Source organism: Pleurodeles waltl, chromosome 3_1 (genome assembly GCF_031143425.1).
Source record: "Pleurodeles waltl isolate 20211129_DDA chromosome 3_1, aPleWal1.hap1.20221129, whole genome shotgun sequence".
NCBI lineage: Eukaryota > Metazoa > Chordata > Amphibia > Caudata > Salamandridae > Pleurodeles > Pleurodeles waltl.
In genome coordinates, this window is record NC_090440.1 from 961,352,690 (window position 1) to 961,424,778 (window position 72,089).

The following is a 72,089-nucleotide window of genomic DNA, read 5'->3' on the forward strand; positions in this document are numbered from 1 at the left end:
CAAATCACGTGCTGACCTCATTAGAGGTCACCTCCGATCAAGCGCGATCCTGGGAGAGAAATGCAAAAGCATTTCACTTCTGATCGGGAGGTGGGGTGGGAGAGGCATGAAAGGAAAGGAAAAACCTTTCCTTTCCTTTCTTGTCTCTCTCAGCATTTCTCGCGATCGGGCAGCAGAAATGTCCACTAGATACCAGGGATTATTTTTGTTTTTACACATTTCAATAAGGGGAGTGGCCCCTTGGACCAGGGTCGCTCCCTAGGGGGGCCATATTATTTTTAGGCCATTTCTGCCCCCCCCGGGGGCAGATCGGCTAATATATTTAGGCTGATCTGCCCTCAAGGGGGCACAAAACTCCTAGACACCAGGGATATATATATTTTTTGTTTGTTTGTTTTTTATACGTGGGGAGCAACCCTTTAGGCAAGGGTCACTCCCCAGGGGGCCAAATTATTTTTATGCCATTTCTGCCCCCCTGGGGGCAGATCGGCTTAATATAATTAGGCCAATCTTCTCCCGGGGGGGGGCAGAAACCACTAGACACCGGTGATGTTTTTTTTATGTTGAGTGCGACCCTTTAGGCAATGGTCGCTCCCTGTGGGTCAAATAATTTTTAGGCCATTTCTGCACCTCCTGGGGGCCGATCGGCCTAATATAATTAGGCCGATCTGCCCCCGCGGAGGGGGGCAGAAACCACTAGACACCAGGGAATTTTGTTTTTTGATACTTACGCATTAGGGGAGCAGCCCCTTGGGCAAGGGCCGCTCCGCAGGGAAGCAAAATATTTGTAGGCCTTTTCTGCCTCCTCTGGGGCCATATCGGGCTATTATGATTAGGCTGATCTGCCCCCGGGGGGGCAGAAACCTCTAGACACCAGGGATACATATATTTTTACTTTAGATTTTTATGTATGGGGAGCGACCCCTTAGGCAGATTGGCCTATTTTTGTTAGGCCAATCTGCCTCCAAGGGGGGCAGAAACCACTAAACAGCAGGGATTTTTATTTTTTTGCGTCAATTTAATGCAAGGGGAGCGACCCCTTAGGCAAAGGTCGTTCCCCTGGGGGGAAAATTTATTTTATCCCATTTCTGCCCCCTTGGAGGCAGATCAGCCTATTTCTATTAGGCCAATCAGCCCCCGAGGGGTGCAAAAATCCATTTAGACACCAGGGATTGGTGAGTGTGTGTGTTTTGTTTGGGGGGCTGCCCCTTGGGCAACGGTCGCTCCCCATGGTAGCACATTACTGTTGGACATATCTGCCCCCCTTGGGAGCAGATCGGCCTATTTTTGGAAGGCCCATCTGCCCCACATGGGGGGCAGAAAGCCCACTAGAGACCAGGGAAGATTTCTTTTCAAAATAAGAGAGTGGGGGTATGGCAATATCACCACCCCAAATAAATATGGCCAAAGTTGTTCTGCCCACCAGTGGGCAGATGGGGCAATTACCTCCCATCCACACCCTGGGAGGGAGGGGGGTCAGAAAGTCTACTAGATGGCAGGGAATTAAAAAAAAAATGTGGGGTGGTGGCTACCAACCCGTATGGGCCTGGTTATGCCCTCACCCCAACTGAAGGTCTTTCAGCTCTCCCCCCGCACACTAAAACATCTTATCCCATTGCAAGCTAGAGGAAAATGGATTATTTTGGGTTTTGGTTTTACATTTGGGACATGAGAGCTTGGCTAACTCTCAAAATCGTCCCACTTGGAATGATGAGGGCTGCACTTTTTGGACTTTGGGACGCTGCCATGTAGAAAAATCCACAAGACCTAGACACATCTGAAAGCTAAACATCTGGATGATTCCAGAGGGGTGTGCTTCACATGTACCCTGCAACATTTTCTTACCCACAATGCCCTGCAAATATCCAACTTAGCTGGAAATCACACATTCTTCCCTCATTTTTGTGATGGAACCTTCGGAATCTGCAGGAATTCACAAAATTGCTACCACCCAGCATTGTCTCATCTATACAGATTAAATTTCTGCTGCATTTCTCAGCCTAAAAATGTTTTTTTATCAAACTGCCCTTTTGGACCCACTTTGGTTCCCCCCTCAATTTTGTCATGTTTTTGGCTCTTACCCGTCACAGCCACTTGGTCCACCTACAGAAGTGAGGTATCATTTTTACCGGGAGACTCAGGAGAACATTGGGTGGTTGGAAAGTTTTCCTAGTTCGGTGATCCCACACAGAAATGTGTGAAAACATTGATTTTTTAGCTAAATTTGAGGTTTGCTGAGGATTCTGGGTAAGAAAACATTGGGGGATCCATGCAAGTCACACCTCCCTGGACTCCCTCTGATGTCTAGTTTTCAGAAATGTCTGGGTTTGATAGGTTTCCCTAGATGGCTGCTGAGCCCAGGACCAAAAATGCAGCTGCTCCGCCCCACACAAAAACAGGTAGTTTTGTATTTGATCATTTTAATATGTCCAGATAGTGTTTTGGGGCAGTTCCTGTCGCGCTAGGCCAACCCACACAAGTGAGATACCATTTTTATCGGGAGACTTGGGGAACGCTGGGTGGAAGGAAATTTGTGGCTCCTCTCAGATTCCAGAACTTTCTGACACCGAAATGAGAGGAAAAAGTGTTTTTTGGCTAAATGTTGAGGTTTGCAAAGGATTCTGGATAACAGAGCCTGATGAGAGCCCCAAAAGTCACCCATCTTGGATTCCCGTAGGTGTCTAGTATTAAAAAAATGCACAGGTTTGTTAGGTTTCCCTAGGTGCCGGCTGAGCTAGAGGCCAAGATCCACAGTTAGGCACTTTACAAAAAACAGGTCTGTTTTCTTTGGGAAAATGTGATGTGTCCAGGTTGTGTTTTGTGACATTTCCAGTCACGGGCACTAGACCTACCCACACAAGCGAGGTACCATTTTTATCGGGAGACTTGGGGGAATGTTGGGTGGAAGGAAATTTGTGGCTCCTCGCAGATTCCAGAACTTTCTGTCACCAAAATGAGAGGAAAACGTGTTGTTTTGGCCAAATGTTGAGGTTTGCAAAGGATTCTGGGTAACAGAACCTGGTGAAAGCCCCACAAGTCACCCCATCTTGGATTCCCCTAGGTGTCTAGTTTATAAAAATGTGCAGGTTTGGTAGGTTTCCCTAGGTGCAGGCTGCGCTAGAGGCCAAAATCCACAGCTAGGCACTTTGCAAAACACAGGTCTGTTTTCTTTGGGAAAATGTGATGTGTCCACGTTGTGTTTTGGGGCATTTCCTGTTGCAGGCGCTAGGCCTACCCACACAAGTGAGGTACCATTTTTAACGGGAGACTTGGGGGAACGCTGGGTGGAAGGAAATTTGTGGCTCCTCTCAGATTCCAGAGCTTTCTGTCACCGAAATATGAGGGAAAAGTGTATTTTTGGCCAAATTTTGAGGTTTGCCAAGGATTCTGGGTAACAGAACCAGGTAAGAGCCCCACAAGTCACCTCCTCTTGGATTCCCCTATGTGTCTAGTTTTTTAAAATGTGTAGGGTTGGTAGGTTTCCCTAGGTGCCAGCAGAGCAAGAGGCCAAAATCTACAGCTAGGCACTTTGCAAAAAACACGTCAGATTTCACTGTAAAAATGTTATATGTCCATGTTGCGTTTCCTGTCACGAGCATTAGGCCTACCCACGCAAGTGATGTACCATTTTTATTGGAAGACTTGGGGGAACACAGAATAGCAAAACAAGTGTTATTGCCCCTTGTATTTTTCTACATTTTTTCCTTCCAAATGTAAGACAGTGTGAAAAAAAGACATCTATTTGAGAAATGCCCTGCAATTCACATGCTAGTATGGACACCCCGGAATTCAGAGATGTGCAAATAACCACTGCTTCTCAACACCTTATCTTGTGCCAATTTTGGAAATAAAAAGGTTTCCTTGATACCTATTTTTCAGTCTTTATATTTCACCAAATGAATTGATGTATACCCAGTATAGAATGAAAACCCATTGGAAGGTGCAGCTCATTTATTGGCTCTAGGTACCTCGGGTTCTTGATGAACCTATAAGTCCTATATATCCCTGCAACCAGAAGAGTCCCACAGACGTAATGGTATTTTTTTTAAAAATATATGACATCGCAGGAAAAAGTTACAGAGTAAAACATTGAGAAAAATTGCTTTTTTTTTCACCTCAATTTCAATATTGTTTTACTTCAGATGTTATTTTCTGTAGGACAACCTTGTAGGATCTACACAAATGACCCCCTTGCTGAATTCAGAATGTTGTGTACTTTTCAGAAATGTTTAGCTTTCTGGGATCCAGCATTGGTTGCACACCCATTTCTGTCACTAAGTGTAAGGAGGCTGAAAGCACAACAAATATTAAAAATGGAGTATGTCCCAGTAAGATTCCAAAATTGTGTAGAAAATGTGGTTTTCTGATACAAGTCTGCCTGTTCCTGAAAGCTGGGAAGATGGTGATTTTAGCACCACGAACCCTTTGTTGATGCCTTTTTCAGGGAAAAAAACATCAGCCTTCTTCTGCAGCCCTTTTTCTCCGTTTATTTTTAAAAAACAAACGTTTGCTGTATTTTGGCTAATTTCTTGGTCTACTTCAGGGGAACCCACAAACTCGGTGTACCTTTAGAATCCCTAGGATGTTGGAAAAAAAGGACGCACATTTGGCATGGCTAGCTAATGTAGACAAAGAGTTATGATGGCCTAAACGCAAACTGCCTCAAATAGCCAAACGAAGAGCTGGCACCTGAGGGGGAAAAGGCCTGGCAGCGAAGGGGTTAAGACTAAAATGTATGTAGCCAAGAAAGGAATTAATACTTTAGGGTGGAGAGACCAGTCAATCTGGAATGGTACTCAGACCTAGTACTGATGAACCAATTACTTTGGAGAAAATTGAAATTAAAGTGGATTCTTTATTAAAGGTTCTTAAGAAACATGAGACCATTTTACAAGAATAATTGGGGATGGTGTAAGGTTTTGAACACAAAATCATCCTCAAACCTGAAGCCGTTTCTGTTGTTCACAGAGTTTGAAATGTCCCTTTAAGCATTAGAAGGGAGTTGAGGGAACTTCTTAAAGGCCTTTGTTATGAAGGTGTAATTGAACCTATTGATGCATCTTAATAGATTTGACCTATTGTGGTTGCTCTTAAGAAAAATTGTGATCTTAGACTATGCATTGATTTAAGGACAGTTAACAAAAACATACAAGTTGACTGTTTTCTATTGCCTAGAATCCAAGACATGTTGGCACAATTGGGAGGTATGAAAGCCTTTACTAACGCTGATTTGAAAGCAACTTATCATCAAGTGGAACTTAGCAAGGAGTCTTGCTGTCTCACTGCATTTGTTACACCCTTTGGAGTGTTTCGTTTCTTAAGTATGCCATTTTGTTTTAGCTTCAGCAGCATCTGTTTTTCAGAAATGTATGCATCAGCTGTTTGGAGATATTATAGGGGTTTTGGCTTATCAAGATGACATTCTAATTGGTTCCAATTTGGCAGAAGAGCATCTATGGAAACTAGAGAAAGTTTTAAGCATTTTAAAAGACCATGGTATCACAGTAAAAAAGGAAAAGTGTTAATTAATTATAGATATAGTGGAATATCTGGATCATAAAATATTGGCTTCAGGTATTTCACCTAAAAAAGATCTCATGGGAATTGAGAAATGTGAATCACTTACTAACAAAGATGATTTAAGATCGTTCCTTGGTCTTTGTGAATATTATTCATGTTTTGCTCAGAATTTTGTGCTCATACTGAGCCACTACACAAATTGCTGAGAAAAGGTGAAAAGATTTATGGGAGAGTGAGCAAGAAGACGCTTTTTAAACACAATTAGGTCACTTATTGTTGGTGCACCAGCGTTACAACCTTATAGAGATGATATTATATCAATTGTAATTGTTGATGGCAGGGGCATAGGTTTAGGTGCTATTCTGAGCCAAATAGGTGATGGTAAGGAGAACACAATGGCATTTGCATATAGGCAATTGTCGGAGGCTGAAGCAAATTACATTACAATTGAAAGCATGGCATTACCTCATGTATGGGGTGCTCAACATTTTGCTACATATTTATGGGGCAGGAGGTTCATTTTAATTATGGATCATAAACCTGTAATTTATTTGTGGAATTTTAAAACATTTGGTAAAACTAGACATAGACTAACAAGATTGTTATCCAAATTATATGATTTCAATATTGAAATGAAACATGTGGCAGGAAAGAAAAGCTGTAGAGCAGATTCCTTGTCTAAATGTCCGGTGGCTGGATATGTGGAAGAAAATATGAGTCAGCAAGATGAGGTAGTAATTGGAGCAACTGATGGTGTGAGTGTGTTGGAAGGAGTTATTTTACAACAATGCTGGAGGGAGTTTGTGAGCAAAGATAAATGTCAGATGATTCTTGCAAAGTACATCTCAGGTGGATGGCCCAGGGAGGTGTTGTTAGCAATGAACTTACAACCTTATTCTAAAGTCAAGGACGAATTAAGTGTAAAAGGAGGTTTAATAATGAGGGGAGAAAGTTTAATTCCGCCTGTAGGCTTAAGAAGGAGATTGATATAGTTGTCTCACAGTGGTCATGTGGGCATTACAAGTACAAGGAAATGTGTCAGATTGTACTACTGGTGGCCGGGAATGGACACGGAAATAGAGGTGATGGTGAACAGTTGTAGGGAGTGTGGTCAAACTAACAAGAGAATGCATACTCACAATGTACCACTGTGTCCAGGGAAGTTTCCAGAGAGACCATGGGAGAAGGTAGGAATGGACTTTATAGGACCTATTGGTGGTCTCTGTGAGGGTAAACATTATGTATTAGTGGCTTTGGATTATGATTCTAAATGGATACATTATAATATTTTTAGGGGAACCCAATGCTGAAGGTGTAGTTACATTTAAAAAAAGTTGTTTCATAATGAGGGAATACCAGCATTTTTGGTTACGGATAATGAGGTACAATTTGTCTCACATTTGGTGGAAACGTTTCTGGAAAGAGTGAGGTTATAAACATCTTACCACTGTTTTGTACAGTCCACGAGGAAATGGTTTAGTGGAAAGAGTTAATAGAATGCTTTAGAGATAATTCAAGTAGCTAATACTTCGGGTAGGTCAGTTCAGGACACAGTAGAGGAAAGAGTTTGGTGTTTTAACACACCACACCACATGCTACCACAGGAGTGTGGCTGTGTATGCTGTCAAGAGGGAGACATTCAAGTAATGAGCTGTCTCCGACATGGGTAGCTCATTAAACTAGAGTGAACTATAGAATCCCTGATATTATACAAGTTGAAGCAAGAGTTAACGATTCTCAAGTTGCCAGCAAGAGGAGGTATGATTTACTTAAAAATGCGAGTGAGGTGCAATTCAGTGTAGGTGACGGGATTAAAGTGAGGAAGCATCAAAGGAAACAATAAAAAGGATCGAGATTTTTTCATGAAACGAAGGTGGTATGCATCTCTAGACATGCGGTCAAGGTAGAAAATGGTACATGGTGGAACATGAGAGATGTTGTTAAAATTACAGGTTACTATACATTTTCCTGGAAGTGTCAGTGCAGGACAAACAGGCGAGGAGAAGTTCGTGACAGTGGTGGATTTACGAATGACATGAGTATAATTTGTGGGGATTCTAATTGCGGTCTGAATGAGAGGCATGAAGTGAGAGTAAGAAATGTGGGTCGAGAAGATGGTGATGTGCCACAAATTGACGATGGAAACATGGTAACAGTCGAAGATTCAGAAGTTGAGGATAGAGATTGCAGTGAGAATGTACAAGCAGATCTTAGATTTGACTCAGAAGATTTCGCTAATGTGGTGACCAATACTGGTTCCACTGGTTTAAAGGGGAAACTTAGAAAGAACATTGATAAACCTAAGTAACTGGATGGTTATGAAATGTTTTAAGGAAAAAAAAAAGAAGAAAAAAATAACTTTTGGTGAATTTGTATCAATGTTATGTTTTATAGTTGTTGTTGTGAAGGGGGAGGTGTGTTATGTATATGCAGTAATGTTGATTTGGAATGTGGAATGTTTTTTCTTGTCAGTGCTGGTGACTGGCAGTGTTCAAGGCGAGGACAGTTGGATGACGGTTGTGGCTCAGGGTGGCTGTGAGGACACTGGTGCTGGTGTGGTTCCATAGAATAAAGCTTTCCTGGACTTATCTTCTTGGTGGAGCCTTTTTCATTATATTTCGACACAACCTCCCAGGCCCACCACCTACCCCTTTTGCTGAGGGGGCCCCCTAGAGCCTGCCCCACCCCTCACTGCAGGGGTTACGAGGGCTTGTGTTACACCACTGGTAGCGTAGTAGCAGCATAGTAGGTGTCTGTGCTTGAAGTCAGCAGTGATAGTGACACCTTGGCGACACGGTGCTGTTGTAGTCAGGAGTGCCTGTGACTTGGAGTCAGAAGTGAGTGTTCTAGGAGTCAGGAGTACCAGTGGCTGCGTGTGGAGTCAGAAGTGATTGTGTTTGAAGTCACCAGTAATAGTGACTTGGCTTGGAGACAGGGAGCTGATGGAGAAAGGAGAGCTTTTGCTTACTGTATGGAGTGTCTGTGCTTGAAGTCAGCAATGGCAGTGACTTTGCTTTAAGACCGGGGAGCTGTTTTGGGGTCGGGAGTGATTCTAGCTTGCCAGAAGCCAGCACTAATGGGTGTGCAGGATTACCAGTCGCCACAAATGGTGCTTAATAGTGAGTGGCGTGTTAAATTACGTTCTGTGCGTAAACAGAGGTTTAAGGGCGGGATGGAATTACGAGTTTGGTTGTATGCAACTCAGTGGTTTTATGTAATGTTAAATAACCCAAAATGTATTCAATCTGCAGAAATATAGCAGGAGAAAACATACCCTATGATGCAGAATTTGGTGCATTAAACAACAAACTTTGCATATGTTGCTCGTAATAGATGCTATTTATCGCACCCGAAAAATAGCCGTTCCCCGTGGTATCGTTATTTATGGGGGCAATAAATAATGCCTCAACTCGTAATAAGGTCCCAGGAGTGCCTGTCCATCAGAGTCCAGAGAGCGGGTGCACGCGTCTAATGCGGCCTGAGTTCGGACGTCTGCTTGCTCCAGTGACACGGGAAGGGAGGGGTTAGTTACAAGAGTGGCGGAAGAGGAGATTTCCCACTGGGAGCTGCTGCCGGGACAGAGATGCGGCGCAGAGTTTTTCGGGCTGCACACACTGCTGGGAGCAGTTGCTGAGAACTTCAGGGATGAGTGTCTGCCACGGTAAGTCCGAGCTCCGATAACTGGGAAGTCAGAGGAGAGCGAACGCAGCGGAGCGCTTGGGGTACAGCGGGATTTTGCAGTTATGTTATCTGGTGGGAGGGGGCGTCTGTGACGATGGGTTGAGGCTGTGAGCGATGGGGCTGGGAGTGTGATATCGAGGGCTCACCTGTGAATTTGCCTTTGGTCCCTATGCGCAACTCCATATATGTCCCACTTGAATACCTTCACAATAAACACCGGGTTATGCGTTTTTAAGTATTTAAACTCATTCTGAATCAAACTAAGATCATGTCTCTCAGAGTGTTATGCTTTGTCAAATGCTAATCTGCCAGTGGAAAATGGCGTTCGGTTTACATAGAACAAATTGGTAACGTGCGATTGTGCGAACCTATGTATGATTTTAAAGTAAAGTGAGAACTTTAATCTATCATTTGGGATGAGCCATCTCTAAAAGACTGTTAAAGCAGTACTTACTACCCGCCACAGTGTCCTGCATGATGCACCCACCAAGTCTTGGATTTTTAGCTAGCATCGCTTTGCATACTGGGACTTGTAGTTTCATCTTTTTCACTTTTTTAAGTGCGTGTGTCGGAGTCTCGGGACGCAAAAACACCAGGTATGAGAAGGGATCACACACAGCAAATGGGTCGCACGGTGGTGCTGAAGTTCGCATCTTAACTTCAGCATCATGGTCACTTGACTGGTATTTGATCTCCCCATTCGCTAAAGTTACTCTTTTACCACCTCCGCCCTCCAAAAAAAAAAAACGCTTCAGGAAGTTCGATGCCCCTCCCTACACCCCGAACTTTGCCATCCATCTCACCTCTGTGAGCTTCCCACCCCGGGTTCCTGGAGCCCGCATAACTGCCAAGTGGTCACGTGCTGTGTGGCACCTCCCGCCAGTTGAGTTGTAAAGTAATTCTTAGCACATCCCAGACCGCACCGTTGTCTACAAACACAGAACTGCCAAAGTGTCACGCATTGTTTTGTACTTTATTATAAAATTTGAAAATGTGAGGCACTCTGACGTCACCGGGGACTTGCTCGTCCTCATATTAAACTTCCTAAATCTAAAAGGAAGCGCTTTATCGCACCCACTTCTTCCGAACCTCAGCAGGCCTTCTGCTGCGGCTTTCTGTGTTCCTGGTAATTAAGCCCTTCTGCTGTGGCTCTGGTGGGAGGTCGGCGAGGCCCCAGTCCCTGTGGAGCTGTTTTTAGTAGTGTGTATTTTAGTGTATTTTTGGTATCTGCAAGCGCTGCTTTTGGAGCTAGAATTAGCGCCTATCTGTCCCAGTGAAGCCCCCTGTGTTTAGGCAGGGCGTGTGTGTGCTTGGGCCGTGGAGGTCAGGTGCGGAAGGAGGCATTGGGGAAAGAGTCTGCCCACGGAGTGGTGAGTAAGGCGGGACTTTGAGTGTGTGTACTTCCAGAGAATATGTGTATGTGATAGGGTGCCCTGCCCATCGATTAATCATTGACTGCCGGAAAGGAGCAGGGTGGCAGGGACTGGGCAACTAAGCTCCTTTGATCTTCAATAGATAGACATATATCATCTGTTTTTGTCATTTGAACCTCCCCCAGTCCCGTCCCCACCCCCTCCTCGTGCCCTCACTGTCCCCTTTGAACCCCTACCACCGCTTCTCCATTAGTGCTGCTTCAGGCCGCGTTAATACGCCCGTGGCCAGTGAGAACAGAAGCCCTTGTGACTGGTGGATCATGAAACTTCTGTGTAGGTCAGCTGGGCCGGTGACCTCTGCCCCCTCCCCTGACCAGGCGCCTGGATTACATAAATCTAGGATCAAATGTAGACCGTCACTACCTGGGGCAGGCGCTCAATTTATCTCAGAACCCCGCAGCAGTCACTTGTCGCTCTCAGCCAGTGTTATTCTGTGAAACAAGTATTCTGCCACAACAAGGCAGGCGCCTGTGTGAGATGTGTCCCGGCTGCTGTGAACAACACAGTGTTTGTGAACTTCAGCTTCCAGCTCAGTCCCGTAGGGATTCTCCACACAGAGAGGACAGGGATTAAATATGGCCATCAACACGTAACTCCTTTTTCACACCGGTACTGGGCAATGGCTGGAGGGGGACGGGTCCCATTAACAACTGAAACCGTCCACTAGTGGATGGTGATGGCCGAGGATAAAACAAGCGGGAGGTGCCACTTAGTCTCGAGCTACGACCCCTTGCAAGGGATGTGCTGTGTGGGCAAATATTTCAACTCGATAGCATCGGGTTAACAACCAAAAACCGAAATAAGCAACTGAAGGATGACTAGTTAACCTTTGCGAACGGTATTCCAATTTCTGCGAACGCATCTCGACACTTATTTAGTAGCCTTTGCTCCACTTGACCTAGATTTTTTTTTGTTAAAATCTGCAGATTATGGAGCAGGTGATGGATTATGTGGCAAATGCGGCAAGTCAATAATTATGCGAAAAAAGATGCAATCGCAGAGTCACATAACTCCAGTGGTCCTGCCTATGGTGAGGGCCAATGGAATTATTAGTTTACTGAATTATGTGTCAATGGAAGGCTATTTCCTCCTCCTTTTGTCATTTTTGTACGTTAACACACTCTTGTCAAATGTTTTACCTTATTACAACTAGTCTGACACACAAATACAGCAATAAGACACAGAAAGATGACCAGTCAACCTTTATGAAAAGCCTTCCACTGCGCAGAAACGTGTTAGAATGTTTTTTTTGTCATACCCGATCCATTTGCACTAGAAACAATTTTTGGTGTTAAAATCTGCAGATTAGGCAGCAGATGATGGATTATGTAGCACATGCGGAATATAATTATGTGGAAAACACAACTGCTGCAAAATCGCACAAGTCCAGGGGCCATGCCTATGGTGGCCTTTTTTGATGTCTGAGCTACAGTGCTCACCTGTGAGCGACTGTCACTATTGGTGACATATGAGGGATGGCAATCAATGGTGATGTATGAGGGCCAGCGTTCTGTGGTAAGCGATGGTGGCCTTTAGTGATGTATGATGGACGGTGCCCAGTAAGGAGAGATGGTGACAACTAGTAATGTATGAAGGGCAGTACCCAATGGTGAGGAATTGTTGTTCAAAGGGCAGAGTCCAAGGGTGTGGGATGGTGACCACAGATAATTCTTGAGCGATGGTACCAAATGGTCAGAAATTGTATTGGTGATGTGTAAGGGACTGTGGCCATCGTGGAGAGACGGTGTACATGACTAGGGGCAGTGACCACTGGGAGAGAGATGGTGTACATGACTAGACACATTTACCGTCAGAGCCCCCTTTGGGGGGACGAGGGGCAGGCAGGGGCTACTGGGCCTCGACAGTGGGGGCTGAGCTTGTCTGCCTCTGTTGTCCCAAAGCCCGTCCTACTATAGCTCCACAAACTTGTGAGTGTGAGCAGTCCCAGGCTTCTCAGGAGGTGGTGAGAGGGCACTCGAGCTTAGCACTCAACAGCCAACCATCTAATAAAAAGAAGTGTCTGCCCATCCCAGTGCTTTTCTTTTCAAGAAAGAAATTACTTTAATAAAAATGCCATTCATTATTACGTACTACAGTAATCATTATCAGCATATCAGTTTCTCTGGGCTCTGTAGTTGTGTCCCACCTTTCCCAGCCTCCTTCTCCTGCCTCTAACCCCCCCCCCCCCTTTAGGGCACACTAAGGGTAGGTTGAATAGAGCTTACATGCAGCTTCACCCAGTCTCAAGTGCATATGCGCGCTCAGTCTCGGGTCTTCGTGGTCTTAACCCGGATCATTTCAGTGCCGCTCAGTATTCCAGTGATGCATGTGCACACACACTCCGGAGTGCACACACACTCCGGAGAGCTCCGGCACGCAGGCAGCCATCAGTTGAGCTTCTGGGCTAAGGGACCCATTCAGTAGCGCCTGCTCTTCCTTTACTTTGCAGTCCCCTGGAAACCTGCAGCCCTGGGATGGTGCAGTCCCAGCAAGACTGGCGGTGGGTGGCAGTTGTAGCCCAGGCAGGGCCGACTGGAAAGCAGAGATAGCCCTAGACATTTCCTTCAGTGCTTCAGTCGATGCAGCGTTGCATGTGTTTATGGTATCTTGGCAGTTGCAGCCCCACATGGTCAGCAGTTTTGCAGATGGAGCCCTATACAGGCCGTTCAGCAACTCACGACCACAGCTCCAACAAGGCCTTGTGCAATCACGTTATCACATCATACCCACCTGGGACTGGCAGGAGAGTCTGGGGATACCCTCTGACACCAGCGTGGTCCCTGATCACTCTAAAAATCTGCTTCATTTGGGTATCCCACAGTCACCAGAGATGCTATGGACCTCTCTGCTTCCTGGACAGTCCTTTAGCCTGCAGGTTAGGCAGGCTCCTTTCATTTGGCAAGCAGGTTTCTGGGCACATATACAGCTCCTTCAGTAAGAGATCCAGACCTTAGGAAAGGTCCCCTCGCTTCTGGAAGACTCGCTGTCGGGCACACACAAGCCCAGGGTTGCACAGCAGCCCTCGTAGTACATTGTGGAGCACTTCCTTCCTTAGTCATTGACGACTTTGAACTGGAGCAAAGTGGGGTTGTTTGGATCCCAACTTTATACACAATTGGCAAACAGGAGATGTGGATCCATTGTCTCAAACTGTAGAACCAGCTTGGGTTGGTTCTTCTTTCAAGTGTCCTTTCCAGGTAGTTCTCCAGACACACCCTTTGAGTGATGCTTCTCACATCAGTGTAGTCTCCACCCTGCAGCACCAACAACAGAGGCACAAAGAGGTGTGAAGTTTCTGCACCGGACTGTCATCACTCTAACTAATGAAGTAATCGGAGGGGGGCAAAAGGGAAAGCTCACCTAAAGTTTTCCTTACGTTTCACGAAAGTCTTCATCCTGCCCCACAACCCTAGCACCCACCAAATGGCAGTGATCAGGAAGACTGTTCGGAGCTCCTTGCTGAGCAAAGAATCAGAGATTATTTGAACGGCCCTGACTCCATTTTGCTGACTTAAGGTTATAGGTCTCCTCCCTCTAACGAGCAATACACTGTAGGCCTCCATTGTAGTGATTCAGATAAAGAAACGTGTGTTCATGCTATTAATCTTTCAAACATGGCATTCTTGCACCACTGTTCTATGTGCTAAAGCCACAGACTGGGACAGTAGCCATATTTTGAAAACTAGAGCATGCTTTGTGCACCTCTCAGGTCACAGTACAAGTTCATGGCCTCTCATGGTCAGGAACAGACCTAGTCCTCTGAGCATATGCTCACATTATTGCAATGCGAGGTCCAAAATAAAAATTCAGGATACCAGATACACTCAGTTGGGCACTTAGAGCAGGCAAACACATTTTTTCACCATGCAGGGGGTATTCCATTCCCAACATTGACCACTGGGAGAGAGATGGTGTACATGGTTAATGGCAGTGACCATTGGAAAAGAGTTGGTGTACATACATATGGGCAGTGAACATTAGCAGGAGATGGTACCCCAAGTGAAGCACAGTGTTGTGATTGACAGTCATTTTGGTGGGTAACATTGCCCATTGTCAAGGGATAATTCCAATTGATGCTGCTCAACTGTAGCTGTCAAGTTTCACAGGTGCATGTGTGACTAGCTGCTTCAGGCAAGTTTTATCTGTGCAAAACAAATAAACAATTATTGGGATTGTACCAGAAGCACATATCATTTGGAAAAGACGTAATGAAAATGAGGAAGAAAGTAAGGGAAGAAAGAAAAGGAAGTGCAGAAAGGACAGGAAGGGAGAAGCAGAGTTATGAAAGGAAGTGAAAGATTAAAACAAAAAGGAAGAAATAATTAGGGATGAAAGATGTATGGAAAAAGCATAAAGGAAACTAATAACTCGAACACAGAAGGAAGCAAGCATTTGCAATGCAACGGGTCTCGCGTTTGCTCATGTTAGAGCTGATAGCGTTGTAAACTCCTAACCCGACTTTTCACCTATCGGCAAAAGTGCATTTATGTACGTAACCCGAAAAAGTGCAATTAACTATGTAAAGCGCTCGACTTCTGCCAAGCGAAATCACGCTAGTAAATTAGAGAAAAAGTAGTCCACGAGCCGGACAGAAAACAGCGAGCCTCGCATGTTTTCTGTACTTGGTCGATGCGCTCGATGAGGGCTAGCCACCGGAAAAGGCATGACGGATGCATGCCTTCGACTAATGAAAGCAAGCAGATTTTATTAGGCAAGTCCCACGAACCAATGAAAAACACTGACGTGACGTCGACAGGGCTCCCAGCCCTTTTCTAAACACTAAAGCATCTCGCTGCGATACGCATGCGCGAGCGCATCCAACGCAGGCTCGACCCTAAAAAAGGTTAACGTTGTTAAAGCAGCTTTTGTTTTTGAACATTTTTAAGAGTGTAATGTGTAACTTTTCAGTATTAAATTGGAGGTCAATAAAATATTATTTTGTCCACTCATGGCACCATCACAGGCAGATAAGCGTCTAGTGAAGAGACCATGGAAGACTTGTGCATTATTGCAGAGTTTACAGATCTCACCACCATTACATCGAAGGATGCCTCACTGGGAGCTCAGCAGTGCAAGACTAGAAACGGAGCTGCCATTTTAAGTAGTAACGTCATCGATGTAGCTAACAGTTCCCAGAACCCAACCACAGAGTGGCAGGTAAAACTGCAAACCGCTCCAACACGAGTCCCTCTTTACTTTCCTCTACCCCCTGTCCCCCTAGAGAGAGACTTCATTCAGTCCCTCCCATAGTTCCTTCTCATAAAGGACCCGTTCGGTGTCTGACCGAATCAGACCCCAGTCACTAGCTGGTTCGGGCATCACCGATGTCAACAACCTCGGAGGTATCTACCCATTTCCTTCACTATAATACTGTATTGAGAAGTATTTATTAAAAGAGGTTTTAAACAAGAACTGAGAAATATTCCTGTCCATCCTGATGACAATGTGATCAGTCAACAGAGGCAAGTTAGCAGTCAGTCATATGTACACTATAGGTGGGCTAGATATTATTACACACGGAGCAGCATTTTAGTCTATTAAAATAGATTTTTCCGTACAGCACCTAGCCTGAACTCGTGTATTTGAAAGCTCTTTCATATGTGATAATGAACAAAGAATAGGCTTGGTGAAATAGTGTTTGCCGAGGATCACACAATTTGGTCAAGCATGGAAGCCGCGATTGATCCCAGATTTTCAAGTTTCACACTGTGCAGTTCAGCGACCAGATTCAGATGTCTTTCAGACATCATCCTGGTCTGTAACAATAAGTAAAATGTGCAAATTGCTCTTGTAGCAATAAATCAGATCAGACGCAAGACAGCTGTCTATGGGGCATGATTTTGGGACGAGCTTTAGTGGAGAATATCTTTCACCTTAGCCATAGTACAGTAAAGAAAGTTTGCCAGTGTATTCTCCTCTGGTTTTAGCACCCACATACAGGTCATTGCTTTAATTTACTGACTAGAAAGTGTCACTGAAAGTGTTCCAAGTTTGGCAGTAGAATGTCACACATAACCACACTGATATAGAAATGTCACACATAAGCAATCTGAACATGTGGCAGCTATGCTTGATATGAAAATATGTTGGGGACAAAGTGCTGTTGTTCCAACCGAAAATGATCATTTGCTGTTATGGGACCCTGTAAATACAAACAGGATCATTGAGATTGGCGAGAGTGACTGTGCTTTAACTAACTGTGCGAGATAAGAGGTCAAATGCCTCCGCTCCCTAGGGGGTGCGTGGGAAGGGGGGCTGCCCCTGCTCGAGGGGCACAGATCACACGCTCTCAGGAAGACTGTCACAGGCAGTTTTCCTTCCCTAGCTGCTTTTAGAGGCCGCAGGAAGGCTCCGGCCCTTCCTTCCCCTGCCGCACACCATTCAATTTATGGCTACACAGAATTCTCCAGCACATCCTGCCCGAGAAGGCTTATCCGGGGTAGGGCGGCAAGGATGCCTTTGGAGAGGCTACACTTCGCAATGTTAAGTAGCACCTTGTGTATGGGGGAAGGGAGCGGGGTGGGGTTGCGTGGCAGACGGGGCAGAATGCAGCTCATCCTCTCCCAGAGGTATTGGAACCTTGGGGTGGTGGCCCCAGGGGACGGAACGTACATTGGCAGGAGCCCCTGATAGGTGGAGAGGGGGAACCTCTCCTAGAAGCCTTCATATGTAGTCCATTTGTGGTGTCTTCTGTGGTACTAAGTCTGCTCCCAGGTCCCCTTTATTACAAGTGACTAATTATGACAGCTCAGTTCTCAGTAGCCACTGGGTCTCCAGTGTCAGTAGTTTCCAGGCACCTTGCTGTTGTGCACTTTCTATGATCTCGAGTTGTAGATACGTTTTCTGAAATCTTAGGCTAGCTCAGTGGCTCCCAGATTTTGGTCCGGGAACCCCTGGGGGTCCGCAAAGCCTCCTCAGGGGCTCCGTGACTGCTCAGAAAATGTAATGGGTCCCCAGCTTTCAGTACATACTCAGTTGGGGGTCCCCGGATTCCAAATGATACAGTGGGGGTCCCTAGTTTCCAGTATTGATAAAGTAGAGGTCTACAGAAGTAAAAAGGTTGGGAACCACTGTTCTAGCTCAAGATGGCCGTGGGCTGGAAGTGCAGTTCGTGAAGCCTCCTGGGTTTGGTTCTCAGAAGTGCCTTTGGACAGAGGTCAGCTCCTAGAAGTCCTGGTGCAGATCCTAGAAGCCAATTTCTTTTTGTGAGAGCATTGCCAGAAGAATGTGGGGAAGCCGTGTGGTCCCCACAGCCACTTGGTGATGCAGCAAAGATCTCGGTAGGATAGATTCCATATGCACCTTGAGGTAGCAGCAGTTATGAGATCAAATGAGGTCTGTGGGTGTGCTCATTACTAACCGATGGTAACCAATGTGTCTGTGTAGTCTTTAATCAGTTTTGCATTCAGTCAGATTATGATCTGCTCAGCCTAATGTGACGTCAAAGCTGGCCCTGTTTCCTGATGCACGACTCTGTGTGCGCCTATGTGCTGCATCCCATAAATGACAAACTTTACCAAACGATTAAAATAAGTGGCATACCCGTGTATTGTTCTTTCATCATTCCATGTATTGTAGTCACTTCATTAGGACAGACTGGTGATCAGAGGCGCAGGCCCCAATGTTTTTCAGGGTGAACCCTTCATAGTGGAGCTCAGTGTTTTAAGAAGCCAGTCGAGGAGTCCTAGAAAGGGAATGTCAGATCCACCTCAAAGGAGAATCCAAATAGACCAGGGAGAGGAGTGTAAACTTATCTTCTTTATTTTGTTTTCAAATCCATTCTAGTTAAAATCTACAGGCTGCGCAGAAACCCGTGCAAATGTTTTTAGGCTCTCTTCTCCTTGGAGTGGAATTGGGTAGATAGGCCCAGGGTCTGAAAATATAGATAACCGCACCGACAGAGAGGGACTTCCTCCCACTGCCTGATATTGAACCGCGCATATTCAACCCTACACCTAGGTAAAAGGTTCACCCCAAAATGAGTGCCTCACAGTGGTGCACCTGTAATTACTTCACACCTTAATAAAGTGAATAAAAGGAATAATGGAAGAACAATATACGCATTATGGCACTTAATCTTAAGAAATCTTTAGATAAGGTATACAAATTAGGGAATACAGAACATTAGCATGCTTTTAGCTGCACACCAGGAGCCAGAAGCCAACTTTGCTTCCTGCCTTTGTGGAAGTACCAGAGTTATCGGATGCCCTTGGACAGTTTGTTAATTTCCTAGAAGACCTTGTGGTTGAAGTGTAGCTACCTGAAGTGTGGATGCACAGTTGCCAGAACGCCCTTGGGCAGTGCAGTTTTCCTATGCCACTAGAGTAGCAGCAATGTTCTCAGAAGTCCAAAAGAGCAGTACAATTTCTCATAAGCCGTACAGTCAGTTTGTAGAAGTCCTGGGGATGGTGGTGCAGGTGACAGTGACGCTGTTGGTAGTAGTGAAATTCCCAGATGCCCGCTGAGGTAGAATGGCAGTTCCCAGAAGTCCTAAGAGTAGTATGGTCCTAATCGCTCACCAGGGTGTCACAGTAAGGTTCCCGGAGGCGCTTCGGTCACAGTACATTTTGTAGAAGATCTAAGGTCGCAGTATGGTTTCTAGAAGCCATTGGAATAGAATCAATATTTCCAGAAGCAATGGATTCGTAGTAGGGTTTCTAGAAAACATTTTGTTGCAGTACATATCCCAAAAGGCCTCCGGGCCCAACACAGCTCCCAAGAAGCCATTGAAGTATCTGTACATTTCTCATAAGTCCTCTGGATAGTAGTGCCGTTTTCAGTTATAATTATATTGCATGCTAATTTCAAAAAGCCTTTAGTTAGCCTTGCAGTTCCCAGAAGCCTTTGGGTGGCAGTACATTTCCCAGAACCCTTTGCAGTAATTCTAATCATTCCCTTTGTTTGTTTTTTAGAGCAACATTGGACACTCTGCACATGTGGTTGATGGCCTGGATGCAATTCGAATCAGCTACCCAGCAGGACCCAGAGCATCCTTTCCACCTCTAGGTGCCTGGACCTGGTGTGCTCCAGTCGCACCACATCTTGCCCTCTTCAGTGGGACTGGCCGCTCTGGAATTGGTCCCATGAGGTCAGATATTGCAAGTGTCGGGCCAAAGAACCAAGAGGATACAGGTGAATCACTACATTGTCTGGATACCACAGCATAAAGGGAAGTAGAGATGTGAGCGTATGGCAAAGAGCAGGTGATGTGCAGTGTCCCATTTCTGCCAGGCGCCCACGACGTATACAGCTGTCCTATGTAAAATCCGCTGCCCACACTAGCACCTGCCATTAAAAAAGCATGACACGTGTGCTGCACTGGTCTGTGGAAGAGAGTCATCACCTGATCACAAACAGTTCAAAGAAGAGAGTGTCATTGCTCAAGTGAAGACGAGAGCTTACATCACCCAAGAGTTGTGACAACTGTTTTGTCTCTTAAACCAAGACTGTAACACGTTCAGGCTCCTACTCCCCCACAAGGCTGCCTGTGGTGCGACAGTGCATGCAAGGTGCAGTATATCTGCCAGTCTGGCATCCAGATTTCTTCAGATCTCCTGTTTCTTAAAATCCTTTCAGTACATAGCTGCAGGCATCAGGACTTAACGCCCATTGGAAGTCCTTAAGCAACATCGCTGTCTTCAAGAACCAGCTCCAGTCCACCCTACAAACCTCTCGGCTTCATTCTGATCTTGTTAAGGCGGACTGGAAAGCCTGTGGATAATAAGCCATCTGGTGCTCCAGTGGGTGTCAGGACTACATGAAAACCATATCACGGGAATCAGCACTACTGGAAGGACGTCCAAGCACCACGAAAGGTGAAGGCCATGCAGACATAACCGCATCAATGAGTCCAGTGTTTCCTGAGTCAGACCAGGGCTCTTGTGCTTCTCCAGAATTGTATAAGAAGCCCCCAACTTTGTCTTCTGCTCAGGAATACCCTCTCCCCCATATACTTCACGCAGTCTATTAGTGCCCCAAAGACTGGAAGCCATGTTGAGGACTGCCCCTCTTGCAGGTTCAAGTTCTCCCCTTGGACTGTTAAACAGGGGACCCGAATATCTGCGCAGACAGATAGATGGTGGGAGTGGAGCCCGGAGCCCCAGTGCAGTGGAGCGTCTAGAAGCCGACAAGGCCAAGTATGTGAAAACGCAGCAGGTGATCGACAGCAGGCAGGACCCAGCCTTGACCACCACACCATCCTGCACCCGGAAACTGCTTTCTGTATGGTCTGAACCAGGACCACACTGCACCACAAGCCCATCTAAGGCCACAACTTCTCGACAGGGTGCTGTACTGCGGCGGAGCTGTGGGCGGCGCCTGCTGAGGCCAGACTCCCTCGTAATGTACCGTCAGCAGCGGGACTGCAAGTCTGTGAATAAGGAGAATGCCAGAGGCCTCAGCCTGGTGCGGAGGCTGTTCCAGAGTCCCTTGAGAGAGAGGAGAAGTGACTCCCTGGTGGACCCTTCCCCTCAATCAACCCCCAATAATTGGATCTTGATAAATGGGGGCAGAGCATCATCCCCCATCACATCTTGTGGCAGCCCAAGGGCACAAAGGGTGGATGCCCCATTCCTGGAAGTGGATTTTGCAACTCCACAATCCCCAGCTCTCACTCCTCGGTTCAGACAGTCTGAAAATTATTGTGTCCAATCTCCACACCCTAAGGCCCGCTCTCATTCATCTCTGCACTCCAAGCATCTGTCTCCCCAACCAGAAGCACTTGAAGGTTCTCGGTGTGCGAATCTCCAGGAGCGACCCCTCAGCCCTATAGAGGAAAAACATTTTTTTGATGCATGTGGCATGGATGAACCGGATCTTGTGATTAATGGGAACATGTCCCATTTGCTGGAGCAAGATAGAACTAGTTCAGTAAGTAGCTGGGAGTCCAAGCGTAGTGCCAATTCTCAGGACAGTGCATCGGAAGAGACCTCATCAGCAGAGGAGGGGCCACTTGGCCTGCCCCGGACACCAATCTCCATCATTGAGAGGAATGCACGAGTCATCCGATGGCTCTATAGTTGCCAGAAAGCCAAGTCCCTGAGGCAGAAGTCCACAAAGGAAGAATCCCCCAAAAATGAGTTCATGAGGCCTGAGTCCACAAAGAAAGAGTCCACCGTTTGACAAGAGACCAACATCTCCGCATAGAGAAATAAGCCAGCCAATCCTCAATTGTGGCTCTTACTTGGTATGAGAACATAATACACCATCTACAGCGAGAATGCAGCATATAAGAGCACAGGAAATATCCTTCAGGTCTCAAACACTGATAACAGGCCAGCCAAGACACAACTTCTCCAGTGAGAACTGACACTCTCCTTAGTGGGACTGCAGGACTGGAGACAAGATGGAGACATCTCTAGCAAGGCTGAGAGAGGCAAGTCCTTTCTACAAAAATCCATGCACAGTTGTGAACACAGAGACATATTGCCTCCTGGTAGACATCAGTATTTGAGACAAGTGTTTGACTCTACAGAGTGATACCATAGTAAGTCCTCTTCAAAGCCAGAGAGAGTGCTCACAAACATACCCTCCCTTTTAATGATACTGTAGTATTTCAAAGAATGACTCTTACTTCAGTTAGATTAAATCGTGTGAAACAAGCATCCGACCTCCTTTAATGTTACTGCTCAGAGTGCACAACACTGTTTCAAGGGACAAATATTGCGTGAGACATCTAAGACAATTCCTGCTGCCTATCTGTGTGTGATCTCTGGAGCTGCCCGATCCTTCTTAAAGCCTAGACTGGGCTTAAGTCTCTTTTCAAGATGACTTCACTGTTGAGGAATTAGGGTTGAGGCTGCACCTCAGCCAACCACCCGGACCTTCCTGTTATCTGCCTTCCTGCTACCCCCTGCCTTTCTTTCTGTACCGTATCTCTGCCCCCTCTCCCACTGTGCTGAACCCACCATGTCTTCCTCGACACCCGATCACTGGATCCTTTTCCCTCCCCAGACCGTGTGTATTTCTCTTCTTGCCTCCTCTAGCACAATATGTTTTCAAACCAAAGCATTCCAGGCCAAAAATGCATAAGATCTGAGAGGTACCTGGTCGAAAAAATCAAGAGACAGCAACGCATCTGTCCACAAAACTCACACGTTGGCCTAGAATGGGAAATGCAAGGTGTCTGCAGTACGAAAAGTATGAAAAACTGTATTTGCATTTGCCGCGTGGCCTAAGTGCACATGCGTACAATCTTAGGAGAGAAGTGCCCAGTTAATTTTTACTACAGGGTTGTTGAACTGGGAAAGAGACTACAGGGTATTTAGTTAAAACCCCGTTGCTTCAGCACTGTCCTTAAGTAGACCTTTGGCAGCTCTCTCACTGAGTGATCTTTGCCAATTCATGCCTTTCCCAGTTTGTATTACCTATCCTGCCTCTGTTGATGTCTCAGGCCACAGCGAGGTCTTCTACAAGCCCCGAGTATCCTACGTGTGGGCTGTAGCATAGTTTCTTTCCCAGCCCTATAAGCAAAGCATTGCTCTGCCTGCATAGCCTGGTGGGCTTTATATTGCCATAGGCATAGCTGCGTCCTCAGGTGCAGCCATGCACTAGCCCCGTTTTCTTGTGGGCTCGGTGTTGCTTCCGGTGTCTCCTGCGGGTTCTTTATTGCTCTATCCCTGCCTCCAAGTAAGCTCTGTATTAGTGGCTATAAGGGGCTGGACCGAAGTGACCGGTCCCCCCCCCCCCCCCCCCCTCTGCCTCAGATCACACAGAACTATGCTGCAGCGCCTTTCTTAGCTCATTAGTGTTGTTTAGCAGAGCCTTGCTAAGACTGGAAGACTGTCTTAAGTTGTTGATTGTTAAAAGGATTAGTCTGACGTTGCACCGCCATTCCAGTTTGTTGTCATGAAGTGCGTTTTCCTGTTTATTATCGAGACTGAACATTTCAGGAAGGAGGTTCACCTCTGTATTGGTTCATTATTGATGCATCTCCGTGCAGGCATCTGGTTGCACCTCTGCCTTGTGTCATGATTGACTAAAACATTGTCATGCTGAAGTTACCCTTAGTCACATGGCATTCATGAGGCTAGGCAGGACTTGCCTGACATTGCACCTCAGTCTTGGCTCATTTTTGTGGTAGAACCGTGGTTGGCTGCGGTTGCTTTCTGCACCCTATGTGCTGGATGAATGGGCGTCATCTGTGTCCCCGTCACCCTGGCTGTCCCTTCCCCACATCTCGTCTGCCGGGTTCTTCGTCTCTGCCCGCCCCTCCTCTGCCTTTTGAAGAATGTTGCAGCTGCTTCAAAACATTGGGAAGAAACAGGGCCCCTGTCGGTTCCCGCTGAGCCAGAGGTCAAAGGCCAAGGTTCCCTCTGAAATTCAAATCTTCCCTGGTAGTGTCTAGTAGCTTATAAGGCTCGACTTTCGACCCCTCACCCACAAGGGATTCTCCGCAGTGCCCCTCACTAATTTCAACCTATCCTCTATTGTATATAGAGGCTCCTCCGCAGGCGTGTCCCTCCTCTTCTCTCCGATCTGCCAGTCTATATCCCTCCGCTTTCTCCCTTTCCCTGTCCTCCTCTCCTGTCTGGTGTGACCCGCGCTGCTCAGTTCCCCAACTCGCCCTCCCTTCGGTTTAGTCTTTCTCTCCTCCCATCTTCTCACTGTTCCCACCCTGTTATTGGCTCTCAAATAATGCGATTCCCCAACTCCCCATTTATTCCATCCAACGTCTACTACCTTCCGCTTCTTTCTATCTCCCCCACTGCTTTCCTCTCTCACCTCCCCGTCTCGGTCTCCGGAATATTCTGCCGCAGGTGTTAGCAAGGTGATGCACTCAGTGTATTTTTAATGCACCCTCAATGTGTTTACATTATCTGATCACAATTGTCAATAAAATGTATGTTGTGTTTTTAAAGTCAGTCTTTATTTAATGCGGTAAATGTTCGATATCTTTGCACCTCAGCCCGCCCTGCATTACTGTGGTAGACAGAGTAATGTGTTCCTTTGCCTCACTAAAGTAAAAATATTCCTTTGGCTTGACCGATGCACCATCTCTAGGGCGGGTTGTTTCAGTGTCTGTTTTCTATTTCAAGTCATTACTCTCTCCCAGTCCACGTGGCCCCCTTTCGAACATGTGCTCTTCCCTCAGTTTGGTGCCTCAGGTGACTCTAGTGTTTCCATTCCTTTCTGGCGTTTCTCACATTAAAATTAATCACTTGTCAACCTTATCCTTTATACATCCCATCTTATGTCCACTACGTGTAACTACTGTGTTACTACAGCATGGGCGCATCCCAGTACCGACCTGATTCTCAACCAGCCTCGCTCTCCTAAATTCAGCCAATTGAGCCCAAAAATAAAGAAACACATTAGGTAGATAAAAATCTCATCTTGTTTTGTAGAATTGAGACCTGTGGAATTTCACACTGACCTTGCATTTGGGCTACATACTAATGCTACTGTGGTGTAATTTCCATAGTCCAGTTGACTTAGTGGCTAGAAGTGCCGACCTTTGAACATGGGGAACCAGGCCAGATGTATCAAAGGATTTTACCCATTCTGCGTCTATGGGAAAAAGCTTTAGTACATGTGGCCCCAGGTTCGAATCCCAAGCTCTCCAATTCTCTTGGGGAGGTCATGTAATTAAAAACTGCCAAAAAGTCATAGATTTGTGGGCGTTCATGACTGTGTCTACATGCAAAAGTGAATGAACACTACAACCTCATAAGTCTGTGTGTATTGACATATCTCCTGCAGGTTGACTCCTACCCCAGAAAAACATTCACACTAGTTCCTGTCACTGTTTAAGAAATATCCCTGGGGAGCAGGCATCAAGCCCACTTTAGGGACTTTCATGAGGAAGGGCAGCAGCGCTATTCTGACCTATTCCTTCCTATATGGCCAGTGCAGGACACTATTAAGTTATTGCGCTCGGTGACCCTCATACGCTCCCAGCTGTTTTATTGCAGTTAAATAGCATAGGGTCAGTGTGGGAAGACTGTGAGGGCACGGTCTTTTTAGATCTTCCCTTTAAGCTAGCTTTTAGCTGTCCGTATGCAAATGCTCATGTGGATCCATACCCAGAACTCATAGTGGGCTTGAAGCCCGCCCATTGCTTACCATTGGTCAGCTTTAGGATCACTCTCATTTAATTGCTTCTTATTCAACGGCTTACCTTCTTCTTGTGTTTGTCCCTCTTCTGCTGCATAGCCTTTTTACCATCTTTTTGATTGGCTGGTGTATATCCTTCCACTGCTTACAATAGGGAACTCATTTTTTCTTTTTCATTCATCACTTATGAAAGTGCATCTTTCATAGCTTTCTCCCTTATGTGCTGTTTCTCCCCAGCCCCCTACCTTCAGCTCTGCTTGTTGCTCCCCCCCCTCCCTTCCCTCAAGCTCTCCTTTGCTTTCCCTATCCCTTTTCACCTTTCTTTAATTTTTAGGTACGAGCCTGCAAGTGCATGCACTAGCACATGAGTCTCGCTTGCAAGACTTTGTTGTGTAGAGTAAAGGGCTTGGAAGCCCGCCCGTTATTTACCATTTGTTGGCTTGCATGGCACTCTTCTTGCAACCTCGTAATTAGTCACTGCAACCCAAGTATAATTTCTGTTTCTCTCTGTGGACCAGGGACCAAGCACTGATTGATTCAACTTAATTAGTGTCCATCCACTGCTTTGGACGTCATGACTGAGGTACTATTTTGTTCTTTTTTAACTTCTAGTCCCCTGCAAACAGAAGGCTTGTGACTGGCAAAAATGTGTCCAGCAGGACAAACAAAATTGCAAAGTTTTATTTTCTATAGCTATCTTTCTTTTATTTTGCCAAGAAATCTTTTCTGACTTAGCTCTGTTGTTTTCTTTTGTTTCTGCTTGTGAGCACTGTTCTCAAAAGATGACAATTGTCTTGTTCTAAATTTTGCAAAGCAACATTGTTTCTTTCTTATGTGTAATTTCTGAAATGATTCCTTACTACATAATTGTGCAGTACACCCCAATCCACCCCACTCCAATCCAAACCACTCACCCCAATCCAATCCACTCCACCCCGCTCCAGTCCTCTCAACCCACCTCAATCGTATCTGCCCACTCCAATTCAAAACAATCCCACCCACTCCAAAACAATCTGCCCCATCTAAAACAATTTGCTGCACACCAATCCAAAACAATCTGCCCCACTCTAATCCAACAATCTCCCTCACTCCAACCTGTTCCACTCCAGTACAATACAATATGCCCCAATGCAATCCTCCTCACCCTATTCCAATCCACCCACTTCATCCCAGTTCACCCCACTCCACTCCAACCCAATCCACCCCACTCCAATCCACCCTAATACAATCTGGCCCACTTCAATCGAAAACAATCTGCCCCACTCCTATCCAAAACACTCTGCCTCACTCAAATTTGCCCCACTCCAATCCTGTCCACCTCACCCCAATCCAATCCACCCAGCCCATCCCAACTCACCCCACACCCATCCATCATAATCTACCCCACTCCGATCCGATCCACCCCAATACAACCAAATCCAATACCTCACCTCAATCCAATCTACCCTACCCCATGCCAATCCACTCCTATCTACCCTACTCCAGTCCAGTGCACCCCACCCCGCCCACTCCAATCCACCCAACTCCAGTCCAGTCCACCCACTTCAGTGAGATCCACCCACTCCAGTCAGATCCCCACTCTTATTCATCCTACCCACTCTTATCCATTCCACCCTACTCCAATCCAGCCTTACCCACCCACTCAAATCAATTTCACCCCCACTGCAATTCAATCACCATACTCTAATCAAGTCCACGGCTACCCAACACACCTCAATCCAACCACACCACCCCAATCCATCCCACTCCAATACAATCCACTTTAATCCAACAGTCCAATCCAGTCCACATTAATCTACCCCACTCCTCTCCAGTCCACCGCACCCCAATCCAGCCAACTCCATTACAGTCCAACCCACTCCAATCCACCCTCCCCTCCAATCCAATTTGCGTCTCGCCAATCCAATCCACCTCATCTCAATGCAATCCTGCCCACCCAGTCCACCCCACCCCACCCCAATCCACTCAACTCATTTCAATCCACTCAACTCATTTCAATCCACTCAACTCATTTCAATCGACCCCACTCTACTCCAATCGACCCCACTCTACTCCAATCGACCCCACTCTACTCCAATCGACCCCACTCTACTCCAATCGACCCCACTCTACTCCAATCGACCCCACTCTACTCCAATCGACCCCACTCTACTCCAATCGACCCCACTCTACTCCAATCGACCCCACTCTACTCCAATCGACCCCACTCTACTCCAATCGACCCCACTCTACTCCAATCGACCCCACTCTACTCCAATCCTCCCCACTCTACTCCAATCCACCCCACTCTACCCCAATCTACCCAACTTCATCCCTGTTCAGGCCTCTGCAATCCAATCCAGTCCATTCAGCCTTCCTCACTCCAATCCAATTCACCCCACTACAATCCAGCCCACCCACCCCAATCTAATCCACCTTCCTACATTCCAGTTCATCCCACCCAAATTCAATGTAATCCACCCAGGCCACCCCACTCTGACTGACCCCATATAATCCAATTCACCCCACGCCAATCCACTCCACTGCACCCCAATCCAATCCACACTCCGCCCCATTCCAGTCCAACACACTCTACCCCAATCCAATCCAGCCCACCCCAATCCATCCCAGTACAGCTCACCACACCCAAAACCAATCCACCCCACTCCATTTTAGTCCACCACAATCCAATCCATCCCACTCAAATCCACCCCACTCACTCCAATCCACCACACTCTGTTCCAATCCACCCCACTCTATCCCAATCCAATCCACCCCAACCCAATTCAGTGCACCCCACTCCAATTCAATCCACCCTACTCCAATCCTATCCACTCCAGTCCAATTCACCCTACACCAATCCAGTGAATCCAACCCACCCCTCTCCAATCCAACCCTCCCCATTCCAGTCCAATCTAGTCCACCCACTCCAATCCAATCAACCGTTCCTCAATCCAATCCACCCAAACCCAGCCCTATAACTCCAATCCAAACCACCAACACAAATCCAATCTAATCCACCCACCTCATTTCAGTCCACCCCATCCCAACTCAATCCACCCCACTCCAATTCATACCCACTACCTCAGTCCACTCCAACCCATTCCATTCTATTCCACACCACTCCACTCCAGTCTCTGCCACTGAACTCTACTCCCCTCTACTGAACTCTACGACACTCCAACAAATCCACTCTGACACTTCCCTCTCCACCTCTGACACTCCACGCCACCAATATTTAGCCATGCTGAACAGTAGCCACACTGGTGTACAAAGTGGCAAAACACATTGCCAAAGCCAATAGCTCTTGTATAGGCAAAACCAATTGGGTGTGCCAATGATTGTTTTAACATCTTGTGGGCCCAGCCTTAAATGCTTACTTTGGTTCCCCCCCTTCCACTCCTGCATTGGTCCCCAGAAACCTGGTAGTCTTTAAAAAAAAAAAAAAAAAATGTATTTCAGTGTAAACATCTATTTCATGTAACAATTTTTTTTTTCCTATTTACCAACCCAAATGGGGTCCACCATTTCAGGTCGGTAAATAAATAAAAAAATACATTTTGTGCATGTCATTCCCAAGGTGAGTGCATGTTTGGAGATGCATGTGCTTGTGTATGTCATCATGCACGCAACACTTGGGGAATGATGCGGCCATCAGCCTTTGCCCTTGGACCTCTCAAATGGCACCCTGGAGGACGCCACATGGAATGGAAGCACCCTAGCTTTCTTCCAAGTGATAATGAATGTCACTGGAGAGAGAATCTCTCTAGTCTCTATTTTAGACCATAAATATTGAGGGTGTTAGACTGGGCAGCTTTTTGGCGTGTCTCCCCTGTCTTTTTGCCTTTTCACCCCCTGTTTTTAGGGTGTACTGGACTCTGTTTTGCTGGTTTATTTTCTCTGCGCACTTTACCACTGCTGATCAGTGCTAAAGTGCAAGCGCTTCCTATGTAAATTGTATTGGTGATTGGTTTATCCATGATTGGCATATTTGATTTAATGGTAAGTCCCTAGTACAGTGCACTAGAGGTGCCCAAGGCCTGTAAATCAAATGCTACTAGTGGGCCTGCAGCACTGGTTGTGCCACCCACATTAGTAGCCCTGTAAACATGGCTCAGACCTGCCACTGCAGTGTCTGTGAGTGCAGTTTTAACCTGCCAATTCGACTTGGCAAGTGGATTCACTTGCCAGGCCTAAACCTTCCCTTTTCATACACGTAAGGCACCCCTAAGGTAGGCCCTAGGTAGCCCCATGGGCAAGGTGCAGTGTATTTAAAAGGTAGGACATGTACTGGTGTGTTTTACATATCCTAACAGTGAAATACTGCCTAATTCGCATTTCACTGTTGCAAGGCCTATCTATCTCATAGTTAAACATGGGCTCTGCCTTTAAATAACTTTAAAGTACAGATCCCCTTTGAGAGCAGATAGAAATGTGGAGTTTAGGGTCTCTGAACTCACAATTTAAAAATACATCTTTTAGTGAAGTTGATTTTTAGATTGTGAGTTTGAAAATGCCACTTTTAGAAAGGAGGCATTTTCTTGCTTAAACCATTTTGTGACTCTGCCTATTTGTGGATTCTCCGTCTGGGCCACTTTGACGGGCTGTTTACACCTCTCCTCTAGACAGTGACACAAAGGGAGCTGGGGACTAGCCTGCATATCCTGATGAGCCATCTTAGCTAGAGTGGAGGGAGGGCTGTGCCTGCCCTCACACAATGCAGTCTCCAACCCCACCCTCCAACCTCTAGCAGAGGTTCCTCTCAATTCCAGAACGGTTTTACAAGTCTGGGGGTTTGGGTCCAATACTTATACCCCTTTCTCTGCCTTTGAAGTTGGCAAACTTCAATGCAAAGTCTCAAGTGTTTGTGAGATCTGTCCTTGTCCAGGCCAGGCCCCAGACACACATCAGGGGTAGGAGACTGCATTGTGTGAAGGCAGGTACAGTCCTTTCATGTGTAAGCGACCGCTCCTCCCTCCACTCCAGCTCAGATGGCTAATCAGGATATGCAGGCTACACCCCAGCTCCCTTTGTCACTGTCTAGAGGAAAGGTGCAAACAGCCCAACTGTCAAACTGACCCAGACAGGGAATCCACAAACAAGCAGAGTCACAGAATGGTTTAAGCAAAAAAATGCCTACTTTCTAAAAGTGGCATTTTCAAACACACAATCTAAAAACCAACTTCACTAAAAGTTGTGTGTTTAAATTGTGAGTTCAGAGACCCCAAACTCCATCCGTCTATCTGCCCCCAGAGGTAATCTACACTTGAATCATATTGAAAGGCAGCCCCCATGTTAACCTATGAGAGAGATAGGCCTTGCAGCAGTGAAAACCAAATTTGGCAGTATTTCACTGTCAGGACTTGTAAAACACATATGTACATGTCCCACCTTTAACATACACTGCACCCTGCCCATGGGGCTACCTAGAGCCTACCTTAGGGGTGCCTTACATGTATGAAAAGGGAAGGTTTAGGCCTGGCAAGTGGGTACACTTGCCAAGTCGAATTGGCAGTTTAAAACTGCACTCACAGACACTGCCGTGGCAAGTCTGAGACATGTTTACAGGGCTACTAATGTGGGTGGCACAACCAGGGCTGCAGGCCCACTAGTAGTGTTTGATATACAGGCACTGGGCACTTCTAGTGCACTTTACTAGGGACTTACTAGTAAATTAAATATGCCAATCATGGATAAGCCAATGTACACATTTAATTTATACAGGCAACACTTACACTTTAGCAATGGTCAGCTGTGGTAAAGTGCCCAAAACAAACAAAACAGCAAAAACAGAATCCAGCACTCAGAAACAACCTGGGAAGTAGGGGCAAAAAGTTAGGGGAGATCATGCCAATGATACCAAGTCTAGCAAGTATATTGAAACGTGTTAGCATCACTATCGTGAGGGGTCTAAAATCTGTTATTACCCCCTGAATAGCAATACTACCGACCCCATTACGAGTTTCTTTATCTTTGAGAGGCGTTCATACTGGATAGTTCTAGATAGCGTAACTCTTACTATTACTTCCTACATGTGTTGACAATCTGGAAGTCTATACCCTGTTATGGCACCCTAATATACTAGAACATATTAGCATAGTTATCGTGAAGGATGTGTGACTGGTCATAAATTGTGTAGAATGTTGTTCCATGAAATGCTATCATTCAGACCCGCCTTGTGAGTTGATAATCTATATTTCCAATGCTGCTGTTTTTCAAAAAGTATTCTCCAAGGTTTTTTTATGTTGTTGTCCTACTGTTCTATTATTATCCATTGTAAGATCATTGGTTATGTGTCTGTTCGATATGTAATGTTCAGCCATTTCTGTTGTGGCTTTCTGACAACATACATTCCTGCAGTGCTCAAATTGTCTTATCTTTACTTTTCGGACAGTTATGTCTGTATAGTGGAGACCCCAGGGACAGGTCTATTAATGTGCCACACTGTAGGTACCCCCTAATCCACTTCTTTTGTAGAAGTCATCAAATGACAAATGCCACAATGCCCTTTATGTTTATGAGCAGTTGAAAAAGGCAAGAACAAGTGGCAATTTAAAAAAGATTTTGAGTTCCAGGGGCTGAGCCAAGGAGGAGAAATGTGTTGGACAAGGAAATAGGCACTCAAGCCTTGGCAGTGCCAATATGTCTAGCTCATGCATGAAAGTGCCTTTTGTGTCATTGATTGGCTTGGGCACTTAACAAGTCGATATTCATTCACTCTATCACCCATCTTTGCACTCATGCATCCATTTATCCATCCACTGCTTCCTTCTTGTGTTCACCCTCTAACACAACCTTAATAAACCACACACAAACTCAACAAATGGAAGAAAAGTTAAATGAATAAAAGTAGAAAAAAATCAATTATGCTTCCATTTACATATAATAGGCACATGCTTGCAATAGCAAACTCAAAGATAGCAACCTTTGCTTGTCTGGCAGTGGTATTGTTGTTTTATATTTTCAGCATGGCTGCCATGTTTAGAACCATCATGTTTTCCACCTTGGAATGCTAAAAGAACAATACACTGTAGACAACAACAAACCATAATGGTCATCTGGTTCAGAAGAGTTGACCATACAGGATGCAATGCACTTCAGATAAAATGAACTTCAAGCAAGTCTGTTAGCACTGCAGGAGGAGATGTAGAACCCTTTTAAGAAGAAGAAAATAAATGGGCATGCATTAGATCTCACCTATGCAATTGTGTTTTAGCCATATTGTACAACAGTGTGGCTGCTGTTCAGAATGGCTAAAAGTTAGTGGGGTGGGATAGATTGAAGTGGGGTAGGTTGGGATAGAGTGGAGTGGGGTAGACTGGCATAGTCAAGTGGGGGTAGAGCTGGGTGGAATGTAGTGGGGTGGTTTGTGGTAGATTGGCATGCAGGATTTGGGTAGATTAGCATGGTAGATTGGAGTGGGTTAGATTGAATTGGGTTAGATTGGGGTGGAATGGGGTAGACGGGTGGAGTGGGTAGGCTGCAGTGGAATGGGTTAGATTGGACTGGGATATATTGATGTAAATTGGGGTGGAGTGGGGTAGATTGGAGGGTAGTTGGTTAGTTTTGAGTGGAGTGTAGATTAGATTGGAGTGAAATAGATAGAAGTGGGGCAGGATGCTGTAGATTTGAGTGGAGTGGATTGAGTGGAGTAGGTTGGAGTGGAGTTGGATAGAGTGCTGTGGGAAGGTTAAGATGGGGTAGGCTGGAGTGGGGTAGATTGGGATAGGGTTGGGTTGACCGGAGTGAAGTAGACTGAACTGGAGTAGATTGGCATAGATTGGAGTAAGGTATATTGAGGTGGGGTAAGGTAGGCTGGAGTGGGGTGGATTTGGGTTAAGTGGGTTAGATTGGACTGGAGTAGGGTAGATTTGAGTGGCATGTGGTAGTGGGGAGTGGAGTGAGACTGGGTAGAGAAGAATATAGTGCAGTAGATTGGGGTAGAGTGGAGTGGGGCAGTATGAGTGTAGCAGGGTATATGTGGGTAGAGTGGAGTGGAGTGGGGTGGTGGGGATAGATTGCAGTGGAGTGGGGTATATTGGGTAGATTAGAGTTGGGAAGATTGGAATGGAGTAGAATAGCGTGGGATGGTTGAAGAGGGATGATTGGATTGGAGTGGGGTGGGGTGGGGTCGATTCCAGCAGGGTGGAGTGGGGTGAAGGGGTAGATTTGGGTAGAGTAGATTGAGGTAAAGCAGATTGGGGTGGGATAGATTGGCATCGGGTAGATTGGAGTGGGGTAGATTGGCATGGGGTAGGTTGAGGTGGGGTAGGTTGGGTTAGAATGGAATGAAACATATTGGCTTAATTTGAGTGGAGTGGGATGGACTAGGGGAGTAGGTTAGATTGGAGTGAAGTGGAATGGGTTAGAGTGGGGTAGATTGGAGTGGGGTAGATTGGAGTGGGGTAGATTGGAGTGGGGTAGATTGGAGTGGGGTAGATTGGAGTGGGGTAGATTGGAGTGGGGTAGGTCGGGTTAGAATGGAATGAGATATATTGACTGAGTAGATTGGAGTGGGATAGATTGGAGTTGGAGAGGGGTAGATTGGTGTGGGATAGATGGAAGTGGGGTAGATCCAAGTAGAATGGAGTGAGATATATTGGCTTAATTGTAGTGGAGTGGTGTAGATTGGGTTAGGTTGGAGTGGAGTGGGTTAGTTTGGGGTGGGTTAGATTAGAGTAGGTTGGAGTGTAGTGGGGTAGAATAGAGTGGAGGGGTAGATTGGATTGGGGTTGATTGGAGTGGAGGAGGGTAGGTTAGGGTAGAGTGGGGTAGATTGGAGTGAAGTGGAGTACACTGAAGGGGACTGGAGTATATTGGAGTGGGATATGTGGGAGTGGGGTAGATCGAACTGGAGTGAATTGGAGTGGGGTGGATTTGAGTGGGGTACATTGAAATGAAGTGGATTGAATGGGGTAGATTGGACTTGGGTAGTTTGTGGTGAATTGGAGTAGGATAGATTGGGTTGGGGTAGATTGGAGTAGGGTAGAGTGGGATAGATTGGAATGCAGTGGGATAGATTGGAGTGGGGTTGATTGGAGTGGATTTGGGTAGAGTGTAGTGTAGTAGAGTGGCGTGAGGTATATTGTGGTCGAGTGGAGTGAATCATGGGGGAGTGGGATAGATTGAAGTGGGATATAATAGTGGAGAGGAGTTTGATAGACTGCAATGGAGTTTGTAGTGGAGTGGGGTAAATTCGAATAGAGTGGGGTAGATTGGAGTGGGTTGGATTGAGGTACAGTGAGTGGGGTGGAATGGGGTAGATTGTAGTGGGGTGGATTGTAGTGGAATGGGTTAGACTGAGGTGATAGGAGCAGACTGGCGTAGACTTGAGTGGAGTGCAGTAGATTGGGGTGGAGTGGGGTAGATTGAAGTGGTTTGGGTTGGCTGGGCTAGATTAAGTGGAGTGGCATAGTGCAGAGTATGATCGGTGTGGTAGCACACTGCCATTACAGAAACACGTCAATTGAAATGACCATTACATTTGCACATACGGTTTTACTGCACATAAACGATAATGTATGCAAATGTTATTACCAAGTGTAATGATGTGTTTTGATCATATTCAAATATTTCTTTCCACCACACTTCAGAATCACAAAGAAAATGTTTTTCATTTGTTCAGATTCCGATATATTCTGAAACATCCGCACAGTTAATTTTTTTTTTAGTGTGCTAGAAAAAAGAGAACATCCCTTCTCGCCTTACATGGGTACTCAGTAGGATTGTCACATAAATTCTCTCACTTTGAAGTCAGAGAAAGAAAGTTAAACACCAAGCTCCCTGGAAGAGAAAGCGTGACATTTGAGATCATTGTCTTTGAATGCTCAGCAAATGTTGCAAAATAAGAACAAGATTTAAAGACCTTTTTACAGAAAGCTAGTTTGTGGAAGAATACAGTAAATGCGGGTAAGGCACCTGAAGGAACAAACTGAACCTGAAGAGCCTAAAGAAAAAAGCCAGCAAATAGAAAGCCAGAAAGCCAGAAAGAGTTACAAACCACAAAGTCAATGGTAATCAACAAGGGGAATGCATTCCTAAGTCAACTTTCTGAAAGTCCCCAAATGTCTTTAGCAACCCAGATAGGAACTATTAAAGCAGAAAACTGAAAACAAAAGGACTTCCTAACACTAAAGCGCACTCAATTTGAGCATGATGTACTCATGTGATCAGAAAATGCCACCATTCACAGAAAAGGGTTGCCAATTACTGATAAAGACTGAAACACTGTCACGGGTGGAAGAGGAGTAAATGACAGTCAGATTGACCACCCAAAGGCTCTCTATGTATATATAGTTTTTAGGGGCAAGTGCAAAACGCTCTGCCTCTCTTCTAACCTCTCTTTAGGGGGATTTTAACCACACCCATGTCACGTCAGTCATTTTCATTGGTTCGTGGGCTTGCCTTTTAAAATACGCTTGTTTTCATTCGTGAAAGGCATGCATACGTCATGCCTTTTCCGGTGTTTAGCCCTCCTTGAGAGCACCGGTAAACTACTGGAAACATACAAGGCTTCATGATTTCCATATGGTTTCTGGACTACTTTTGCTCTTTATTTCGCAGCAGGATCGTGCTTGTTTGTTTTCTCCATTTAATGTGGCAAGAAAAGTCCGGTTAGGAGTTTACAACGCTAATAGCTCTAACTCGACGTAATGGGAGACCTGTTACATTGCAAATGCTTGTTTTATAATGTAGGGGGAGATATATACATATATAATATTATCTAACAAAATTCCACAAGGAATCAGGGCACTCATTGGATTCCAGATATCAAATTTATTTGCCAGATGTGTTTCAGCAAGTCTGCCTTTTTCAATGCTTGTAACATGAAAAATATCTGATAGGAAGTCTTTAAAACAGTCTTTGTTTGCTCTTACTGGAAGACAAAACATACTCATTATAGAACTATATAACCAAGTTAAAGTTGACTTGCTAGATGATTTGTTGTGCAAAAGGATACTGGATACAGATGCATATCAATTCTTAAAGTGTAATTGTCCACAAACACAAACTTTCTGTCACCTTCCAAAAGTACACAAGCAAGTGACTCATCCCCCTGGTCTTCTGATAAATTCCTTCAAGGGAAGTCTGTTAGCGAATGTGTCAGTATATATTGATTTTTAACTCTTTCCTTTTGTTAAATCATTAAATGCATACATTCAAGATACAAAGGACTTTTTAACCCGTATATAGAACAGATGGGAAGATAATTTACTGGTGAACACTAAGGATATCACTAGTTTATATACTAGTATTAATCACATGGGGGTATGAAAGCTGTGGAATTCTTTCTTGAGTAAAGCCCCCAAGTACTTTGAACATAATAGAATGCTGATGCAATATGCTGTGTATTGCTGTACTAATAACATTTTAATGTTTGCAGAACAATATTATAGGCAGACACATGGGACTGCTATGGGCACCAGCTTTGCCCCTGGTTACACAAACCTTGGGACCTGAAGTCCATTGGTGTTGTGAAATTGAAGGTGAATGCAACTGAACATGGGAGATTGTTACAGAAAAACCCAAAAAGGAGGAAGTTCCCAAAATAAGACTAAATACGGTTTTCTTAGAGTATACATACGATATTTAAAAAATGTTGCCAAATAATTGGCATATTTTAAAGTTGTACAATATCCTAGGATCGTGTATATCTGGTCACCCTTTAGTGACATACAGAAGGAGTACCTCCCTAAAGGATGTGTTAGTATATAGTGTCATGGTTTCTGGCGGGTCTAGTCAGGACCCTGTTTGGGGCACCCCTTGAGGTCACAGAATATCTCCCAGGGAGGTAGTGTACCAAAGCAGAAGAGCAGCTAAAGTCATACACGGGGAAAGGACAGCTATGGTAAGGCACAGAAAACAGGATAGTGAAGGCAGAGCAACCTTAGTGTGAACAAACAGGGAACCGATCAGTAATGGACAAACACACTGGGGTTACCACTAAGGTTGTGCACAGGGTAAGGCTCAGAACTTCCGACAGTAAGAGGGAACATCAATGCCTCTGTGCAGATTACTCTTACAGATAGTCACCCCGCAAGCCCCATAGAAAGGAGGTAGCAGAAGTGATTCTGACTCTGTACCCTTAGGGCACAAACAAGGATTGTACTTACATACACGAGACACGCCATTGTGGGTCCAGCTGGAAACACAATGGCAATTCCTGGCAAACAGTATTAGCACACGGTCAGTGTTAGGCACTAAAGACTACATACAGCACTAGACAAAGGATGGGGCAGGAATTGCCTCCTGGGAACCAGAAGCCAACCCCAGTACAATGGAAACAATTATACACAGGTGAGGATAGTACACTTACCAGACACAATAACTCAAGAGGAAACGGAAAAAGAAGGAACAAACTAGGAGGCAAAATCAAGGAAAGGCCTGGAGAACAGGGACCAGGCTCAGACTGAAACAAAGCAGGAACAGGAATGGAAAACAGGGAGCAGGCACTGGTTGAAGCAAGCAGAACAAGACTGGAAAACAGAGCATGTTCTGGCTGAAACGAACAGGACTGGGAAACAGAGAGCAAGATCTAACTGGAAAAAGTAAGAACAGGACTGGAACGGGACTGCGAAACAGACAGCAGGTTCGGGCTGAAACAAAGGCAGGAACAGGACTGGAAAACCGGGAGCAGGTTCTGGCTGAAATGAGCAAGAACAGGGCTGAGAAACAGAGAGCCGGTTCAGGCTGTTGCAGAACAGGAACAGGACTGGAACACAATCCAACAAGGGGTCTGGTACACAAAGGAATCTAACTCCAATGCATAACTAGGAGCTTCAGGGAATGGTAGCTTATAAGCAGTTCCAGGCAGCAGCAAACCCAAGGTGGAGTCACATGGCTGGGCTGCACAAGAGAGGTCACAGGTGTGTGCAGTTTCAGACTCTCACAAGTCCTGGAGGAGAGAATCCAGTACAAAGGAGCAACCCGACTTTTACCATAGGAAGCAATGGACAGCAGATTACAGGTTTTACCAACTACCAGGCAGTGCATTATGTGACCTGAAGTCCATGGGAGCAAATGTAGTTCTTCCATAGTATGCCATATCAAAAAGGGAAGCAAACCAGAGTCAGAAAGGGACTCTGGGGGAGTGTTACTCGTGATTTCCAGGCTACAGATAGTCCGGTTACAGCACCGCCTTCAGATGGGACAGCAGAGTCGTAACATACAGTCATTTTAGCACAAAGCCCAGAAATCCCATTGGAGATCTGGGGTGATTTTTTCCTTGTACTAAGTGTAAGGTGTGCAAGTACAATTGAAAAGTAAGGGAATTCACAGTACCAGTCCAGATTAAACCCAAAAGATTGAAGTTTATCATGATTGTAGCACTGCCTATACAGTGTACTGCCTGATCTGCCCATGTGGGCAACAATATATTGGTATTACATTTCATCCCACATAAAAAAATTAATTTTGGAACATATGCGGGCAATAGTCAATAAGGATGCCACATACCCAGTAGCAAGACACTATGGGGGGCATTATGACCCCGGCAGTGAGTGGAACTGTGGCGGTAGTACCGCCAACAGGCTGGCGGTACATATTGCCACATTGTGAGAATGGCAGATTGGCTGCAGCCAACCCACCACTTCTCCACTCATACCGCCATGGAGGTATCAGCCACCGGGCCAGAGATGTCAATCTCCAGCCCGGCGGCCAGCATAATACCGGCGGCGGCATTATGAGCCTGCCTACCACCATGGTTTTTGTAGCCTTAGCAATGCCATGAAAACCATGGCGGCAGGCCGTACTGGTGACAGGAAATTCTTTCCCTGTCACCGGGGTAGGTGGCTCCCTCATCGCCTCCGATCCTCACATACCCCCCACCTCCTCTGAACCTCACACTCCACCACGAACGCATACACCCAATCACTCACAGTGGCATACACGCATTCATACACACACTGGCATAGGCGCATTCATACATACACTGGCATACATGCATACATACACACACTGGCACACAAGCATTTATACATGCATACTTCCAGACATGCTTACACACATTCTTACAGCAATCACACTGACATGCAGACATGCACTCACTTAACCATTCTTACACGCATTCACTCACACTCATACAACCACGCAAACAACACAACACACACAGACACATTCACACACACACCCACATTCATGCACACACTCAGATACGCACACACAACACTCCCCACCCTCACCTGTCGGAAGCCCGACTTACCTTGGTCGAGAAGGTCTTACGGCAGGGAACAGGAAGGGGCACTGCTGCCACCAGCAGAACACCGCCAGGCAGTATCACAGGTCATGATATGGCTGGCGGCGTTCATCTGCCGTGGCGGTGCTGGTGGTAACAGCACCAGCTTACCACCGACCTCCAGTATGATCACTGCTGGATTTCTGCCTTTCTTGTGGCAGAAGTCCGGCAGGGATCATAATATGATGGACGGATAGTAGCCGCGGTGATGGTATTTTACCAGCCATCACTGCGGCGGTAGGCAGTTTTTACTGCCATTGTTGTAATGAGGGCCTATAAGTCATACTACAGAAGCAACAGGTGTCTGAGACACAACTACAGCCCAAACCACCGAGCTGAATTACACCAGTGGTGACAGAAAGCTGGATCTAGGTCTAGTAAGAGTGCTTTTTGTAATTCGGTGTAAATGTTTTCAGCAGTTTTGGAGTTATTAAAAATACATTTATGTATTTCTAACGATGGGGATCCACACTCCAACAGCAATGCCATGATTGGCTGGCCATAAATTACAGCCATTTTGTGTATCTGGACTAGACTGGGGGAGGGAATAAAACTTAAAAGTGATAGGAGTGGTCAGGGTAGAGGATTATTTTTTATTAAAAGACCTTGGCAGGCCTTCTGATGAGATTCTGACTAGATTTATTAGAGTGCAAATCTTGTGCCCGTAAACTTTGTCAAAGGGTATAGTGTAATAGGCCTCAAGAAAATGACAGAAGGCCTACTCTGGTGAACACATGACAAAGAAAACAAATGTGCAGAAGTGTATGTGATACATGAAAAGTATAGGCCTCGGTTTTAATATAATGGTCACACAGGGATGCAGGGACTGAAAGGAGAATGAGGAGAGAGGCCAGGTGCAGGGTAAAAGCAGTCACAGACCAACTTCGCATGCCATAGATAATTTAGAAGGATGCATACACAAAGGAGAGCCTGAGCCACTTTCTCATACCAGGGTTATGAGAAGGGGTAAATCATGACAGGCTGAAAGGGAGACATGGCACTAGATGTTTGTGTTTCAAAGTTAGCAATAAGTGGGCGGCAGACAGCAAAACCTCAAAGGCTGGTAGACGTGTAGGGAGGACATATTGAGAGAGTTCAAAGGGTAGGATCAAAGGTTACTGTGTATGTAGAAAGATATATGTATTATATCTGGTATATCTGTATTTTTGTAGCAAGTAGTCAGATAGCGTTTAAAGACTTATGGCCTTGTGTTAATTGTAAAGGTATGAAGGAGGTGGAACTTGGGTGCCCACCAAGTGTATAAAAACCGCTGTTTGTAAGAGTTGAGTTGAGTGTGGTTTCAGTTACAGAACTGTGCTGTACTCCTGGCTGTATTTTATTTACTTATAAATATACTCAATTATTATTAGAATAGTGTCACTGCTTTATTTCTGACAAAAACTCGACTACACTTTGGCGAACCGTAGCCAGGAGCCCACTACTTCCTCAAGTCCCTGGACGCAGCTGAAGGAACCACCGCCGGTGACGCTTAATAGAACATAGCGCACAAACCAGGTGAGGATTACACCTGCCTGTTCAAGTGGACGGGTGGGATTCCTGAGGCTGCTGTCCTAAAGGGTGAGGAGGGGTTGGGCTTTGAACTCTGAGAGTTAAAAGTGGATAATTCTGTGGTAATTGTAGTATGGGGAAGTAAAGTGCATGCAGGATTTGTGTGGATTTTTTAAATATAATGTTGATGTTGAAATGAAATGTGATATCCCGGCCAGCGGATAACCTAGGAGAATAGCTCCTGGAAGACACACTAGGTGTATTAATGGATGACCTAGGAGATTAACTCCTGGAAGACACACTAGGTGTATTTGTGGATAACCTAGGAGAATAGCTCCTGGATGAAGTAGGTGTGTAATAGTGGATAACCTAGGAAAATAGTTCCTGGAAGGGACAGTTAGTGTCCATTAGGTATCCCGGTTAGTTCCGGAGGGTGAGAGTACAGAGTGGAGTGAATTGGGTAATGTGTTAAGTCTGACAAGAGGCAAAGGGATGACCAAGTGGTCAGTGTCTATTGACTTCACCCGGAGTGCAGTCAGACCTTTTGTTGAAAACGTGAAAAGTGTGAGAATAATGACTAAAATATGTGATGTTAACAATGTGTACTAAGGATGATAAAAAGAATGTGATTTTGCATAATCATAGCGGGCAAAGTGGAGAGAAAAGGCGAGGATTCTCGCCCAACGTTATAAAATCTGAAATAAGTGAAGAAGAGAAAGTGCGAGATCTTTGTCATATTTTTGATATCCCGATAGAAAAACCTGAAGTGTCCTGGTAGTGGGGAAACATCAGTGCAAATAAAACTGGAGAATTAAAATTAGATGACATCAAGATTAGGGAAGATAAATAAGAAAACCCTCATGAATGAGATTGATAATTTCCTGTGGCAGGAAGCAGATACCCTCAATCTAGTTTTAACATTTTAATGGGCCCACGGCCAGCCCCCATGTCCGTGTGACACTCCTCGGTTTCACATAATAACGCGGGAAATTATTGTGTTAGAAGCCCTTCTAGACGCATTTTTTACAGATTTATATCAGTCTGGAGTTTTAAATGAAGAAAGGGACGTTATGTCCCCAAGTGCCTCTGTTGACAATTCTCATTCACAATAGGGTGTAACCTGTATTGTGTTAGGTAACAATCTATTTCATCCCCTATAAATGCACCCACACACTTGACACTGAGAAAGAAGTAGTGCTATAGATTAGCAAAATTGACAAAAGAACACATATAGAGGAGAGAAAGGACATAAGGAGAGGGTGGTAATAAAGAGTATATAGACATACAAGAATCATATGTCCTGGGCAAAATCATGGATGCTCCCCTGGAACATATGATAAGAACATTTTCATCTGACAAGAAGAAAATACAGAAATCTTGTAAGCAATGGTATAGAGATACCAAAGACCATGCTCCTCCATGGCCTAAGGAAGGGACATTTGATGAGAACATAGTTGAACATACATTGACTTACATAAAATCTAAATATCAAAAGAGAAAGAAGAGAAAAGCTATTTTGTCGTTATGGCGGGTTTTCTGTGACACAAAGACAAACATACAATCGACAGGAAAGAAAGGAAATGGACACAAGCACAAGAAATATTCTCAGATGGGGCTCCAGAGTGACCCCTGCTGTGTGGTCTCTCTAGCCTATTCGGCCAGCGGACGGATATCAAGATCCAGTATGGGTCGAATCTGAGGAAGTTGAGACAGAGGTAAAGGAGGTGGAGAGAATGCCTAGCCTAGTCCCGACAGCTACTCGGGCAGAGCATGAACAGAGAAGAAAGGGAGGAGCGATACTTAGGGGGCAACGTGCTGGAGAATGGGCAGACAGATTTGAGAATGCTGACCCTCTTCGAGGGCAATGGACTATGGGGTAGGTTATTCTCAAATTAGGAGATACATCTGCGAATACATTAAGAGAAGCAGCAGGAGAGTGGATGTTGGAAGAAAGAAAAAGAAGAGGATGTAGAAAGGTTGCAATATGATAGCTATTTAGAGAAAACAAGAAGGGAGACAGGAGCTGAAGCAGCAGTCGAGGATTGGGACGACGAGTGTGATACGAATGAGGGTGCAGTAGTTAGAGACAGAAGCCTGTATAACTTTTGACCCGGTCCTATAAGAAGGTTACAATTGATAGCGCGAGATTCAGGAGAGATAAAGAGAAAGTCCATTTTAAAAACAACGAAATTGAGGGTGTCACCTATTGAGACGATAGAACAAGAGGAGGGCAGGTATTTTTGCCAACCCTTTTCAGACTAATTAGCAGAATGGACTGAAAAAGAGGGGAGAAAATCATGGCCCCAACAGGGGTCTTTTCAACCCTTTGATTTGGCTACAGCAGAAGACTGTATACGATAGGGACATGGTGCCCCGGGTTCGGTTTATCCATACATGCAAGAGTGTCTTGCAGTTTGGGAGATGTATGCCGAAGACAAACCAACCAAAGTGATACACACTAACAGGCCAGACCCGAGGTTAAGTCATAGGTTAACAGGCTCCCTGCCTATCACCCAACTACCTCTCATTTTTAAGGGAGGACAGGCACCAACATACGTGCCTTGGCCACAAATGGATAAACAAAATTTAAAGATAGCACTGTCCCCACTGTCTGAAGGTGCAGGAAAGTGGATAGGAAGTTTTGAAAAACATACTGCTGGAGTGAATCTTGCTCTGGGCGAGGTCAAGAGTTTGTTGAGTTCTCTGGCAGGAGATGAGGTAAATACTATATTCACGAGAGCAGGGCGTCCTCAAGTTACGCTGACAAATACACAGTTTGATGGATCTTCCTTTAATAATGTCCGCCAGCATATTTGGGATGCGCTGCGGCGGACATATCCAGATAGGCCAGATATTGGAGCTCTCATGGCAGAAAGTATTAAGCCATCTGAGGACATTGCAGAGTTTATTACGAGAATGAAAGAACGATGGATACAGGAGGAAGGATGTAATTGGGAGAATACGGGAGGAAATGCACTTTTATTTTATAATGTGCTGAAGAGAGGCCTTCCCACGGAGATACAGGTAAATCTAGATGGAGTGGTGGGAATTGAGGCTACACCATGGCCAGAAATACAGGCTCTCATAGTACATTATTTTAAACGCAAACAATAGAAAGATAAAGAGAGAATGGAGCAGGCAGAGACAGCTACTGCTAAGTTGGTGCAACAGAAACTTAAGAAACCAAGTACAGAAGGAGGACTTGTGACAGCACCATCAGTGACTGTCACAACACCAGTGCAAGGGCAAGTACCAGGAGGAGAGGTAGTGAGTGAAATAGGGAGGAGACAAGGAAGCCCCACATGAGAACAAGGAGCAATGCAGGGGAGAAGGCAAGGAGGGTACCGAGGGGGTCACCCATGTTATTATTGCGGCAGGTCAGGTCATTTTGTAAGGGAATGCAGAATTAAAAGGATGGAGGAATGTATGCAGGGGTGGCCTGCCTCGCAAAGGCAAGTAGCGAGGCTGCCGCAGATGCAATGGAGGCCACAACAATATACGAGACAAGAGTACCCCCAGACCCCTCAAGCTCAGTGGATGGCACCTCAGGGGCCATTGCAGCAATATGGGCCCCAGGGTGGCAGAAACATCATGGGTGGACAAGCACAAGGACAGGTAGATGGAGTAGTGGTGCATGGAGGTAACCCTTTTTGTGCACCGACCCAAGTACCTAGTGGAGCACTAACACCTAATTATGTCCAATAACAAAGCCCACAGGTAACAACTATGTGTCCAATACTATCGGTGACCCACAGTTCGGAGGAGGAACCCACTGTGACGGTAGCCATAGAAGGTCACCCCTATCAGCCTTTAATTGACACTGTGGCCACCAAATCTTGAATAAATGAAGGAATGTTACCACTCTCGTGCAATTCAATGGACATACAAGGGTTTTCTGGGGCTGTCAGACGGGCTCCTTTCACTAATTCAGTAAATATGACTCTGGGCGAAGCACAAATCGATGGGCCACTGCTATATTCCCCTGAGTCACCCGTTAACCTTCTGGGAGGAGACCTAATTGAATATGACCATCTATTTTTTTGGAAGATGGATCAATTGTGTGTTATACACCTGGTGTTACGCCAGGTAGGCTATTATCTCTCATAGCATGTGAAGAATCTAGACAGCAGGTCAGAGCAGTACCAGAAAACACAGAGGTTTTTTTGAGGGGCATATATGCTCTGATAGCGCATACACCCGCGCTGCAGGGGAAAACATTGCAGTTACCAAAATAATTAGTATTTAGACCATTGGATCTTATAGACCCAATGAGAGATTGTACTGGATATATCAGTTCTTGAACTAAGGCCAACATATGCAGTGCTCATTGCATTTGACAAAAGACAGGAAATGTGGGCATCAATAGTGTTCACAGATCCCAGGGTCAAATTAAGAGATATTTCAGATGAGGAATTGTTCAGAAAACAACCTTTAATTGGAACAGTTGTGTTTGAAATGGACATTTCTCTCAGAATGCAGGTGCAGTACAGGACAGTGTCAAAACATATGCCATAGGTAACGATGAAAGAAAGAGATTTGGCTAAGGTAACGGAAGTGTTATGAATGAAAAGGACCCCATGGTGTGGAATTGATTAAAGGAGCCGAGCCTGTTAAAATTACATTGAAACCTGCAGCCATATTGCTCAGGATACGCCAGTACCCTCTGTCCAAAAAAGCAGAGGAAGGTGTACTACCCACAATTCAGGAGTTACTTGAGCAAGGAGTGATATTTGAAAGATCGACATCATGTAATACGCCTATTTTCCCGCTAAGAAAATCTAAAGGGGGAACTTGGAGAATGATTCAGGATTTACGCTCTCTGAACGATATTGTCATTCCGGAGTTCCCTGTAGTACCCGATCCCTCAGTTATATTGACAAATATTCCTAAAGATGCCCCTTTCTTCTGTGTAATTGATTTGAAAAATGCATTTTTCAGCATCCCATTGCGTATCGATAGCCAATATTTGACCGGATTTACATTTAAAAATACCCAATACTGCCATAGTAGGCTTCCTCAAGGTTTTTGCGAGTCCCCAAGTATTTTGAATCGGACAGTTAAAAAGGACTTAGCGAATATTCAATGTAAAAGTACGCTTTTACAATATGTAGATGACATTTTGGTTTGTAGTGCCACTGAGGATATATGTAGAGACAATATCATTAGCCTCCTGTGCACGCTTGCAGACAAAGGATACAGGGTGGATAAAAATAAGTTGCAGTACATGCAGAAAGAGGTTCTTTATTTGGGACAATTGATATCTAAAAATGGAAGGAAGGTTACACCTGACAGAATAGACAGCATAAAGAATATGCCCAAGCCGACCACTACCAAACAGAGGCAGCAGTTTTTGGGACTCTGTAATTATGTCAGGCAGTGGGTGTTTGATTATGGTACATTGATAGCACCGCTTCTCACTGCATTAATGGAGTCCCATGCGATTGCAAATAAAATACATTGGACAGATGAAGGAGAGACAGCATTCCTGGAGCTAAAGAAAGGGATTATGAATGCTCCAGTGTTAGGTACATTCCGATTACAAGAAACAATTCTACCTCTTTTGTCATTGTAATGGAATGGAATGACAATGACCGTAGTATTGATTCAGAAAACATCTATGGGACATAAGCCAATTGCCTACTACAGTGGGCTGCTAGATCCTATCATGAAAGGACACTATCCCTGTGAGCAAGCCCTGCCTACAGCAACATTCGCAGTTCAGAAGAGTAGTATGATTGTGATAGGATCACCTTTAACCCTTTATGTAGATCATGCAGTATTTGCTATTTTACAAAGAGGCAAAAGCACTCTCACGACTCAGAGTATCTGGGTACGAAGTAATACTTTCATTACCATCTTTGCAGATGGTTAGGTGTCATACAGTTAATCCAGTGACATGCTTTGCACACCCAGATACTGACGGCGAACAAGTACATGACTGTGCCAATTATGTGCCAGAAGAAGAGGGTAAGGTGGGAGAAGATCCCATCCTGGGGAGCGTGCTGCTCTTTGTGGATGGATCCTCTTTCATAGATCAGGAAACAGGAATTAGACATTCGGGAACAGCAGTTGTAAGAGCCGAACAGCAGGGGCCATCTGACACACTGCAGATAGTGAGTCAAGTACCATTACCCTCTCATTTTTCAGCATAAGCTGTGGAATTAGTGGCTATTATCGAAGCGTTGCAACATGGTGAGGGATTACAAGTTACGATTCATTCAGATTCAGCATATGCTACTACTACTGTGCATTCGAGCATTCATAGGTGGGAGAGGAGAGGATTTTTGAAATCTGATGGATCTCCAGTGATGCATAAAGATTTATTGGCAAAACTGATACATGCTTTAACCTTACCATCTAAGGTAGCTGTAATAAAATGTGCGGCACATACAAACAAGCAAGACCTTGTCTCCAGGGGTAATGTTCTGGCAGACTAAGCAGCCAAGGAGGCAGCTAGAACATCTCCAAATTATAGTGAAGCAGAAGAGAATACATTGGAAATGATAAGTAGACAACAGAATGATGCTGAATTACCACCCTCGTATATTGAGGCAGCACAATTACATTTATGTGAGTTGCAGGAACAGGCCCCACAACATGAAAGGGAACTGTGGGAACAGCGAGGATGTATTCAATCACCTACAGATTTCATCTACAGAAAGGAAAGTACTGGGAAACCGGTAATGCCACAAGGTTTGTTGCATACTGCGCTGGAGCAACTGCATCTCCCTGCGCATACGGCTAAAGAATATCTTCTAGCTACATTGCAGGCAGATTGGTTTATCCCACGTTTATCAGAAATGATTACGATGTATATTTCTGAATTTGCGTTATGCCAACAATATAGCCCAAGACCTACAATGTAAGTTACTACATCAACAATCCCCCACCCAACAGGTCCATTCAATAATCTACAATTGGATTTCGTTGATATGATCGATAGATGTAACAATTACAGGTACTTGATAGTCGTGGTCTGTCCTTTTTCAAGGTGGAGAATTGCAGAAACGATCTGCTCAAACAATGGCAGCCATTTTGTTAACGCCCTTTTTCAACACATTTGCACCTCTCTGGGGCTAAAGCATAAATTGTCATCTGTCTATCATCCCCAAAGTAATGGTATAGTGGAACGCCTTAACGGCTTATTAAAAAACAAAATAAGTAAACTGTGTGCTACATTGCATAGGAACTGATTCAACTGCCTTCCATTAGCTTTGTATGCTCTTAGAAATCAGCCAGGAAGTGATCACCACCTGACACCACATCAGATAGTGACAGGACGTCCTATGCCAACTCCTTTAACGATAACAAGGCAAAAGACAGATGCTCTTAAAACTGGTGAAGTTTTGGGGGAGGAAATGAATGGGTATTTGTCTCAGTTGTTGAAATCTGCTAAGTTCTTCTCTAAACAGGTGATGCAGCAGCAGAAGTGCACCACCGCAGCCCAGCAGATCAGTCCAATCCTGTGGGTAAACACGTTTATATACGAAATTTTGTAAGGGGATGGAAAGACAGCAAGTTCGAGGGGCCCTATTCGGTCCTCCAGAGCACTCCCACTGCAGTGAAAGTGGAGGGCAGGAAACTATGGATACATTTGTCAGACATTCGACTGGCCCCTGCTTTGTGTCAAACATTGTCATTAGGACAGGAACTTTTGGAGGAGAGCGAACAAAGGAGAAATAACATTGTTCTTTTCAAAGAGCGAGCGGAGCACCAGCTAACAGACTTTTTTGTACCATTATATTTTTTGTTTATGCTTTTTTTATATTTTCTGTAAGTTTTAAGTGGTATTCTAGTTCCTGTATCGTATCAAACTTAAATATCGTACGTTTGAAAAGAGAGACATACGAGTTTGAAAATGTATCTCATGTTATACATCATAGGTTGTTTGATAATACATGGCATCAGCATATGGTAGAAGTAGGGATGCAAAGTACTAATGAGTCTTGTTTAGTATGTTCTTTAATTCCACATGCTAGTGATTCAGATAGATTACATTCATCTAAAGAAGTACCTTCTAATGTTACACAGTGTCTTCTCCATCTTTTCTTATGTAGAATGAGGGCACTTATGCAACCTTTACAAGTGCAGCAGAGAATATTTTTAGTAAACATCACACAATATGAGAAAGGGATAGCTGATATCACAAATGTTCTGACTGACCATAAGGAAATAGAAATAAAAATAGAAGCAATGACAAGGACAGGAGCTTTAAGATACAAGAGGAATAGGTGGAAGGCTAGAATACTAGGACAAGGATTCCTAGGGGTGTCACGACCTACAACTCTATGTAAGGATTACGCAGCCACAACTAAGCCCTTTGACTGTCAGGAGAGACCTTATCTTAGGGTAAATGGTTCACAATAAGTCCATGACCAATGGCACCATGGAGCAGTATTTGGATGTAGAGCTCTCTCCTTATGGAGAGGGAGTGGAAATAACATTAATACACAACAGGATTGTCAAGCTATATGGGATGACAATATACAAAGTTTAACATGGGTAGAAACGCCTTCAACTCTTCGAGTGGGTCGAACGCCTAGTGTTTCCTCCTTATGTTTTAAGGGAAACGGAACAGCTTCAGTAGGTACAAATGTCAATTGCATCACCACAAGATATAATGATGACATACAATGGGGCACCTCCAGTTTAATGGACTATTATTGGCAATGTGGAGAATGGCTATATACACGACTTCCCTCAGGATGGAATGGTCTCTGTTTCTTAGTTACTGTGCACACCCTCTCCTTAGTGATTCCAGGAGTGGATGTTTCAAAGTTACATGAGCATCCTATGAGCCATCCAACGACTTTGTTTCACCATCATCGAAGGAGAAGAGCTGCTGAATTAGTTTGGCACTTCAACATGGGCAGAGGTTCCACAAGAATATTGATTGTTCAACGATGCCCAGTTGTATTTTGGAAGCATCCTCCCGTTCGTTCAGGCTAAAGCCACTGCTCGTTGGTTACAAATAACACGTTGGGAACTGATAAAAGCCATCAATGAAACGGAAGATGGTTTCAATGCAATCAAAGAAGAGCTACGGGCAGTGCGAGTGATGCTGATGCAGCATAGATATACGTGAGACTTGATGATGGCAATGGAGGGTGGGGTTTGTGCCAAGTTCGGTACAGCAAGAACAGTACAGCGTGCTGTACATATGTGCCGGCTAACAATGCAGACAATGGGACAATAACAGAGGCTATACAGACTTTGCACAATCTGGAGAAGAAAATGGTAGAAGAGGGGGGGTGCCTCCAATGAGTGGTTTCCAGGGTTGTTTTTGTGGATGCCATCCTGGTTACCCGAATTGCTTAAAGGACTTTTTCCAATTCTTGGGATGATCCTATTGATGGATTGTCTTGTTCAGGTCATTGTAGGGTGTTGTAAAACCAGTAGTCATAAGCTGGGAGGGATGTTTACTAATACGGTAGTTAGTAACATGTGGAAGAAGAAGCAGAGCGCATACACTGAGAAGGTACACTGGATAGGAAGGGTGAGCAAGTAGTTGAAAATTCAACTAGAGGGGGGAATGTAATTGGCCTCAAGAAAACAACAGAAGGCCTACTCTGGTCAACAAATGACAGAGAAAACAAATGTGCAGAAGTGTATGTGATACGTGAAAAGTATAGGCCTCGGTTTGAATATAATGGTCACACAGGAATGCAGGGACAGAAAGGAGAATGAGGAGAGAGGCCTGGTGCAGTTTCAAAGCAGTCACTGACCAACTTCGCATGCTATAGATAATTTAGAAGGACACATACACAAAGAAGAGTCTGAGCCACTTTCTGATACCAGGGTTAGGAGAAGGGGTAAATCGTGACAGGCTGAAAGGGAGACATGGCACTAGATGTTTGTGTATCAAGGTTAGCAATAAGTGGGGGGCAGACAGTAAAACCTCAAAGGCTGGTAGACGTGTAGGGAGATCAAAGGATAGGATCGAAGGTTACTGTGTATGTAGAAAGATATATGTATTATATCTGCTATAACTGTATTTTTGTAACAAGTAGTCAGATAGGGCTTAAAGAATTATGGTCTTGTGATAATTTTAAAGGTATGAAGGAGGTGGAACTTGGGTGCCCACCAAATGTATAAACATTGCTGTTTGTAAGAGTTGAGTTGAGTTGAGTCTGGTTTCAGTTACAGAACTGTGCTGTACTCCCAGCCGTATTTTATTTACTTATAAATATACTCAATTATTATTAGAATTGTGTCACTTCTTTATTTCTGACAAAAACTCGACTACAATAGCCAACATCAAAGCCTTTTCCAACAAACGTAGTATTTGAGATTTTATGTAAACAAACACCTGACTGTAGGTGTTAACACAGTGTAAACGCAATCCACCCTTAAAGACCTACTTGCTTTGAATGGGTGCTGCATAATAAATAAATCCGAGCTACTGCCTTTATATAACGTTTCATAAAAAATAGATCAGCCTCTGTGGCATCTGAAAAGCCATGCACCTAGGGAACCTATCAGGTTTATAGCTGCAATCATTTGGTATCACCATACCTAACAAGGCCTATAGTATTGAGTATAAGCTTTCCCTCAAAGCAACAATCAGGCATACAGTTATAACACTGCAAATTGCAAAGCAAAAAAGTATCTCTCAGAGGAGGGTTTAATAAAGAGTCTCAGTGTAAATTCTATACCCATTGTTTGTCAGATGGTAATGAACACCAAAACTCTTGCCTACTATGGTAAACTGTGAGATTTCATGTAACAAAATACTAACCTATTAGCTTCATTACAGAGTAATAACAATGCATCCTTAAATGCATATTGACGTTATCATGATTTTCACAATCAGCATGTCAGGCCTACTGCCTTCATCATAACATTTCATAACAATCAGGCGTATACGCTTTATCACTGGTTTTTCACTATAACCAACTCATACCTAACATGTTCGATGTAAGATTTCCCACAAGGCAATCATCTGTCATAAAATTGCAAATATGTATAAAATTATTGTCAAAACAATATAAAATCTTTCCTAATAGAGATAATAAGGAATACCACAGTGAAAATCTTCTATTCCATAGATTGTTTGAGTAGGCCACTAACACCAAAACCCATACCTATTACAGTAATCTGTGAGATTCTGTGAAACAAAATATCTTCCTACAGGTTTTAGCAAAATGTAATAACAACCCACCCTTAAACGTATATTGCCGTAAACACATACTTTTCATAATAAGTAAGTCAATCCAACTTGCTTTGTCATAGCATTTCGTTATGAACAGATCATACCCAAGGAATTTGACATAATTTAACTTTGAACTGATGATGCCTATAGCCTTTACTATTGGCTTGACACTCTAACCAACACAGGCCTACTGGAGTGTGCATAAAATGGCAGCCAGCCATCATGCTTAGAGTTAGAAATTTACAAATATGTACACACTGACAGCCTAATTTGGATTATCATAGTGCACATCTCCTATCCCCTGGTTTGTTCACATGGATCACCAACCCCTTATGACTTCAAAACTGCTACTCAAGTTCTTGCATTCACATCTGGATAGTGGAAATGTCCTATTCAGGCCTTTCAGACCCAACACTGCCACCCTTTGGGGTCATCCCACATGCTGCGGCACATCTCATCCAGGGCCTGAAGAAATATGATCATCCTAATAGAACTCCATTGGCTCCCCTTGCCGGCCAGCACCATCTTTAAAACCAGATGCATCATTTACAAAGCTACCACAAATCCCACCTGTGCTTATCTTAGAGGCATGCTCACCATCTCTGGTTGATCTCAGCAGATCTGTAGCCAGGACGCCATCAGAGTGCAGACTAAGAAGAAAGAAAAGACAAGGCAGCAGGCCTCCTGAATTTATGCACCAAGGATCTGAAACCATATCCCTGTGTCCATCACAGGCACCCAGCTGTGCTCTAATTTAGGAAAAACTTTAAGTTTCACATCTTTAAATAAAATTAAATTACAGTGCATTAATCATCCTAAACCCAGCTTTATCTCCTCTTGCTCGTTGACTTTAAATTCATCTTTTACCTCGTACAGTGTTCTGCTGCCTTTTGGCTATCTTCATGCTAAAGAAATACCATATACATAACTACCTATGTGGTAATCATTGACATTCAATTTAAGAAATACCGGCCTATAGGCTTTAGCCCAGTGTAATAACAATCCATCCTCAGACGCCTATTCACTATACCATATGCTATTCACAATAAGTCAGGCCTACAGGCTTTGTCCTTAAATTTTATAAACAGATCAAACCTATTGAATCTGGCAAACCTATTCTCAATAAACCAGTAAAGCCTGCAGCATTCACCATTAGCATGATTCCATAACCAACACAGGCCTATTGTCGTGCACATAAACTGGCAACCATTGCTCATACAGTTACAAAATTAAAACTATGTGGAACAATACAGTTTGCAGAATAATATATAACCCATCCCAATAGTCTCTGACAAGAATAATGACACTGAAACCCCCCAGGATTTGTCACAATGGTTGGCCAACACCAAAACACTTGCATGCTACAGTAATCTGTGAGATTGCATATAACAAAACACGTGTTGTAGCCTGTAACACAGTATAACAACTGATTGTTAAAGGCCCATTGGCTTTAACAGATGCTTTTCATAATGAATATGCTAGACCTACTCCCATTGTCATAACTTTTCATAATAAGCAAATCAGACCTATTTATAACTTTTGCTAGTGCACCAATCAGGCCTACAGCTTGTCACCCTAGGGCTCCTACTTCAGGTGCAAGCTTTCACACAAGGCAACCATCAGGCACATTGTCATAAAAATACAAAGATATACAGAATTACAGTTGGCAAAGCAAAATAGGATCTCAACTAAGAGGGCCTATCAAGGATTCTCAAAGAAAATCTACTATATCCATGATTGGTCACAGCTGTTAACCAATACCAAAACATTTGCCTTCCATAGTAATCAGTGAGATGCCATGTAATAAAATATCTTTCTGCAGGCTTTAGAGCAGAGTAATAAAAATCCATCTGAAAAATGGATTGATGATCACTTATGTTTTTACCAATAAACACATTAAGCCTATTTATATTATTATAAAATTTCCTAACATACTGATCAGGACTATAGCTATGGTTATTGGCTTTCCCCATCACCAACTCAGTCCTGCTGTATTGAATATAAGATTTGCCACAAGCCAAAATGTGCAATACGAGCTCTCTTCAATTCAGCGCCGAGAGATTCCTGGAGAGCGAATGGTGCATTTTAAAAACACTAAAAACAAAATAAATTATGAAGGAACTCTGAACTATAGCATTTGAAAATACATTCCAGTAGGAATACTGTGATATACTGTGCTAGATCTGAAGGATTATTACAGAAATATTGCTCGAAATGCACGGTAATTCTATAGAACTAGGCATTGCCGTACGATTTCTCAATTTAAGTGTAAAAAAAGCCATCGTTATTAACTGCTCGAAGTTGTACAAGTGCATGAATGTAGAGGTCCGAACAAACCGCACTGTCATTAGTGCTGCAGTACAGGCCGATAGATGTATAGCACCAAGAACGTTTATGTGCAGTTTCCAGGTCACATTCTAACAATAGCTCTCAACAGGCCTCGGTTCCTAATATCTTTGGGTCTGGTGGATTATGCTTAGTCCTTGAGACGGGAGGCCCGCCGCTCTAATCAGTCAGTGGATTTATGGAGCACGGTCTCCGGAACCAATCCTGCTCTGACAGGTCAACCTGGAAGCATTTAGTGAAGGATCTCAGACCAAGCTCTCGTACTTCCCATGTGCTAGTGGCCTCTGCTCTCAAACCCCAGGTGCAGAGTTTCATCAGCTCTCCTCGCATGACAGAGGAGTGGACCTTCCCTGTGGCGAGTACTGCTGCTTGGCTCAGCACAGGCCACTCTCTGCCTGAGTACTTAAAATTATTTTACCATCCATGTGATCTGTTGCCAATGTATAGCCACTTTGCTATCGTTCTATGGCCCTGTTACCACTCCTGTGTACCCCCACTGCCAAGTTCTGCAGTCCCTCTGTAACACGTGTGCAGACCTTCTGCCAGCACAGAATGCCCTCCGTCATTCCTGTGCACTCCCTTTACAACCCATGTACAGTCCAACCTCCACTGTCTGTGCAGTGCTTGTACTACCGTTTGCTATCCTAGGCCACGGCTTGTCTCCGTGATGCCACCACTTGGAGGCAAATGTGTGGACAATCAGCATGAGAATTCCTTGTATCTAATACTTAAAAAGAAGACCATGTAACAGCAGCTCAGAACAATATGACCTGATGAGAACCAATCTCCAGACCCTCCATGCGGGTAAACAACCAAACAAGCATTTGCAATGCAATAGGTCTCACATTTGCTTGAGTTAGCGCTATTGGCATTGTAAATTCATAACTGAACTTTTCTTGCCACATTCATTGGTCAACCCTGCCTCATAATTTTGTCTTTTCCTGCCATATAATTCCAGTGGCCCTGCATATAACTAAAGTACTTCCATTTACTTTCTTCCTCTATCTACAGCAAAACTGAAAATGTTGCCGTTTAGCATCCTAATTAAAATCTGCCATGCTAATTCCAATAGAATACCACTTTCACCACCCACTATCAGACTTGCTGGCTGGCTAACACAATTCCTCCAAAAAAGACAAAAAACAGCCACAAAGGAGAAATAAACTAGAAGGGTCACCCAGACATATCAAGAGTGTTCAAAGAGTCCTAGTGTAATAATGATATTAAGTTGGCCTGAATCATGGTCATAATTGTAATAAGGAGAGATTATTAAAACATATACAATTATCATATAAACCTTTGTCAGAAATAACATTTTGGCACTAGACTGCAATGCTCAAAACATCCCCTAGAGGGCACCATAACAAAAATATAATTTGTAAGAAACATGGTCATGTTAACATATTGTTAGCCCCTAGAGGGCATAACCCCATGGAGAAAAAAAACTGAGAAAGTTATGCAGTGTAACCATATACTTAGGCCCTAAAGGGCATTTTTAGGGCTAGCAGGCCTACTGCAATGATAGTACAAACAAGGCCTCTAAAACAAAACTTGTACCAGCTGTAAAACAAAATTTCTAGCTGTGAGAAAGCTTAAAAGACTCTAAATGGTGGGAGGGGTTATTGTTTTTGGGTCCCCACTAACCTAGTGTGGGGACCCAAAGATGATGTAGGCAGAGCGTTCTGAAGGTGGTCCCAATGTCTTAGGACCATCACAGGCTGAGTTATGAGCAAAAATGTTTTGTAAAAGTAATGCCCTGCAAAGCTTTATAGGGCAAGGTTTCATGGCTCGTATATTATAGTGCATTGACTACAATGCTCAGAAAAGCCACTACAGGGCACCACAATAAAAATAGCATTTGGAAGAAACATGGTCATGTAACCATACAGTCAGCCCTTAGAGAACAAAACCACATGAAAAAAGAATGGTAGAAAGTAATGCAGTGTAACCATATATTTAGCCCCTAGAGAACATAGTGCATTACACCTTTTCAAGGCTAGCAGGCTTTTTGCAATGGTATTATAAACAAGGCCCATAAAAATAACTTCTCCCAGCTGTAATACAGAAGTTCCAGCCATAAGAGAGCTTAAAAAGATAATGAATGGTGGTGGGGTTATTAATTTGGAGTCCCCACTAGCATAGTGTGGGCACCCAGAGATGATGTAGATAGAGCCCATTGTGATCAATGTTTTGAAGGTGATCCCCTTGCCCTAGGACCACCACGGGCTGAGTTATGAGCAAAAATGTTTTGTAAAAGTAATGGCCTGCAAAGCATTATGGGGCAAGTTTCTGTGCCACAAATACTTTAGTATGTTGATATGATTGTTATGCTTAGAACAGCCCCTAAAGGATACCACAATGAAAATAGCATTTGTAAGAAACATGGGCATGTAACTATATAGTTATCCCTTAGAGGGCATAACCACACAAAACTGAAAATGGCAATAAATAATACAGTATAACCATACATTTAACCCTTAGAGAGCATAGCGCATTACACGTTTACAGGGGTAGCAGGCCTATAACAATGATATTACAAACAAGGCCCTTAAAACACAAGCTACTCCCAGCTGTAAGTTCCAGCCAGAAGAGCACTTAAAAAGACACTGAATGGTGGGAGAGGTTACTCTTGTCTGGTCCCCACTAGCCTAGTGTGGGGACCCGGAGATGACCTAGACAGAAAGAGCATGTCTTGGTGAATGTTTTGTAGGTGGTCCCATTGTCATAGGACCACCACAGGCTGAGTTATGAGCAAAAATGTTTTGTAAAAGTAATGCCCTGCAAAGCTATATGCGGCTAGTTTCCCCAGTGCAGTGAATATTATAGTATCGGCTCTCCCGCTGTGCCGGGAGAGCCACTTTTGCTTTGAGGAGTTCTGTTTTACATAAAGTATTTACCAATTTCAAGTGTTTTAAGGGGAAAGCCACAAGAAATTACTCTGATATGGTAACTGTGAACAATGTGACCAGCGCTCCAATACCGCCGATCGAGTTCATGCTGTTGTGCCTGTTCATGCTGTGGATGCCATGGCTGCCAAGCAACACAAAAGGGAGATACAAAAGAACAAAATAGTTTGCCCACGCTGAAGTATATTGGCAATCGTGCAATAATCTATGTAACAGGGACAGTATGCAAGGCGTGACAAAAAAAGCGTCAGTGTGGGACAAACGTAAAGCATTTACCAATAACATCAAGTGATTTTTTGAAAGGCAAGCCAAGGAATGAATGAAAGTGATGGGCGTGGTTAAAAGACCACAATACTTACACCATGTCAAAGCGCTTGCGCGCTCGACCTAGAAAGGACACTCCGTGATCTGGCACAACATCTGGGATTCCCTAATGGTTAAACTAGATGTTACCTGCCACATAACAATGGTTTGTAACTTACTTTGCTACAGAGCACTGGAGACCGATACGCCTTCTTGACTAGCTCTTGTTCCAGACTTTTCCTCTTTACTGACACTGGATCCAGACAGTCATTATTGCACCTGTCCCTTTTTGCAGGGTCATCACCAGTCTTTTTGCCTCCTTCCTCCTAATTTTTCTGACCAGTTTTTGTTGACTTTAGGACTCTGGGCACTTTACCACTGCTAAAACAGTGCTAAAGTGCATATGCTCTCCGTGTAAATTGTACTGTTGATTGGTTTATCCATGATTGGCATATTTGATTTACTGGTAAGTCCCTAGTAAAGTGCACTAGAGGTGCCCAGGGCCTGCAAATCAAATGCTACTAGTGGGCCCACAGCACTAGTTGTGCCACCCACATTAGTAGCCCTGTAAACATGGCTCAGACCTGCCACTGCAGTGCGTGAGTGTGCAGTTTTAAACTGCCAATTCGACTTGGCAAGTGTACCTCCTTTCCAGGCCTAAACCTTCCCTTTTACTACGTGCGAGGCACCCCTAAGGTAGGCCCTAGGTAGCCCCAGGGGCAGGGTGCAGTGTATGTTTAAGGGAGGACATATACTCATGTGTTTTATATGTCAAAACAGTGAAATACTGCCAAATTTGGGTTTCACTGTTGCAAGGCCTATCTCCCTCATAGGTTAACATGGGGACTGCCTTTAAAGAACCTTAAAGCACAGATTCCCTTTGAGGGCAGATAGAAATGTGGAGTTTGGGGTCCCTGAACTCACAATTTAAAAATGCATCTTTTAGCGAAGTTGGTTTTGAGAATGTGTGTTTGAAAATGCCCCTTTTAGAAAGTAGGTATTTTCTTGCTTAAACCATTCTATGACTCTGCCTGTTTGTGGATTCCCTGTCTGGGTCAGTTTGACAGTTGGGCTGTTCACACCTCTCCACTAGACAGTGACACAAAGAGCGCTGGGGTGTAGCCTGCATTTCCCGATGAGCCATCTGAGCTGGAGCGGAGGGAGGAGCGGTCACTTACACCTCAAAGGACTGTGTCTGCCCTCACACAATGCAGTCTCCAATCCCCTGATTTGTGTCTGGGGCCTGGCCTGGACAAGGAAGGATCTTGCAAACACTTGAGACTTTGCTTTGAAGTTTGCCAACTTCAAAGGCAGAAAGGGTTATGAGAAGAAGCCCCAAAGCCCCAGACTTTTAGAATCTTTCTGGAATCAAGAGGAACCTCTGACCAGGAGAAGAGCTGAAGGAGGCGTAATGTCCCTTTGCTGTGTTGCTTTGCTGGACTGGCCTGCAGTTGCTGCTTCTGCCTGAAAGGAGTGCCAGGGGTTAGCTTTGCTGTGTGTTCAGCTTGAGAAAGTTCTCCAAGGGCTTGGAGTAGAGTTTACCTCCTGTTGTAAGTCTCAGAGACACCAAAGACTCCAGTTTCCTCGACCTGCAGCACTGGGAACTCTGTGTTTTGTGCTGTTCAAGAGACAAAACCACTGCAACGCCCCCAATGACGCCACTGGCCTGCACTGTGACCTGCTGACGCCACATGGAGCCACACTGCCCCTCTTCACACTGCGACCCTGGTCTCACCGACGCCATTATTGGACGACTTCAACGAGCCTCTGCTCGCACCACGACCTGTGGGCTCCGCACTCCGGCATCGCCTGCTCACACCGCAGCCGCTCTTCGGAGCTCACTGTGGTGATCACGACACCCTGCCATTCCAAAGATACTGTTTGCGGGTTTCCTGGACACCGTAGCTGGCCCACGATGCCACGGCCGGCCTGAACTGATGGTTTTGTTCATCACAACGCCGTGATAGCCCCAGGTGGAGCTACCAACTTCAAGGAACTGTATTTTTGAGTAAACCTTGCATATCTTAAACACTGTATGTTGGAGTTTTATCGTTTTGGTCTTGTACACAGATAAATATTGGCAATGTTTCTAAAACTGGTGTGGTGTCCTTTTGTAGTGTTTTCAATTATTACTGTGTGTTATGTGCAAATGATTTACCCATTGCTTCTGAGATAAGACTGACTGCTCGTGCCAAGCTACCAAGGGGGTGAGCAGGGGTTATCTGAGTGGGTATCTCCCTTATCCTGACTAGAGGGAGGGTCCCTACTTGGCAGGAGTGAAAACCGACTGCCAACTAGAGACCCCATTTCTAACAGCCATTAACACAGGATCAGATATTCCCTTTTACCTTACATTGGATCCAGGCAGTAACCATCTATTGACAATGGATCTGTAAAGCTGCTGCTAGTTGTCACTAGATTCACATTCACCTTTGGCTTCTATTGGATTCTGACGGTCTTTGTTGTTTAACATTATTTAACGCTCCATTGTTCCTGGATGGCTGACATTAGATCAGGATCCTGTTAGCTCGCATTGCCTCCAATCATTCCCAATCTGACAATAGATTTGGAGAGTCACTGCTGTCTAACAATGGCCTTGGCATTCCCTCTTGTCTTAATATAGAGAGCTTCTGCAAGTTGTCAGTAGCCCCATAGAGTCAGTAACATGTCATATGATAGTTCCCACTAGGCTTAGATTGGCTCCATATACAAACGCAATTTAAATACTGTGGATTTGGAGATCCACTGCTACCTATCAATTGATGTGACATTTCCTTGATGCTTACATTAGATTCTGTGATTCCCAGGCTTTTACCATTGGATTCCACAGGCCCTGGTTGGCTAATCAACATCACTCACAGCTTACATGCTGTCCAATCATACACAATCTATTGTCACTGAATTCGGAGAGTCACTGTTGCCTAGCAATAGATCTGACAATCCGTCTTGTCTTACACTGGATGCAGGCATTCATCATTTATAGATGGTGGACCAGGTGGATAACATTAGAAATGACATCCCCTGGTGGCTCACATCAGATTCAGACATTAACTATTTATAAGCAGTGTGTTGTAATTGGGTTCATGTTGGGTTGCAGATGGATTAATGGAAATAGAATGTGGAAGCTTGGCAGTGGAATGTTTATATTGGAAGTGTTGGCAGTTGCCGCTCCTGTTATTGCCCTGTTGGCCGTATGCACTGATCTGGAAATAAAAGTGAAGAAACTTACCGGAGATGTGGAGTCTGTACTCATCAGGTGGTGACGAGTTGTGAACCACGTGTTTCCAGCAGGGCAGTGATTTTTTTTTTTGGTACCTTCTTTGTGTGTCGGCGATCCTGATGCTGATGGATTTCTTTCCCTAAGGTGGCAAGGAGCAGCACTGCGTAGAGGACGGCTAGTGACGGAAATCGTCTGGAGCCACAAGGAAAAGGAGCTCATTTTTAATTCGCAAGGGGTGGATAGCATGTGTGATCATGCGCGTGGTGCAGGAACGGAGTGGTGCCTGTTCAGCGGCGTAACTGTGCGCATGACCCTGCGCGTGGTGCTGACATGGCACAGAGCGGTGTCTGTCAGCAGCATAACAATGCATGCAACATCATTTCCACGACAACGTAAGAAGAGCAAGCGTGTGTACGGCAGTCTACATTGATTAGCAACAGGCGATGCAGAGTGGCTAGGGGAGTGACAGTTGCGAGGAGTGCAACTGGTTGGATGCCCGAGCTCACAGCATAAATTTGGAAAGCACATTAAGTTAGCGTACAACAGTAGATGGGTGCTTCAAAATCGCAGTGACTGCATTCAGTGATATGCGTACCGTTCTAGTGGGAGTTGTGTCATAAATTTTAGGTACATTTGGGTTCACTTTTCAGAATCTGCTACAGTGATTTGCACATTTGGATAAAGTTTCAGTGCAGATAACAGTGATTTGCACACTAGCAAGTGATCTGGACATATTTAATTTCTTCAACTTTACAGCAAATCAAGAGAGAAAATGCAACAAGCAGTCATACCACCAGCTCCATTTTTATAATCTCCAGGTTTACCTCCTGTTGAGTGGGAACAATGGAAAGAAGGATTTGAAGCATTGTTGCATGCCATTGAAGGGGAAATTTTCATTCAAAAGAAGAAATTTGCTTTGTTGAAACATCCTTTTAGAAATGGAGGGTAGAAGTTTTAAAAACATTTACCAAATGTGCCTGTTGTTGGAGAGGGTGATGTAATGGATGAATATGAGGCGGCCATAAAAGCGCTAGACGCTCGTTTTAAAAGAAAAAAAAGTCATAATGGAAAGGCATATATTTTACAGAAGACAGCAAATGCCAAATTAATCTACAGAAAATTTTGTAAGTGAACTTAGAATATTAGCTTCAAGTTGTGATTTTAAGACATTTGAAGATGATGTAACTTGTGACCAAGTTGTAGAAGAATCAAATATGAGAATTCAAGAGAAGGTATTGACAGTAGGGAATCTCAAGTTGGATAAAGCTATAGAAATTGACAGTAATATTGAATCTACAACAAAGTTCATGGAGCAAATGAGTATGAAGGATGAGGTGCAGAGTTTGCAATCACAAAGGTGTACTAAAAAAGGGAAAGTAAAGTTACAGTGTTCAATGAAAATAAGAGAAAGCCATTACAATGTTATCGTTATGGTAGCTAAAGGCATTTAGGAAATTCTCAATTGTGTCCAGCGGTTGATAAATGGTGCAACAAATGTAAGAAAAGAGGTCATTTTTGAAGGTGTTTAAAGGAGAGTAGGTAAAAGAAGCAAATAATATTAAATCAGTCAATGTGGTGGAAAGTTAAATAGAAAAGAAAATTCCAAGTGACTTAGATGAAGAAAGTGTAGTGCTTTTAGTGGAGGAAGACATAGCTGTTGTGAATGAAGTCTTGGTGAAAAAACCTTTGTGTTTAATTTAAAATCAATGGGGTCAATTACAATTTGATGGCAGACTCTAGTTCGTTGTTTACTTTGATTAATGTTGATGAATGGATCAAGATTCAGAATGTTCATTTAAGGAAATCTAAGGTGAACACAGTAGCTTATTGGGGAAAGTTTATTGAAGTGAGACATGTACTGATTGCCCTGAGAGAAGAATTGGTCAAGGAATTGCAAAGGTTTTGTGATCAAGATGTAGCGATGCCAGAGAAACCCTGGTATAAATTGGAAATTAACATAATTGGTCCCATGAATATGTTGAGTGATAATTACAGATTTGGTATAGTGTTAATGGATTATTATTCATGTTGGCCAGAAGTAAAACTAGTCAGGATGGCAATACTAAAGAAGTGATTACATTTTTGCGTGATTTGTTCATGAAGGAAGGAATTCCGCCTGAAATAGTGACTGCCAATGGGGTGCAATTCATTTCTAAAGAGTTTAAGGAGTTTATAGTCTATAGTTTATAGTCTATAGAGTTTTCCGAATGGCTTTCTCCTGTAGTTTTGGCAAGGAAATCCAATAGGGTGTTAAGGACGTGTATTGACCTGAGAGATTTGAATAAAAGCATATGGGTCGATAGGCATCCTTTACGTAACATTACAGAAATGCTGTCACTGATTAAAGTTGCGAAAGTATTTGCAACACTGGACTTATCATTAGCTTACCATCAAATTGTGTTGCACAAAGGTTTGCGCCATTTAACGTCAATTGTCACACCAAATGTTGGATAAAGATTTAAGCGTATGCCATTTGGTTTGGCTTCTGCCTCATGGGGTTTCCAGAGAGTGATGGAAGCTATGTTTAAAGGAGTGGAGAAAGTAAAATGTTTTCAGGATGATATACTATTTGGGGTTGGGTGTTTTGGGGGGTAAATCAAAGAGCTTGATGAAACTTTAGCAGTAGTGTTGACGATTTTGAAGGAAAGAGGAGTCACTTTGGAAGCAAGCAAATGTCATTTTGGAGTGAAAAGTGTAGATTATTTAGGACACAGTTTGTCTGAGAAGGGAGTGGAACCTAAGGACAGTTTAGTAAAAGCAATAAAGGAATTTCCAGCACCCCAAAACAAGGAGCAACTGAGATCATTTTTTGGGATGGTAGAATTTTATGCTCGTTTTATTCCGAGGTGTGCAAAACGGACGAAGGAGATGTGAGAATTACTACAGGATAAGGCCAGGTTTGAGTGGTCAGAAGGGAAGGATGTGGAATTCAACAAGATAAAGTTTGAAATAGCTGAGGCCATTCCGTTGAAACCATTTGACACACAGGATCAGAGTATTGTGGAAACTGATGCTAGTAGGTATGGTTTTTGAGCGGTTCTAATGCAATCCAGGAATAGAAAGGATGAAGTAGTGGTGTTTGCTTCTCGAGCGTTGAGGGGAGCTGAGGCTACATATTCGGTCATTGAGAGGTAAGCTTTGGCAATTTGATGGGGAGTGAATTATTTCAGAAAGTATTTGTGGGAAACTGAATTTATCTTAAGGATGGATCATAAACCATTGGTTAACTTGTTATCAACCAAGGGTGCTTTCAATTTAGATTGTAGTATATTTCTGGTGCTAAAAATATCTTTGCCGACTATTTGTCAATTTTCTGGTGGATACAGATGTGGAAGAGAATAAAGGTGATGATTTACAGGTGGTAGCATGCACCATGTTAGATGAGAAAGAATGTATAAATGAAGAAGAATGGAAAGAAGCTTTGAAGCAGGGCAAAGTGTTGCAAGAACTGATTGTGTGGTTGAGTAGAGAATGGCCTAAGAGTAAGGTGAATGAAGAGATCAAGGTGTATAAAGAGATATTTCAGGAACTGAGTTGGTCTGATTGCATTTCGAGGCAAGCAAATTTGTTAGTGGCGCCAAAAGCTATGCGTAGCAAAGTGTTGAGTTTGACATGTGAGGGATATGTAGGGATGAGTGCAATGAAAAGGAGAATAAGGGAAACATTTTAGTGGTCTGGAGTGGATAGATAGACTGAACATTGAGTAAGAGAATGTGTGTCACATGCTCTGAGTGACAAGTCACAAGTAAAAGCACGTAGTCCAGTGGAGGCAGTAGCAGTGCAGAGAAATCCTGGTATAAATTGGGAATGGACATAATTGGTCCCATATATATGTTGAGTGATAATCACAAATTTGGTGTAGTATTAATAGATTATTATTCACGTTATCCGGAAGTAAAATTAGTCAAAACGGCAAATACTGAAGAAGTGATAAAAGTTTTGCATGATTTGTTCATGAGAGAAGCAGTTCCATCTGCAATAGTGACTGACAAAGGGGTGCAATTTGTTTCTAAAGAGTTTAAGGAGTTTATGAGCAGTTGGGGTGTGAAGCATGTCACGACTTCGTTAAACCATCCTAGGAGTAATGGTTTAGTGGAAAGATGCAACGGAGTAATAAAAGATAATGTACAATTGTAAGTGGTGAATAGTTTAGAGTGGAAGAAAGAGTTGGAGGAGTTAATATGGGCATTACTAACAGCACCAAATGCTGTAACAGGAATGTCATCTTTTGCTTTACTCAAGTAAAGGGAAGCAGTAGGCAAATTGGTTTGACTTTGGATAAATAATTTTGAGGTATATGATGAGAAAAAAAGGATGTAGAAAAAAGGCGAGTGAGTGCACAAAATAAATATGCAGAAGTAAAGAAGAGAAAAGGAATGGAAGTAAGGGTAGGAGAATAGGTTCTGATCAAACTACTAGGGATAATTATCAAAGGTAATTCTACATTTTCTGTTCCCAAAAAAGTAGCATGGGTGAAGAGGTGTGTAGTTAAACTGGGTGATGGTAAATGGTGAAATGATGAGACAATGGCTATTCAGAAGAAAGTGGGAGTAACATCAGAGGAGGACAGGGCTGAGAAAGGGAAATTTGGGGAAATTGTGGTCAACATTTGGGGTGCAAGAGATCTGTGAGAAAAAAGAAGAAACATGAGGGGTTACGTCGATATGTGGAAAAAAACAACAAGGAATAGATTGAGACTCATTCAGAGGAGTGAATCTTTTGGTCATATGAGTTAGGAAAAAATATATAATATAATCAGTTGATTTTAGATTTAGGCATAAGTACATGTAGTATTAATATGAAGATGAAAGTGTTTCAGTAGGATTCAAAATGTTTAATTTATCGTTTTTTGTTAAATTGTTGTAAAGGGAGGATGTGTTGTATTTGGGTTCATGCTAGGTTGCATATGGATTAATGAGAATAGAATGTGTGGAAGCTTGGGGTGGAATGTTTACATTGGAAGTGTTGGCAGTTGCCGCTCCTGTTGCTGCCCAGTTGAATGTATGCACTGATCTGGAAATAAAAGTGAAGAAACTTACCCGAGTTGTGGAGTCTGTACTCATCACAGTAGTTGTGGAGAGTCACTGCTGACTAACAATAGATCTGGCATTTACTGTTGGCAAAGATTGCTTGGGGACTATCCTTTTGCAAATTCAGATGCAACCTGTGCTGACATGGAACAAGACAGGCCCTGATGGCTCTGCACAGGACTGCCAAAGAGTCCGGATAGTGAACGGCTGGATCCGTAAATTACCTGTTGGCTAATACTTCATTCAAACAAGTCCTGTTGAAAAAATTACAGCGTATGGTGATGCCACTTTATTTACTATTGATAATGATCCCAAAATGTGTTGTTTGTGTTAGCAACTGATAGATTAGGGTGATGCTTAAAGCATAAACCACATAATTATAAAGGGCAAGACAGGGAAAAACACACAAACCAGAAAGACGGACGTAGAGAAAGATGGTAAAAAGTCACGCAGTGAGAAGCAGGAATCCGCAAGAGTCATATAAAGGAAAAGGGAGTGTGTGTTAGTGGATTTAACACTATTAACCTTGATATTCTGTGCGCCAATGTTTAACGGGACCGGCTGTGGGTTTGTGAACACTTCTAACATTTTGGTGCAGCAGTGCCTTAGCTTCACTTGGAGAAATATATTGGTGTGGTACAAATAGGAAATGTACTACACAGCAGAAAGCCACAGCACAAGTCTTAAATCTTTCCTTTACATGCTTTTCTTGGATGGTGAAGCTCCCTGTTGGTGTAATGATGGCACACTGGTCCACTTTACTGAAATGCGCTTTCACCATTTTGAAAATGGAATATCTTCACTGTTTAACCTAGGCAATGCAGCAGCTATTCCTTTCTCTAGTCTTTTTTTATCCCATATTGTAACCAGGTATGACATGCTGAGTCTGCAACAGTGGTGAGGATGAGCACTAAGCATTGAAGCATTATCATATAGAGAGCAGCTGCAATAACCATGGTTGTTTCCAAAACAACCGTTTTTTGTTTTGCTAATAACTTTAGCGTCATTTGATGAATCTTCAAGAAATTTTCCAAAAAAATACGACGCTCACTTCCGAATCTGACAGGAATGTTTTGGGGTGATCCATCAAGCAGGGGCCGAGAAAAAGGGGGTCACAAAACGCCTTTTCCCGAAATATTTTTCAATGGGGATTTTAAACAGGAATAGTGCCAGAACCACTGGATGGAATTACACGAAATTTGTCAGAAAGGTAGCTCTTGGTACACAAAACAACCGTTTTGCTATTTAGTGTAAATCTGTTCAGTAGTTTTTGAAAAATTAAAGAAAACAAATAATTGTATATATAAGGATGAGAAGGCTCCGCAAACACTCCCGATCTCGTCCTGGGATCTGATTGGCTTCCAACATTTCAACAAGGAAGTGTTGGTGGCCATGTTGGGACTCAGCTTCAGATTTTAAAAAAAGAAAAGGGGCCAGGGTAGCGACACCCTGAACATTTAGTTGTGGTGTTGAGGACCCAGTGGGCCCCCCAAAGCAAAAAAAAAGCATTATTTAAAAAAAAATATTCACCGGGAGTTGCGGGGAGCACCAGATTTGGCATAAAAAAATAACAAAAAGTGAGGTCCCCCAGGCTCCTTAGCTCTGGTCCCAGAGGGAACCCCCAGAGCAAGAAAGCATTATTTATTTGTAATTTTCGCAGGTAGTTATGGCAGAGCCACAGATCAGATGAAAATTAAAAAAAAAACAAAGCACGAGCCCCCATGCTTGTTTAAATGAAGATCCCAGTTGGGCGTGGTCCCGGGGGCATGTGAAAAATAAGGAGGAGGGACACGACTCCCCCTTCTGGGACTAGTTTCTCCTCAGGACGATTATTGCATTGCATGTGGGGGGGGGTGGGGCATGTGGCCCCCCTGCATCCTGGGGACCAACACCACCTCCCTTGGGCAAAATGATTTCATTTAAGTAGGGAGGGGGTTCTATGGACCCCTCATGCCCTGGGGATGGCCACCTCCCCAGGGTATAGATACAAAGAAATGCAGAGGGGCTGCCCGCCCCCACTGGAGCCCCAGGGAACACCACCTCCCTGGGGCCAAAGACAGTATTAAATGTGGGGGGAGGCGCCTGGCCCCTCTGCGTTCCAAGGGATGACCACCTCCCAGGACCAGGGATAACATAGAATCAAGTGCTGTGGGGCCGCACGGCCCCCCGCAGCCCCAGGGACCGCTTCTACCCCGAGGAAATATTCAATGAAGTATGGAGGGCTGCCTACCCCCCCACCCCTGCTTCCCTGGGGACTGCCACCTCCCTGTTCAATGAAGTGCAGGAGTGATGTGCAGCCCTGCCCCCCACCCTGGGGACTGCCACCACGCAGTGGCTCAATTTAAAGAAGACAGGAGGTCTGCTGGGGACTAGGACCTCCTCGGGGTAATTCAAATGTTGGAAGGCGGCCCCCCTCGTGGAGCCAATAATGGCCTTGGGGACTGCCACCCCTCAGGGCTGGCTCCTGCTAAGTCCCGGGTTATCCATCCGCTGGACATAGGTGTTTGCTCTGACTTGGCGGCAGCTTTGGCAGCTCTGCCAAGTCAGAACACACACTACGGTTCCAGCATGTGAGAGCTGCCAAACCGCTCTCACTTGCTGGAGGTGGACATTTTCTCTTTTTTGGTGCCTGCAGAAATGCATGCAGGGAAACAGAGGAAGCAGTTGCTCTGACAGACAGGGAGCTGCATGTTTAGCAGCACCCCTGTCTGTGACAGCAATGCCTGTTCCCCTAGGAGGCAGAGAGCTGGCTGGGACCATGGAGGCCTTCAGGCTCCTCCTGTGGTCCCCAATGGTGGTGACTGGGTGCCCTGGAGGGCATCTAGGTGGCATGGCTTGGCCCCATGGATGGGGTCCCGGGGTTGAGATCAGCCTAGGAAGGTGGCTTCCTGGTCCCTCTCCCCCACAAAAAAATTAAATGTTTAGGCTGGGCCCTGGGGGCCGGCTCCCCTCCTAAAAATAAAAAATATATTAACGCTAGCCATGGGGGTTGCGGTATCAACAGGGGTAGAGGGGGCCACATGCCCCCCTCTCCACCTCAAAAAATGTTAGATGGCAAGGCCCGAGCGATGGGGTCCCCTGAGCCGAAATCAGCTGTGGGTGAGAAGTAGCAGGTACCCGAGGTCAACTCGTATTGTGCATGGGGTTGGGTGGTTAGAAGGTTGCCTGCAGGGCTGGCCACAGGGCAGGCCCTGCTGCCAACCCCACCATGCACAGCCGAAGTCTGTGTGTGGTGCATGGTTGGGTGGTTATAGGGGCATTGGGGGCAGGCTAGGCCCTGCAGCCAACCGCTGCCGTGCACAGCCAAAGGCCGTGCGCGGTGGTGGTTGGATTAAGATTTAGGTCCTCATTACAACATTGGCGTTAAATGCCGCTTACCGCCGTGCTGACACCCGCCAACATACTGTGACCGCGGCGGTATACCGCTACGGGAATTATGACCCACACAGAGAAATCCTCCATTATACAGACACCCACACAAGTCCGCCAGACCAAAGGTCAGTGATAAACTGTAGGTACCAAAACCCACACCGTTACGCCAACAGGAATACGCCCACAGTATCAGGACCCACGAATCACTGCGGTGATCTTTCAACCGCGGTAAACCATTGGCAGTACACACCGCTGCGCTCATAATACACACACACTTAAAAAACTCCACCACATTGGACAATTCAAACTACACACACCTGACACATATACACACACCACACCCACACCACTATAAAACACACACCCACGTTACCCACAACCCTTTCAATGGAAAAAAAAGATAGCTAACAGAGAGAGAAAGATAAGCCAGGAGCACCCACTCAATCTGAGACACAGAACACCATCACCCATACACCATCCACGCACCTCACAGCACACACCACATCACCCCACACATCCTCACACATACCACTCACACCACATCCATGGCACCCCAAATAGACCCCAAGTTTTCAGGAGCTAAGGGTCATGGTGGAGGAAATCATCCGGGCAAAGCCACAGCTATTCGGATCCCAGGTGCAGCAGATGTCCACTGCAAGGAAGATGGAGCTATGGCGGAGAGTCGTGGACAGGGTCAACGCCATGGGACAACACCCCAGAACAAGGGATGACATCAGGAAGAGGTGGAACGACCTACAGGGGAAGGTGCGTTCCGTGGTTGGAAGACACCAGGTAGCCGTACAGAGGACTGGCAGTGGACCCCCACCTCCTCCCCCTCAACTAACAATATAGGAGGAGCAAGTCTTGGCAATAATGCACCCTGAGGGCCTCGCAGGAGTAGCAGGAAGATTGGACTCTGCTAAGTCAAATCTTTACTACTATATCCCCCATCCTACCTGCATGCCATCGCAAAGTCCTATCCCTACCCTCACCCCCATCACTCTACCACTTCACAAATACCCCACTATCACAACCCACCCATCCCAATTCCAAGCCCTGCATGCAACACCTATTCATGGACACCCATCACAGACCTGCATGGACAACCATCACTAAAGCATGCCCATTACAGAGAATCACCCTGCCCACAAAATCGCCACGCACACAAGGTAAAGCTGACAGTGCAATCACAACCATACAGGGAAACACACCCATGCACAAGATGGCACACGCAGATACAATAACACTGCATTTACACCCCCACAGGACCCCCACTCAACGTCACCAGAGAGGGGGTGCCACCAACATCCAGTCCCCCCATAGAAGAGGCCCACAGTGATGACAGCAGCTCTGCACGCCTGGATCACGATGACCAACCTGGCCCATCAGGGATCTCTGGACAGTCGGGTACCCAGGCGCAGTCCCATACCACCACAGAGCCTCCCCCCTCTGGGCCCAAACCACTGTCCCCAGGACACGTCAATTAGCAGTGTGTCCACCACTACAGGGACCCCAGGCAACCCCACAAACCCCAGACAATCAGGGACCTGGGGTCAGTGGCAGTGGGCACACAATTCAGGGGACAGAGGCACAGGACAACAGGGAAGCTGGGAGGACTGCTGTGTGACAGGCGGAGGACAAGCCCAGGGGACCCACTCTCCACGAGGCACTTGCAGGGATCCTGGGAGCATGCCACCATTCCCAGAAGACCTTGGGCCAGATACTGGCCAAGTTGCAGGAGACCTAGCGGCTGCAGGAGGGACAGTACCTGGGGATCAGAGAGGACCTCAAACACATCCACACCATCCTGGTCACCACTGCAGGGGTGCTGGCTGACATGGCCAACACCATGAGGGAGGCAGTGGCACACCAATGGGCCCCTGACACTAGCCACACTGAAGAACAGCCCTCCACCTCTGCCGGCGCTAGTGGACAGGAGGCCCTGCCACTGGAAGAACAGGCCACCAGCACTCCACCCCCTGCAGAAGGTGAACCACCCTGCAAACAGTCCCTGCGATCCAGGCAGCAGCCAGAGAACATTGCCAAGACCCCCGCCAGGAAATAAGACTCTCCTGATTGTCCCCCTTGTGTCCCACTCTGTTACCCTGTCCACCTTGATCTGCCATTGCTCCCCTTCCTATGCCCCATTGGACAATGCACATGTGATACAAAGAGACTGGCCTCTAACTGGACATTCCTCCACCATCACCCAAGCCCACTGCACATCCCCCTCAACCTCTTAGCACTTAAATAAACACCCTTGGAACAAATACAAGTCTGGAGTCTGTCAATTGATTGAAATATGTATTAGTTCAACAATCTGTAAACATTGCAATTCATATGCACAGTTA

General features: G+C 44.7%; 1 protein-coding gene across 1 annotated transcript; it reads left to right on the forward strand.

The window, feature by feature from the left end:
• Positions 1-8,989: 8,989 nt before the first annotated feature.
• On the forward strand, positions 8,990-24,492 carry FAM110D (family with sequence similarity 110 member D). Its single transcript, XM_069223994.1, has 2 exons — positions 8,990-9,181; positions 19,547-24,492. The coding sequence occupies exon 2, from the start codon at positions 20,625-20,627 to the stop codon at positions 21,753-21,755; it is 1,131 nt and encodes a 376-aa protein (XP_069080095.1). The 5' UTR covers positions 8,990-9,181; positions 19,547-20,624; the 3' UTR covers positions 21,756-24,492.
• Positions 24,493-72,089: the final 47,597 nt, after the last annotated feature.

Coding starts and splice junctions, on each gene's coding strand:
- FAM110D (XM_069223994.1), top strand. CDS start 20,625: ATGTTGAGGACTGCCCCTCTTGCAGGTTCAAGTTCTCCCCTTGGACTG.